Here is a 71,863-nt window from a genome sequence, read left to right on the forward strand (position 1 = left end):
TCCCATTTGCCAACACTTGACCCTGTCCCTCCAAACCCTTCGTAATCATATTCCCATCCAAACGTCTCTTAAATGTTGCAATTATACCAGTCTCCACCCCTTCCTCTGGCAGCTCATTCCGTACACATACCACCCTCTGTGTGAAAAAGTTGCCCCTTGGGTCCCTATTAAATCTTTCCCCTCTCACCCCAAACCTATGCCCTCTAGTTCTGGACCCCTATACCCCAGGGAAAAGACTTTGTCTATTTACCCTATCCATGCCCCTCATGATTTTATAAACCTCTATAAGGTCACCCCTCAGCCTCCGAGACTCCAGGGAAAACATCCACAGCCTGTTCAGCCTCTCCCTGTAGCTCAGATCCTCCAGCCCTGGCAACATCCTTGTAAATTTCGTCTGAACCCTTTCAAGTTTCACAACATCTTTCCGATAGGAAGGAGACCAGAATTGCACGCAATATTCCAACAATGGCCTGACCAATGTCCTGTACAGCTGCAACATGACCTCCCAACTCCTGTACTCAATACTCTGACCAGTAAAGGAAAGCATACCAAACGCCTTCTTCACTATCCTATCTACCTCTGACTCCACTTTCAAGGAGCTATGAACCTACACTCCAAGGTTCCTTTGTTCAGCAACACTCCCTAGGACCTTACCATTAAGTGTATAAGTCATGCTAAGATTTGTTTTCCCAAAATGCAGCACCTCACATTTATCTGAATTAAACTCCATCTGCCACTTCTCAGCCCATTGGCCCATCTGGTCCAGATCCTGTTGTAATCTGAGGTAACCCTCTTCGCTGTCCACTACACCTCCAATTTTGGTGTCATCTGCAAACTTACTAACTGTACCTCCTATGCTCGCATCCAAATCATTTATAACACTGACGAAAAGTAGAGGGCCTAGCACCGAGCCTTGTGGCACTCCACTGGTCACAGGCCTCCAGTCTGAAAAACAACTCTCCACCACCACCTCAGTTGAACCTGTCTTCGCCATCCCCTCAGGGACAGCATCCCACATGCAGACCAGTTGCTGAGTGGAGTATTGTGTTCAGTTCTGGTTGCCCACTTGTGAGAAGAATACGATTCACCTGGAGAGGGATCAGAAGAGACTTACCAGGGCTTTGCTGGGAATGGGGGGGGGGGTTTGAGTTATAAGGAGAGGCTGGGAGTTTTTTCACTGGAGCCGTAGGAGGTCGAGGGGTGACCTTATGGAAGTTTATAAACTCATGAGGGGCATGGATCGCTTTAATGGAAGGTGTCTTATCCCCAGGGTGGGGGATTTCAAGGCTGGGGAGAGGAGAGAGATTTTAAAAAAAGGCACACAAGGCAATTTCTTTACAAAGAGGGTGGTTCGCGTGTGGAATGAACTTCCTGCCGACGTAGTGGACACGGGTACAATTATAATATTTAAAAGACACTTGGATGGATTCCTGAACAGGAAAGGTTTGGAGGGATGTGGGCTAGGAGCAGGCAGGCCGGACTGGTTCAGTTTGGCATTAGGGTCAGCCTGGGCTGGTGAGACCAAGAGGTCCCTTTCTGTGTCATGTGACGTCGTGATTCGATGAAATAACGTGATTGGTTCGGGTGAGGCTGTTGTTTCTGCTGTCAATCCCCTCTCCTGAGTGAGATTGAATCGGGCCATTCAGATTCCCCCGTGTAAGGGGTGGAGGGGTCTCGATCAGGGAGACATTGTCTCCAGAAGCAGGAAGGTCAGTCACCAGAGGGGAGAACGTTTGAAGAGAATTGGGAAAAGAGTGAGAGGGACTCACTGTGGTCATAGAGATGTACAGCACGGAAACAAACCCTTCGGCCCAACCCGCCCATGCTGACCAGATATCCCAATCTAGTCCCACCTGCCAGCACCCGGCCCATATCCCTCCAAACCCTTCCTATTCATATACCCATCCAGATGCCTTTTAAATGTTGCAATTGTACCAGCCTCCACCACATCCTCTGGCAGCTCATTCCATACACACACCACCCTCTGCATGCATAGTTGCCCCTTAGGTCTCTTTTATACCTTTCCCCTCCCACCTTAAACCTATGTCCTCTAGTTCTGGACTCCCCCACCCCAGGGAAAAGATTTTGTCTATTTATCCTATCCATGCCCCTCTTGCTTTTGTAAACCTCAATAAGGTCACCCCTCAGCCTCCGACGCCCCAGGAAAAACAGCCCCAGCCTGTTCAGCCTCTCCCTGTAGCTCAGATCCTCCAACCCTGGCAACATCCTTGTAAATCTTTCCTGAACCCTTTCAAGTTTCACAACATCTTTCCGACAGGAAGTAGACCAGAACTGCATGCAATATTCCAACAGTGGCCTAACCAATGCCCTGTACAGCCGCAACATACCAGCAATGCACTGACCGATAATTGCGAAGGAGAGTGTCTCTTGCAAAATAAGTTGTTGCGATTTGGAATGTGGGGCCTGAAAGCATTGGGAGCAGATTGAACAGGCACTTTCAAAAGGTGGGAGGAGGGTGGGGTTGGTGGTGAAACCAGGGAAATACTGGGAGGGAAACTATTCAGACAGGCAGTAGTGGGAGAGAGAGGGAAAGAAACAGTACCAATTGCAGATATCTTGCAAAGACGTGGTAGCAGTTTTTGGCCAGAATAGCCTCCCCCAGGGTTGCCGGGTGAGGGTGACCTTTCTTCTGGTAGAGTACAGCTGCTGAGTGCAGTCATGTTGCAGGTTCTTGGAAATAATTTGCACAGGGAACAAAGCAAAACCACCAGGTTAACACACACCCTTCAATTATTCTTTCAATTGAGTTCCTGTACTGCTGGTTTCGATGGTAAAGGTCAGAAAGTCGAAGGAAAGACAGCATCGAGAATTTATTGGTGACATACAGCAAGAGTGTGCTCTAACTAAGGGATACAGAGACTGGATCTGTGCACAGTGCTCCGAGTGTGCTCTAACTAAGGGATACAGAGACTGGATCTGTGCACAGTGCTCCGAGTGTGAGTCTAACTGAGAGATACGGAGACTGGAACTGTTCACAGGCTCCGAGTGTGGGGCTAACTGAGGGATACGGAGGCTGGAACTGTTCACAGTGCTCCGAGGGTGGGTCTGACTGAGGTATACAGAGACTGGAACAGTGCACAGCGCTCCGAGGGTGGGTCTAACTGAGGGATACAGAGACTGGAACTGTGCACAGAGCTCCGAGTGTGGGTCTGACTGAGGGATACGGAGACTGGAACTGTGCACAGTGCTCCGAGTGTGGGTCTGACTGAGGGATACGGAGACTGGAACTGTGCACAGTGCTCCGAGTGTGAGTCTGACTGAGGGATACGGAGACTGGAACTGTGCACAGTGCTCCGAGTGTGGGTCTGACTGAGGGATACAGAGACTGGAACAGTGCACAGCGCTCCGAGGGTGGGTCTAACTGAGGGATACAGAGACTGGAACTGTGCACAGAGCTCCGAGTGTGGGTCTGACTGAGGGATACGGAGACTGGAACTGTGCACAGTGCTCCGAGTGTGGGTCTGACTGAGGGATACGGAGACTGGAACTGTGCACAGTGCTCCGAGTGTGGGTCTAACTGAGGGATACGGAGACTGGAACTGTGCACAGTGCTCCGAGTGTGGGTCTGATTGAGGGATACGGAGACTGGAACTGTACACAGTGCTCTGAGTGTGGGTCTAACTGAGGGATACTAACTACATAAACTGCATTGGGGAAGAGTCCGATGTCAAATTTTGAAGAGTTTATGTTTTGAAAATAATTAACACTGTCCCATAGTTAACCACCAGAGAATGAACATGTGAGAGAGAGAGAGAGAGAGAGAGCGTGAGAGAGAAAGAGAGAGAGAGAGAGAGAGGAGAGAATGAGGCGGAAGAAGAATATAGCAAAATCAACAAGATTAATTCCATCATCAAACTGATAGCCACATTATCGAATAAATAAGGTTTCACACACCAGCTGTTCCCAGAGTTTGACGGGACATGTTATGTTCTGCAGCTGTCTCTGGGGACTGCCTCTCACTGATACAGACTAGAGACTAATCTATAAAATTAATTCCAATGTCAACATTTCACTGGGATGATGACTGATCAGATTGGTGTCTCCTTTCTGTGCGTCCACAGAAACTGAGGTTGTGATTCGCTGCTCAAGAGCCCTTAGAGGCGAAACCTGTAGGTCAGGAGTATTAGTCAGGGGAGTAGGGGAGGGGAATGGGGCTGGCTGGGTTACTCTTCGGAGGGTCGGTGCGGACTTGTTGGGCCGAGCGGCCTGCTCCTACACTGTAGGGAGTCTGTAATCCCCACAATAATTCTTCTGTACCTCCCTGTTTATCTCAAACCCTGTCACACCTGAGTTCAGTTAAAAGAAACCTCTTGTTGAACTAATTAGTAAAGGAAGCTTTCCTGGTCAAAAGGAACCCGGCACGGAATCCATTGTCTGTTCCGCTCGAAGAAGGCAAGAGATCGATGGGAGTTGCTCGGAGGCCATTTGGCCCACTCAGCCTGCTCCTGACCTCCCCCACACCAACCTCCCCCATCCCAGCAACGCTAACCTTCTCCCACACCCCAGTTTCCTGGAATGTTCTGTGGTGTTCTGCGCACGGGAGCGCGAGATGTTCACAGCTCTCTCTGATTGAAGACCTTCAGTGGGCCCTTAACCAATTGGTCGGAGTATTGAGTACAGGAGCTGGGAGGTCATGTTGCGGCTGTACAGGACATTGGTCAGGCCACTGTTAGAATATTGCTTGCAATTCTGGTCTCCTTCCTATCGGAAGGATGTTGTGAAACTTGAAAGGGTTCAGAAAAGGATGTTGCCAGGGTTGGAGGATTTGAGCTACAGGGAGAGGCTCACACACACACTCAATGCATTGGTTTCACTTTGTGTTGGGGTTTTGGCTGTTGATGTCGATGGGTACAGCTCCCTCCCTCTCTCTCTCCGCAGTCACAAGAAGACCTTTGTCTGCTGCTGGGTTGTTTCTTTCGATGTTCCTTTCCCCTGAACCGGAGAGGCGGGAACGTGTAAGGAGAACCTGTTTCGCTGAATTTGCCTTTACCAAGGGTGTGTTTATGGGGATGTTGCAATATTGGAACAGTTGATGATTAGTGGTTCAATCATTTATTTAGTATTCAACTCAATAGAGCTAAAGGTATGGCAGTGTTTCATTTTGTTTGGTTTGTGTTGTCAGAATAAAGTGTGTCTTGCTTAAAGCCGAGTTGTGGACCAGTCGAATTACAGCATCTTTTAAATAAGATAAAAGTTCGGGACTGAACCATCTCTTTTCTGTATTTTGAGGGGGGGGGGTTTGGGCTGATCCAACACAACGTCACAATATTTCTCCACTGTTATGAGAGCTTCTGCTTGTACCAACCATTCAGGCGCTGACATCCAGATACTCACCACCCTCTGGATGAAGAAATGTTTCCTCACATCTCCCTTCAACCCCTGGTCATTGATCCCCTCGCCAAGGTGAGAACTCTCCTCCTGTCTCCCCTACCTATACCCCTCAGCATTGTATACATTTTAATCATGCCCCACTTCAGTCTGTTCTGTCTCCCAGGAAAAAACAACCCCAGTTTATCCAATCACTCTTCGTCCCTAAAATTCTCCAACCCAGGCAACATCCTGATAAATCCCTCTGCACCCTCTCCAGTGCAATCCTATCCCTCCTGTCAATCAGGGCAGGACTTTTAATGGTAAGGTCCTGGGGAGTGTAGCTGAACAAAGAGACCTTGGAGTGCAGGTTCATAGCTCCTTGAAAGTGGAGTCGCAGGTAGATAGGTTAGTGAAGAAGGCATTTGGTATGCTTTCCTTTATTGGTCAGAGTATTGAGTACAGGAGTTGGGAGGTCATGTTGCGGCTGTACAGGACATTGGTTAGGCCACTGTTGGAATATTGTGTGCAATTCTGGTCTCATTCCTATCGGAAAGATGTTATGAAACTTGAAAGGGTTCAGAAAAGATTTACAAGGATGTTGCCAGGGTTGGAGGATCTGAGCTACAGGGAGAGGCTGAACAGGCTGGGGCTGTTTTTCCTGGACCGTCAGAGGCTGAGGGGTGGCCTTATAGAGGTTTACAAAATCATGAGGGGCATGGATAGGATAAATAGACAAAGTCTTTTCCCTGGGGTGGGGGAGTCCATGACAGGGGGGATAGGTGTAGAGTGAGAGAGGAAAGATTTAAAAGGGAGCTAAGGGGCAACTTTTTCACGCAGAGGGTGGTACGTGTATGGAATGAGAGGATGTGGTGGAGGCTGGTACAATTGCAACAATTATGAGGCACCTGGATGGGTATATGAATAGGAAGGGTTTGGAGGGATATGGGCCGGGTGCTGGCAGGTGGGACTAGATTGGGTTGGGATATCTGGTCGGCATGGACGGGTTGGACCGAAGGGTCTGTTTCCGTGCTGTACATCTCTATGACTCTATGTTGATTCCAGAACTGCACACAATACTCCATCACCAACCTAAACAATGTTTATACAGATCCAGCACCCCCTCCCTGTGTTTAAGCTCTGTGCCTGAACTGAATATGGATATTTCCCAATGAATTTCTGAATTGCTTTAGCCACCTCTCTGGTTACATGAAGGGACACCTTGGTCCCTCTGAATGTCAGTTGTCCTGAACAATCCGGTCACCCTTGACCTGGGCAAATTCAGCGGTCAGTGCTCTTTTTAATTAATTCGTGGATTGAGAACATCACTGACTAGGCTAGCATTTATTACCCATCCCTAATTGCCCAGGGGGCAGTTAAGAGTCAACCCCCATGGCTGTGGGTCTGGAGTCACATGTAGGTCAGACCAGGCAGCAAGGGCACTTTCCTTCCCTAAAGGACATGAGCTAACCAGGTGGGTTTTACTCACACGAGATTCCTAATTCCAGGTTTTTACTGAATCCAAATTCCACCATCGACCCTGACGGGATTTGAACCATGATCCCCAGAACGTCACCTGAGTTCATGATATAAACAGACCAGCGATAATGAGGTCATCATCTGGTGTAATAACGAATGTGGGACTGACTCCCACAGGGAGTAGGAGGGGAATGTGGGATTGACTCCCACAGGGAGTAGGAGGGGAATGTGGGACTGACTCCCACAGGGAGTAGGAGGGGAATGTGGGATTGACTCCCACAGGGAGTAGGAGGGGAATGTGAGACTGACTCCCACAGGGAGTAGGAGGGGAATGTGGGACTGACTCCCACAGGGAGTGAGGGGAGGAATGTGGGACTCACTCCCACAGAGAGTGGGGGGGGGGGGGGAATGTGGGACTGACTCCTACAGGGAATGGAGGGGGGGGGGAATGTGGGACTGACTCCCACAGGGAATGGAGGGGGGGTGGAAATGTGGGACTCACTCCCACAGGAAGTAGGGGGGAATGTAGGACTCACTCCCACAGGGAGTGGGGGAGGAATGTGGGACTCACTCCTACAGAGAGTGGGGGGGGGAATGTGGGACTGACTCCCACAGGGAGTGGGAGGGGGAATGTGGGACTCACTCCCACAGGGAGTGGGAGGGGGACTGTGGGACTCACTCCCACAGGGAGTGGGGTGGGGGGGGGGCGGCGAATATGGGACTGACTCCCACAGGGGGTGGGGAAAGTGAATCCTGTCAAAATATTGAGGGGAAGGAGAGTAGGACATGGTGATGGGGGGGGGGGTGATGAAGAGAGGTTTCGGGAAGAGAGGGTAGTGTGTAGGAAAAAGGCTAGCACGGAGCAGAGGGAGTGAATGGCCTGTTGTGTTCAGGGACAGTGCACAGATGATGGACGGCCAATGTTTTTACAAGCCTGTTGACATCAGGAAATGTGACTGCTCTATCACTGAGCCATGATATTTAATTACACCTGAATGACCCAATGTGCTACGCTCAAATGGTAAACACCCTGCATATTTAAACAGTCAAATAGCTCCTTTATCATGAAATGATTAGATTGTACTGATCATTGCCAAGTTACAGAAAATCTCCTTTGACTGTTTCTGCTGGTCACACTTGCTCGACAATTATACCCTGTTTGCTTCAATGTCCTTATCTAAACATGTTTTTATTAATCCGTTGTGGTGATGTCTCCAAGTGCCATTTTTGGTGGCTTGTTCTCACGGAGTTCTGTTCTTTCCCCTGTGATAACTTTACCCTCCCCTCACTCAGAGTCACGAGTATTGTATGAATCATCTGCTGGTCCCAGATTCTCCCGAAATCGGGAGGCGTTCACTTTAGCACCATCACCTTGAGTATCCTCGGGGATCTCCATTGACCAGAAACTCAACCCACATGAGAACACTGGCTATAAGAGCAGGTCAGAGGCTGGGCACATGGCAGTGAGTAACTCTCCTCCCCAAAGCCTGTCCCACCATCGACAAGGCACACGTCAGGAGGGTGAGGGAATACTCCCCACTTGCCCCTGGATGGGGGCAGCTCCAACAACACTCGAGAAGCTCGACAACATCCAGGGACAAAGCAGCCCCCGCTGGATTGGCCCCACACCCACAAACATCCCCCCCCTCCCCCCAACCCCCCTCAGTAACAGCAGTGTGTACCATCCCCTCCCTCCCCCCACCGAAGCTCAGTAACAGCAGTGTGTACCATCCCCTCCCTCCCCCCACACCCCCCATTAACAGCAATGTGCACCATCCCCTCCCTCCCCCCACCCCCCCCAGTAACAGCAGTGTGTACCATCCCCTCCCTCCCCCCACCCCCCCTCAGTAACAGCAGCATGTACCATCCCCTCCCTCCCCCCACCCCCCCTCAGTAACAGCAGCGTGTACCATCCCCTCCCTCCCCCCCACCGACGCTCAGTAACAGCAGTGTGTACAATCCCCTCCCTCCCCCCACCGATGCTCAGTAACAGCAGTGTGTACCATCCCCTCCCTCCCCCCACCGACGCTCAGTAACAGCAGTGTGTACCATCCCCTCCCTCCCCCCACCCCCCCTCAGTAACAGCAGTGTGTACCATCCCCTCTCTCCCCCCACCCACACTCAGTAACAGCAGTGTGTACCATCCCCTCCCTCCCCCACACCCCCCTCAGTAGCAGCAGTGTGTACCATCCCCTCCCTCCCCCCACCCACACTCAGTAACAGCAGTGTGTACCATCCCCTCCCTCCCCCTCCCCCCTCAGTAACAGCAGTGTGTACCATCCCCTCCCTCCCCCCACCCCCCCCTCAGTAACAGCAGTGTGTACCATCCCCTCCCTCCCCCACACCCCCCTCAGTAGCAGCAGTGTTGTACCAGCTACAAGATCCACTGCAGAAACTCACCAAAGACCCTCAGGCAGCACCTTCCAAACCCACGGCCACTTCCATCTAGAAGGACAAGGGGAAGCAGATACACGGGAACACCACCCCATTGCAAGTTCCCCTCCTAGCCTCTCACCATCCCGAATTGGAAATGTGTCAACCGTTCCTTCGTGGGTCAGAATCCTGGAATTCCCTCCCTCAGGGACATTGTGGGTCTACCCACAGCACATGGACTGCAGCGGCTCCAAGAGGGCAGCTCACCCCCACCTTCTCAAGGGGGGCAACTAGGGACAAGCAGTAAATGCTGGTCCAGCGACCAACTCACAAATGAAAGTTTAAATAAATGTAACAGGGGTGTTCAGGAGGGACCCCTTATGGGGCAGTAGGTAATGTCCCTGCCTCTAGGGTAGGAGCTTTGGGATTTGATAGACAAAGGAAGACGGAGCCAAAGATCTACTAAAATGTTTTCCGAACGCACACACACCGATGGAAGAGATTCCTGCTCATCCGAGTGACAGCTAGAGTGTGGAGCCTGTCCCCATTCATCCGCCATAGCCACCGCCTGTAACACGTCTGAAACAGTGTAAGCTGTGTGATTTGAATTGAATTGTTACATGCTCGGTTCAATTCCCTACAGTGCGGAAACAGGCCATGTGGCCCAACCAGTCCACACCCACCCTCCGAAGAGTAACCCACCCAGACCCATTCCCCTCTTGACTAATGCACCGAACACTATGGGCAATTTGGCCTGGCCAATCCACCTGTCCTGCACACCTTTGGACTGTGGGAGGAAACCCACGCAGACACGGGGAGGATGTGCAAACTCCACACTGACAGTCGCCCGAACCTGGGACCTTGGTGCTAACCACTGAGCTACTGTGTGAATGGAATGGAATGGAATGTCACGTGTACCGAGGCACAGTGAAATGCTTTGTCTTATGAGCAACACAGGCGGATCACAGAGTTAAGTCACATAGATAAGTAAAATAATAGGTAAACTGTGGCAAAAATACAAAAACCAGGTGAATGTTGAGGGTTTGTGAGTCCATTCAGTATTCTAACATTTCAGTAGAAACTGTTATGAAACCGGCTGGTGCATGTGTCCAGGCTTCTGTACCCTCTCCCCGATGGTAGAGGTTGTAGAAAAGCATTGCCAGGGTGGGATGAAGCTTTGAGAATGCTGGCAGCCTTTCCCTGACAGCGGGCCTGCTGGGTAGACTCTAAGACTGGGTGTTTATTTTTTCTGTCTCAGCATGGACTGAAATGAGAACAAAGTGTTTTAAAACCCATGGATTTACAAGGACGGCTGCATTTTTTGCAATAAGGAATTTGAGACCTTTTGTGAACCTTGTTTCGGTAGCTGTGGGTTCCAGCAACGTGCAGACGAACTGGAACCAAGGGGGATGTTCACAAGGAAAGCTGATGGGTGGGGACGAGGGACCAATGCCCAAGATCCTCTGCCTGCCAACAACCATGTGATTGGTTATCAGGGAGCTGAACAGCTTGGTCTGGGAGCAAGACAGAGAGAAGCTTTGTCAGCCTAAAAGAGAAATTGGAGAAAGTGGGGACTGCAGTTGCTGGAGATCAGAGTGGAAGAGTGTGCACGAGATTCCTGATGCAGGGCTTATGCCCAAAATGTCGATTCTCCTGCTCCTCGGATGCTGCCTGACCTGCTGTGCTTTTCCAGCACCACACTCTAATCGAGACCCTGAGTTACAGAGAGGGGTTGGACAAGCTAGGACTTCTTTTTCCGAATGAAGAGACTGAGGGAGGGTCTTATGCAGGTGTAAAAGATCATGAGAGGCCTGGATAGGGTGAATACACTCAGTCTTTTTCCCAGGGTTGGGGAATCGAGGACTGGAGGGGATCAGTTTAAGGTTAGAGGGGAAAGAATAAAAGGGAACCTTTTTTACATAGAGGGTGGAATGAGCTGCCAGTGGAAGTAGATGAGGTAGGTACATTAAAATTTAAAAGTTGTTTGGACAAATACATGGATAGGAAAGGTTTAGAAGGGTATGGGCCAGGTGCAGGGAAATGGAGTTAGTGTGGATGGACATTTTGGTCAGCATGGGCCAGTTTGGGCCAAAGGGCCTTTCTCCGTGCTATAAGGGTTTTTTGACTTTACATACTGTCTCTCAGGGATCTGTAATAAGCCACTTTAAACCAGAGAAAACCAGGCTTGTTTGTCCTTCTGCAGATGCTGCAAGTTGTGACGCGGAGTTGGATAAGTCAGCCATGCTTCCGAAGTGAGCCAGCCACCCTGTGCCCCTTGCAAAACAGTGGAAATTTTCATAAAAAGGGAGGGGCAAGAATGAACCTTAACACAAAAAGGCACATTGCACTCGGACTACAGGGATAGGGAGGGATGTGTGGGTTGGAGGGGGTTTTAGATATAGGGAGGGTTGTAGGGACTGTAGGGGGTTACACAGATCGAGAGGGGGTGAAAGGGTTGGAGGGGGTTACAGAGATAGGGAGGGATGTAGGATCTGGAGGGGGTAACAGAGATAGGGAGGGGGTACAGGTTGGAGGGGGTACAGAGATAGGGAAGGATGTGGGGCTGGAGGGGGTTACAGAGATAGGGAGGGGGTGTAGAGGCTAGATGGGGTTACAGAGATAGGGAGGGATGTAGGGGCTGGAGGGGTTACAGAGATAGGGAGGAGTGTAGGGACTGGCAGGGGTTACAGTGATAGGGAGGGGGTGTAGGGGCTGGAGGAGGTTACAGAGATAGGAAGGGGGTTACAGAGATAGGGAGTGGGTGTAGGGGTGGAGGAGGTTACAGTGATAGGGAGGGGGTGTAGGGGCTTGAGGGGGTTACAGAGATAGGGAGGGGTGTAGGGGCTGGCAGGGGTTACAGTGATAGGGAGGGGGTGTAGGGGCTGGAGGAGGTTACAGAGATAGGGAGGGGGTTACAGAGATAGGGAGTGGGTGTAGGGGTGGAGGGGGTTACAGAGATAGGGAGGGGTGTAGGGGCTGGCAGGGGTTACAGTGATAGGGATGGGGTGTAGGGGCTTGAGGAAGTTACAGAGATAGGGAGGGGGTTACAGAGATAGGGAGTGGGTGTAGGGGTGGAGGGGGTTACAGAGATAGGGAGGGATGTAGGGGCTGGAGGGGGTTACAGAGATAGGGAGGGGTGTAGGGGCTGGAGGAGGTTACAGAGATAGGGAGGGGTGTAGGGGCTGGAGGGGGTTACAGAGATAGGGAGGGGTGTAGGGGCTGGAGGGGGTTACAGAGATAGGGAGGGGTGTAGGGGCTGGAGGGGGTTACAGAGATAGGGAGGGGTGTAGGGGCTGGAGGGGGTTACAGAGATAGGGAGGGGTGTAGGGGCTGGAGGGGGTTACAGAGATAGGGAGGGGTGTAGGGGCTGGAGAGGGTTACAGAGATAGGGAGGAGTGTAGGGGCTGGAGAGGGTTACAGAGATAGGGAGGGGGTGTAGGGGCTGGAGGAGGTTACACAGATAGGGAGGGGTGTAAGGTCCGAGGGAGATTATTGTAATAGGGAGGGGGCGTAGGGGCTGGAGTAGGTGACAGAAAAAGATTTGATGTAGTGTAAAGCTGCCTCGACACAACCCCGAATGAACACTCCCAGGACAAGGGCAGCGCAGGGATAGGTGTTTGCTGCATCAATGTTTGCCCAGCTGCATCAGAGCGTGACCAAGCCCAGTCTCACCTGTGAGAGGAGTTAAGGAGAGAATTCAGTGACCCGCAGCAGGGTGCCAGATAGTGAGGAAAGATGAATGGTGGTGTCCAGTTCAGACCCACGCCCAACCACGTCCCTGAACTGTGTAATGTCGAGAGCAGTTGCAAAGTGAGGCAGTTTGTGAAGTGTTTCCAGGAATTCATAGCGATGCAAGTGGAGTGTTAAGGGAGTGGGTTGATTAAAGAAAGCAGAGTGTTCACAAACCTGGAATGGGAACGCAATGGAAATCCTCAACTTGGAATATGAAGGCGTGACTAATGAGGTTGACTCATCAGTTTAACCACTCAGCCCACTGTGGATCTACCAACCCTACAACATCCTCATTGTGAAATCCAAGCTCAGGAGCACAGGATTGTCCAAGGGTCAGTGCTGAGGGAGCGCCGCACTGTCGGAGGGTCAGTGCTGAGGGAGCACCGCACTGTCGGAGGGTCAGTGCTGAGGGAGCGCCGCACTGTCGGAGGGTCAGTGCTGAGGGAGCGCCGCACTGTCGGAGGGTCAGTGCTGAGGGAGCGCCGCACTGTCGGAGGGTCAGTGCTGAGGGAGTGCCGCACTGTCGGAGGGTCAGTGCTGAGGGAGTGGGCCCTGTCGGAGAGTCAGTGCTGAGGGAGCTCCGCACTGTCGGAGGGTCAGTGCTGAGGGAGCGCCGCACTGTCGGAGAGTCAGTGCTGAGGGAGTGGGGCCTGTCGGAGATTCAGTGCTGAGGGAGTGCTGCACTATCGGAGGGTCAGTACTGAGGGAGTGGACACTGTCGGAGGGTCAGTGCTGAGGGAGTGGGCCCTGTCGGAGATTCAGTGCTGAGGGAGTGCTGCACTATCGGAGGGTCAGTACTGAGGGAGTGGACACTGTCGGAGGGTCAGTACTGAGGGAGCGCCGCACTGTCAGAGGGTCAGTGCTGAGGGAGTGGGCACTGTCGGAGGGGAATGTGCTGAGGGAGTGGACACTGTCGGAGGGTCAGTGCTGAGGGAGTGCCGCACTGTCGAAGGGTCAATGCTGAGGGAGCGCCACACTGTCGGAGGGTCAGTGCTGAGGGAGCGCCGCACTGTCGGAGGGTCAGTGCTGAGGGAGTGGACACTGTCAGAGGGTCGGTACTGAGGGAGCGCTGCACTGTCGGAGGGTCAGTGCTGAGGGAACGCCGCACTGTCGGAGGGTCAGTGCTGAGGGAACGCCGCACTGTCGGAGGGTCAGTGCTGAGGGAGTACCGCACTGTCAAAGAGTCAGTGCTGAGGGAGCGCCGCACTGTCGGAGGGTCAGTGCTGAGGGAGCTCCGCACTGTTGGAGGGTCAGTGCTGAGGGAGTGTCACACTGTCAGAGGGTCAGTGCTGAGGGAGTGCCACACTGTCGGAGGGTCAGTGCTGAGGGAGCACTGCACTGTCGAAGGGTCAGTACTGAGGGAGTGCCGCACTGTCAAATGGTCAGTGCTGTGGGAGTGCCGACCTGTGGGAGGGTCAGTGCTGAGGGAGAGCCGTATTGTCGGAGGGTCAGTACTGAGGGCTGTGGTCACTGTCGGAGGGTCAGTGCTGAGGGAACGCCGCACTGTCAGAGGGTCAGTGCTGAGGGAACGCCGCACTGTCGGAGGGTCAGTGCTGAGGGAGCGCCGCACTGTCGGAGGGTCAGTGCTGAGGGTGTGCCACACTGTCGGAGGGTCAGTGCTGAGGGAGCGCCGCACTGTTGGAGGGTCAGTGCTGAGGGAGTGGGCACTGTCGGAGGGTCAGTGCTGAGGCAGTGTCACACTGTCAGAGGGTCAGTGCTGAGGGAGTGCCACACTGTCAGAGGGCCAGTGCTGAGGGAGTGCCGCACTGTCGGAGGGTCAGTGCTGTGGGAGAGCTGCAGTGTCGGAGGGTCAGTGCTGAGGGAGCACCGCACTGTCGAAGGGTCAGTACTGAGGGAGTGCCGCACTGTCAGATGGTCAGTGCTGTGGGAGTGCCGACCTGTGGGAGGGTCAGTGCTGAGGGAGAGCCGCACTGTCGGAGGGTCAGTACTGAGGGCTGTGGTCACTGTCGGAGGGTCAGTGCTGAGGGAGCGCCGCACTGTCGGACGGTCAGTGCTGAGGGAGTGGACACTGTCGGAGGGTCAGTGCTGAGGGAGTGCCGCACTGTCAGAGGGTCAGTGCTGAGGGAGTGGACACTGTCGGAGGGTCAGTGCTGAGGGAGTGCCGCACTGTCGGAGGGTCAGTGCTGAGGGAGTGGGCCCTGTCGGAAGGTCAGTGCTGAGGGAGTGCCGCACTGTCGGAGGGTACTACTAAGGGAGTGCCGCACTGTCGGAGGGTCAGAGCTGCGGGAGTGCCGCACTGTCAGAGGGTCACTGCTGGGGGAGTGCCGCACTGTCGGAGGGTCAGTGCTGAGGGAGTGGGCACTGTCGGAGGGTACTACTAAGGGAGTGCCGCACTGTCGGAGGGTCAGAGCTGCGGGAGTGCCGCACTGTCAGAGGGTCACTGCTGGGGGAGTGCCGCACTGTCGGAGGGTCAGTGCTGAGGGAGTGGGCACTGTCGGAGGGTCAGTGCTGAGGGAGTGGACACTGTCGGAGGGTCAGTGCTGAGGGAGTGCCGCACTGTCAGAAGGTCAGAGCTGAGGGAGTGCCACACTGTCAGAGGGTCAGAGCTGAGGGAGTGCCACACTGTTGGAGGGTCAGTGCTGAGGGAGTGGGCCCTGTCGGAGGGTCAGTGCTGAGGGAGTGCCACACTGTCAGAGGGTCAGTGCTGAGGGAGCGCCGCACTGTCGGAGGGTCAGTGCTGAGGGAGTGGACACTGTCGGAGGGTCAGTGCTGAGGGAGCGCCGCACTGTCGGAGGGTCAGTGGTGAGGGAGCGCCACACTGTCGAGGGTCAGTGCTGAGGGAGCGCCGCACTGTCGGGGGGTCAGTGCTGAGGGAGCGCCGCACTGTCGAAGGGTCAGTGCTCAGGGAGCGCCGCACTGTCGGAGGGTCAGTGTTGAGGGAGTGCCGCACTGTCGGAGGGTCAGTGCTGAGGGAGTGGACACTGTCGGAGGGTCAGTGCTGAGGGAGCGCCGCACTGTCGAAGGGTCAGTGCTCAGGGAGCGCCGCACTGTCGGAGGGTCAGTGTTGAGGGAGTGCCGCACTGTCGGAGGGTCAGTGTTGAGGGAGTGCCGCACTGTCGGAGGGTCAGTGCTGAGGGAGTGGACACTGTCGGAGGGTCAGTGCTGAGAGAAGGCCGCCCTGTCGGGGAGTCAGTGCTGAGGGAGTGGGCACTGTCGGAGGGTCAGTGCTGAGGGAGTGGGCAGCGTCGGAGGGTCAGTGCTGTGGGAGTGCCACACTATGGCGAGAGGTTTGCCTGACATATCATCACTGAAACAAATAGGGGAGCTAGGTCTTTGACACTTTGCTCTGTCTTTGGGATCTCGCTGTGTGCACACTAATTGCCTGCTCTACACCAGTGGCTGCACAACAAAGAAATTAAACTTCCCCTGTTTCAGAAGCTTCGGGAAGTTGGGATATTCATATTGTGTCTATGTGCAGCACTTTTGAGAAAAGACCACTTGGCCCATTGTCCTGGTGCCACCTCTTCAAAAGATCTCCCCAGTTCCTCTCAGGGGCTAGTTCGTCAGAGCTGCTCTCTCTCTGATATGTTGTTTTGTGTGTGTGTCTGTGTGTGTGTGTGTGTGTGTTTGTGTGTATATGTGCCTGTCTGTCTGTATCTGTGTGTATGTGTGTGTGTCTGTGTCTATGTGTGTCTGTGTATGTATCTGTGTGTGTGTGTTTATGTGTCTCTGTGTGTCTGTGTATGTATCTGTGTGTGTGTTTATGTGTGCGTGAGGTTGTGTGTCTCTGTGTATGTATCTGTGTGTGTGTTTATGTGTGCTTGTGTTTGTGTGTATCTGTGTATGTATCTGTGTGTATGTGTGTGTGTCTGTGTCTATGTGTGTCTGTGTATGTATCTGTGTGTGTGTGTGTTTATGTGTCTCTGTGTGTCTGTGTATTTATCTGTGTGTGTTTATGTGTGCTTGTGTTTGTGTGTATCTGTGTGTGTTTATGTGTGCGTGAGTTTGTGTGTCTCTGTGTATGTATCTGTGTGTGTTTATGTGTGCGTGAGGTTGTGTGTCTCTGTGTATGTATCTGTGTGTGTTTATGTGTGCTTGTGTTTGTGTGTATCTGTGTGTGTTTATGTGTGCGTGAGGTTGTGTGTCTCTGTGTATGTATCTGTGTGTGTTTATGTGTGCGTGAGGTTGTGTGTCTCTGTGTATGTATCTGTGTGTCTTTATGTGTGCGTGAGTTTGTGTGTATCTGTGTATGTATCTGTGTGTGTGTTTATGTGTGTGTGAGGTTGTGTGTCTCTGTGTATCTGTGCGTGCCTGTGTGTAACTGCAGCCCAGTGTGTACATGTGCAGAGACTTACACAAATGCACACGTCCTCACACACATATGCTGACACTTGTGCACACACAGACACAGAGACACATACACACACACAGGCACAGAGAAACACCCAGACACGCACACAATGCACTGTCAGTTTTATGCATATCCTGACAGAAAAATAACACACACACTCTCACACAGAGACTCACACACAGACACACACTCTCACACAGATACACGGAGACTCACACACAGACACACACTCTCACACAGATACACGGAGACTCACGCACAGACACATGCTCTCACACAGACACACAGTTCACTCCAGCTATAAGGAAGAGGCAAGCACAGAAATTCCGAGATTGCTTCACAGGTAGTCTTTTGGGAATGCCAGCCTGCCTTAGCAGGGCGAGTCTGCGTGGGGGTGTCGGTGCGGTGGTGGGGTGGGATTTGATCTTACAACCCTGCCTTTGCTGATTCCTGCTGACAGACCTTCCAATCAGACCTGGTGACTGGTCCCAGTTTCTCGAACACTGGAGGTAATCTGTCAACAGTCAATGACATTGATGTGTGGTGCGGTGGTTTGAGGAGCGCAGGTCTGAGTTTATCCACTTTACTGCTCCCTGGACTCTTCTCACTGTCTCTGACTTGTGTAGCAGCAGAATTTGTCTTTACTACTGTTTCTGTTGGTGTTAGTTTGTGTGTGTGGGTGTGTCAATACATGTAGCTAGAATCTGTCAGTGTAGGTATATATGTGTGTGTGTCTGCCTGTGTGTTAGTATCTGTGAGCCAATGAGTGTGCAAATTCATGTGTGTGTGTGTATGCGCAAGTATGTGCATCTGCGTGTGTGACTATCAGAGTGTATGTGATTGTGAGGCATGTTAATGGAGGTGCAGCTCCGTCACACAGAGTTGTGTGTGTATGTGAGAGTGTGTGAATGAGTGTATGTGCGTGTGTATGTACATGTGTGAAAGCTTGTTTGAGTGCATGACTTTGTATGCATGTCTGTATGTTTGTGTGAGAGAATGTGTGTCTGTGTGTGAGAGTCTGTGTCTGAGTGTGTATGTGTGTGAGTGTGTGTCAGTATGTGTGTGAGAGAGTCTGTATGTGTGCATGGTGTGTGAATGTGAGTGTGAGCGTGTGTGCGTTTGTGAGTGTGTGTGTGAGTGCATGTGTATGTGTCTGTGTGTACGTGACTGTGTATGTGTGCATGTGTGTGTGTGTGTGTGAGAATGTGTCTGTGTGAGTATATGTTTGTGTGCATTTGTGCATGTGGGTGAGAGTGTGTATGTGCACATTTGAGTGTGTGACTGTGTGTGTGTCTATGTGTTTGTGTGAGAGTGTGTTTGTGTGTGTATGTGTGAGTTTATGTGTGTGTATCTGTATGTGAGTTTGCATGTGTGTGTATCTGAGGGTGTGTGTCTGTGTGTGTGCATGTGCGAGTGTGTGTGTGTGTATGACTGAGTGTGTCTGTCTGTATGTGCTATATTTTGTGTGTCTGTGCTTGTATCAGAGTGTGTCTGTGTGAGAGTGTGTTACTGCATGAGTCTCTGTGTATGTGTGTGAGAGTGTGTGTGAGTCTGTGTGTGCATGTGTGAGTGTGCATGTGTATGATGCTGCACATGTGTGTGTCATTTTTCTGTCAGGATGTGCATAAAATAGTGCATTGTGTGTATATTCAGTGTCAGCATATGTGTGTGAGAATGTGTGCATTCGTGTGAGTCTGTGCGTGTGTGCATGAACATATATGTGCGAGAGAGTGTCTGTGTGTGTGTGTGAGAATGTGTGTATACATGCACCCTCACACTCACACACACTCTCACACACATACACAGAGACTCACGCAGTAACACACTCTCACACAGACACACTCTCATACAAGCACAGACACACAAAATATTGCACACACAGACAGACACACTCAGTGCATAAGCGGGAGAAAGCAAATCAGTGCATGTGAGAGAGTATGTCTATATATGTAAGAGACACAGAGAGAATAAAAAGACTGTGTGAGAATGAGAGAGTATCTATGTGAGGCAGTGTGTTTGAGAAAGAGAGAGACAGTGCGTGTGAGAGACAGTGTGTATGACATGGAGAGTGGGAATTTGTGTGTGTGTGTCAGAGAGAGAGAATTTAGGAAGCATTTGTCTGAGACAGTGTGTAAGAGAGAAAACATTTGTGAGAGAGATCGATTGTGTGTGTGTTTATGTGAAAAAGATAATGGGTGTTTACATGTAAGTGTGTGTTTGTGACAGACTGTGGGTGTACGTGTCTGTGTGAGAAAAAGAGAGAGAGTATATTTGTGTGAGAGAATGTGACTGAGTATGTGTGTGAGAGAGAGAGATATTGTGTATATGAAAGTGTATGTGAGACAGGGAGTGATTTTGTGTGTGTGTGTGAGAGAGAGAGAAACAGAGTCTGTCTGTGTGTGTGTGTGTCAGAGAGAGTGTGTGTGAGAGAGAGAATGTGTGTGTGTAAGAAAGAGTGCATGAGACAGAGAGAGGCTGTGTATATGAGAGCAAGAGCATCAGTGAGAGTGTGTGTGTGTGTGTGTGCAAAACTGAAGAACAGGAATGGTAGGATTCAGGAACCATGGATGACAAGGAAAATGTGAGCTTAGTAAGGAAGCAAATGATAGATCTAGGCAGCTACAGACTGACAAAGCCCTTGAGAAGTGTAGAGAAATTAGCAAGGAATTTTCTTGTGAAATTAGAAAGGTTAAAAAGGGAGGCTAAAGAAATATCTTCAGCAAAACAGCATCATATATTTGAAGGGAGAGGGTAAGGGGATGTTGAGGTATAGGATGAGTGCGTGAATGCTCTCGAGAATGTCAATATATTGAAGGAGGAAGTTTTGGGTATCCTAAGTGGCATTAAGGCAGACAAGTCCCCAGGGTATCCCAGGGTACTGCGAGTGACAAGGGAGGAAATACCTGGGGCATTAACAGATACCTTCACATCCTCTTTGACCACAGGTGAAGGTCCAGCGAACTGGAGATTAGCCAAAGTCGTTCCCTTGTTTAGGAAAGGAAGCAGGGATATTCCAGGAAATTATAGGCTGGTAAGCCTGGCATCTGTGGTGGGGAAACTCTTGGAGAAGATACTGAGGGACAAGATATGCACGCATTTGGGAAAATAAAATTGACTAGTTAGTGACAGGTAGCATGGTTTTGTACAGGATTGTACCTGATTGAACTTTTTTGAAGAGATGCTAAGGGTTATTGATCAGGGAAAGGCTGTGGTTTATATGGACTTTAGTGAGGCATTTGATAAAGTCCCACATGGGTTGGTACAAAAACTAAAATCACATGGGATTCAGGGTGGGCTGGCTAGATGGATGCAAAACCAGCTTGGTCAGAGAAGACAGGGGGTAGTGGTGACGGAGAACGGTCACTACCAGTGTTCCACAGGGATCAGTCTTAGGTCCTCTGCTGTTTGTAATGCATATAAATTATCTGGAAGAAATGTGGGTGGCCTGATTAGTACGTTTGCAGATGACAGGAAGGTTTGCGGAGTTGCTAATAGTGCCGATGATTGTGAAAAGATAGATTGGTGACTTGGGCACGGAAATGGCAGATGGAATTTAACCAGATAAATGCGAGCTGATGCATTTTGGAGGATCAAATTTAAGTGTGAGTTAATACTGTAAATGGCAGAACCCTTAGGAACATTAGCATACAGCCAGATCTGGGTGTGGAGGTCCATAGTTCCCACAAAGTGGCAACCCAGGTGACCAAGGTGATTGAGAAGGTATTGGATATGCTTGCCTTCATTGGCTGGGACATGGAGTACAAGAGTTGGCCAACCATGTTGCAGCAACATAAGACCCTTGTTAGGCCAATGTAACAACATGGTGGTGAACTCTTCTGTTAATTAAACCAAACACACAGAAACGTTCACTTTTCCTCCTAATCTGTGAAAATATGAGTGACAGAAAACTCCCCAATTGCACTATTTAACAAAAATAATATCAATTTATTCCTTAACTCTAAAAGTGAACATTAAACAACAACTATTCACAACTCTAAGCCCCCCTTTCTCTTAGCTACTTATTACCCACCTCCAACTCTACAACAATATGCTGTTCCAATAAAACACTTATTTAAATCACATCAAATTAACATCAAAACCATACAGTGGCTGTCATCTTTGGTGTCTGGCTTCCAGCTGAAGATCTCCCCTGGTTATCTTTTCTTGTTACTGTGAAGATGATTCATATGAAAAGTTACCTTTCATAGAGAGTGTTTCAATGTCTTGGGTCTCTCTCTCTCTCTCTCTCTCTCTCTCTCTCTTTCTCTCTTTCTGTCGATTTTCAAAGTTCCAGCCTTTTTTTAATATCCCTAACATCAGATTGTCTCATTAGTTCGATGTTGGCAAAACAATAAATTCAAACTCGATTGGGTTTTAGAATCCTGGGGCATAATTTAAACTGATTGGTTAAATTCTAATTGTTGTCAAAACAGCAACCAACTCAAGTGTCTATTTCACAGCCAAATGTTACACATTTTCAATTTTCCAGTATGCTCTGAGATTGTTCTTGTCAGCTCTCAGTGTAGAACAGCAGTCACACTCTCTTAAAGGTACAGTACCCACCTTCAACTTCAGAACAACGTATATTACATTGACAATAACCATGCAAACATGCATGACTACATTCTATTTCAATCCATTTGTCCCTGCCAGGGAACACCTCTGCTTCTCATTCAAGTCTCAACTCTCCTCCTGCCACATACACAACTTTCAAATTGAATGGCTGCAATAATAAAATCCACCTAAACAGTCTAGAATTTTTGTCCTTAAATTTCTCCAAAAACTTTGATGATCAGTACAATATGATTGTCGCAGACATGTTACTGACAACATAAATGTTGGGATGTTGTGATACAAGCTCAAAGTCTCCTTCTCAACTGTCGAATATTTCTGCTGATGAATGTTCAATTTTCTGAAGAAATATCCGAGAGGTCTTCCTATCCTCTTATATTCATGTAAGAGCAGAGCACAGACACCCACATCGCTCCCATCCCTAGTCATCTTGAATGGCTTTGCGTAATTAAGTGTGGCTAATCCTGGGGCAGTGCTAACACAGCTTTCAGGCTGTCAAATGCCTTCTGACAGTCTGCCGTCCACTGAAACATTCTTGCCTGCCTTTCACAAACCAGTGAGTGGAGCAGCTACATTGCTAAACTTCAGTCCAAATTTCCGATTAAACCCACCAAATCCCAGGAATCGTGGTACTGCACTTTTTGTTGATGGTGTGGGAAACTCCCCAATTACCTGATCTTTTGCTTTTGCATTCTGTGGGGCCATTTGTCCGTGTTCGACATCATGGCCCAGGAAGGTGAACCTGGGCTTTGGCAAATTCACTTTTAGCCAGATTTACCACCAAACCTGCCTTCTGAGGTCGGTCAAACAATTTTCACAAATTTTGCGAATGTTCCTTCCATGCGTGACTAAAAATCACCAGGCCATCAATAATTACGACACAGTTGGGTAATGCAGAAAAGACCTGATTGGTTAGTCTTTGAAATGTGGCTGGCAGATTTTTCATGCCAAATGGCATGACTTTAAACTGATTCAGTCCATTTGGCGTTATAAAAGCCAAAATTGTCTCTGCTCTTTCAGTCAACGGTACCGGCCAATATCCTCTGAGCAAGTCCAACTTATAAATATAAGTTGCTTGTCCCACTTTTTCAATGCAGTCTTCCAAATGTGGAATCAGATATGACTCAGACTTCGTAACTGCACTAACTTTGTGATAGTCCACATATAACTATTGGATACCTTTTTGTTTGGCACCATTACTATGAGTGGGCTCCAGTCACTGTAACTGACTTTGATTATGTTGCCCTGGAGCATGTGTTCAATCTTCTTTTGAATCTGTGCCAACTTCAGAGGGTTAAGCCTATAAGGGTGTTGCTTAATTGGAACAGCATTTCCTATATCTGCATCATGAACAATTAGGTTAGTAATACCCAACTTATTTCCATACATCTCCCCATGCGATGTCAATAACTCTTTTAGGTCATTTCAATTTTCCTCTGAAAGGTAACTTAATAGTTTATCCCATTTTTTTACAGCTTCCTCATTGTCCAATATAATTTGAGGAATGTCCAATTCGGACTCCTCTGAACTTGATTCTTCACTCTGTGTTGGAACCAATTACACGTCTCTTTGGCTTTCCTTCACTATCAAAATACCTTTTGAGCATATCCACATGACACACTCTGAGATTTCTTTCTGTCAGGAATCCTTATCAAATAGTTCACCTCACTCAACCTCCTTTTGACTTGATAAGGTCTGCTAAACCTTGCTTTTAAAGGTTCACCTATCACTGGAAGTAACACTAACACTTTATCTCCGTTAGCAAAATTGCAAGTGTTTGAATTCCTGTCCGCCTCCTGTTTCTTTGAATTCTGTGATACTTTCAAATGCAATCCTGCTCTATTTAATCATTCCCTAAAAGCTGAAACATAGTCCAAATACATAATCTCTGAATTTTTGACTCACCAATTTCTCCTTAATCAATTTTAACAGTCTTCTCACTTCATGCCCAAATGGATTGATTTTGGTCGATTCATTTGGTGCGTTTCTGATCGCAAAAAGCACAAACAGAATTCCTTTATCCCAACCATCTCGACTATAAGCCCTCAACATGGTCTTTAATATCTGATGCCATCTTCCCTAGTGCTCCCTGTGATTCCGGATGGTACACAGTAGATTTGAATTGTTTTATTTCTAATCTGTTGATAACTTCCTTGAATAATGTTGATGTAAAATTCGATCATTGATCTGATTGTATCTCTGTGGGTAGTCCATATCTCGTGAAAGATTTGAGTAACTCTTCAACAATCCTTTTAGCTGTGATATTGCAAATTGGAACAACCTCTGGAAATCTTGTCGCCACATCCGTTATTGTTAAAAAATACCGATTCATAATTTTATTTTAGGTAGGGGTCCTAAGCAATCAATTAAGACTCTTGTAAAAGGTGCCTCAAATGCAGGAATAGGTACTAAAGGTGCGAGTTTCATTACCGCCTGTGGTTTTCCAATTACCTGACATGTCTGGCAAAATTTAACTACATCCTTATGCATAGCTCTTATTCCTGATGAAGGGCTTATGCTCGAAACGTCGAATTCTCTATTCCTGAGATGCTGCCTGGCCTGCTGTGCTTTGACCAGCAACACATTTGCAGCTACATCCTTATGCACTCCAGGCCAGTAAAAATGTTTTTGTATTTTAGCTTGCGTTTTGCTGACGCCTAAATGACCTGCGACCGGGAGTTCATGTCCTCCCCGAATATCTCCTTTCTGTGACCCACTGGCAATACGACTTGTTGAAATTCTGCCCATTTCTCATCTGCCTGAAGACATGATGGTCTCCATTTCCTCATTAAGACATCATTGTTAAGATTGGAGCACTCAGAGATACATTCAAATTCTTCTCCTGTGTATGCCTTTTGATATAATTGTTTTCGTTTCTCATCTTTCTGTTGTATCTTGGTTAATTTCTCTGAACTAAAGATGTCTGTTTTGTCATCTATCTGCTCCTTGTTTGTCTCAACTATCTGATCAAATAGGGTCTGCTAATTTCACTTCAATTTCCTTATCTGCACTCTTTGATCTCTCCTTTTCAATTGGTGACTTTGTGACCTCATTACCATCCAGTCAGGAAAAATCCCAGGCTATGCTTCCTGCACTTTGAGTTTCCACTGGCTTTTCAACCACAGTAGGCAGCATGTCTACCTGTGAATCAGTTATATTGTTAGCAAGGACAAATGGTATGCCATGAGCAGAGAGTTTGTCCAGTACGCCTACCATGACTTCTCCACTCTCCTCTGTACACTCTAAACTCACTCGACATAATTGAGCACTTCTTGTCTCCCTGTGAATTCATGTTACTAGCACTTTTTCTGGTAATAGTCCTTCAGAGATACATATATCCTCATGCTCCAACATGAAAGATTGAGAGAATCTTGCATCTCTTATTATGGTAACCTCTTTACCTGCTGTTCTGGTCTATGCGAGTAAACACTACCTTCGCAGGTATATGGTTTAAGATGATCAGGCATTTCCTCCTTAACCAACCTCTGACCAGGTTGTACATTCTGGTGCAGCTTTCTAACCCCCGCTGTGCTTTATTACCACTCCAACAAAATTCACTGGCTTATCCTGTTTTCCTACATCTGGCTCCCCAGTGCTTTTCCTAACTCACTGACACTGAAATTTCATGTGGTCGACTTTATTGCAAACATCGGAGCTTTTTACCTTCTCTTTCCCCTTCAATGGCTTCCTTCCCACCCTGTGGGAAGTTATCCCTATGGTCATCACTGAGATCTACCTTTACCTTTCCACGTGAGGATTGCTGTTTTCACTAATTTCCGTCCCTCACAGATGGAAACGGATGCTGGAAGCCAAATTAGGAGCTAGGGACCACCTCATACCCCTCAGCCCTTCAGCTGCTGATCTTGCCGTTTTAACTCGCTGCTCTTCCACACAAGTTCGCATTTGTGCAAGAAGGGCATTTTTGAACGTCTCCGAAATAATCCTCTCGCTAAGAGTGTCATGGGTTTGCTCGATTTTTAATTCCCTTATCCACCTATCAAAATTACACTGATTGTTCCTTTCAAAGTCAACATAGGTTTGACCAGACACCCTCCATAGATTCTGGAATAGCTGGCTGGGGGCGTCTGGTACAAGTTCGTATGCATTTCAGATGGGTTCCTTCCACACCACGTCTGCCCCAGTACTGGGGTGGGGACAGGTGTGTCTCTGTGTAACACTGGGGTACAGTACTGGTGGGGACAGGTCTGTCACTGTATAACACTGCGGTACAGTACTGGTGGGGACAGGTCTGTCACTGTGTAACACTGGGGTACAGTACTGGTGGGGACAGGTCTGTCACTGTGTAACACTGGGGTACAGTACTGGTGGGGACAGGTCTGTCACTGTATAACACTGGGGTACAGTACTGGTGGGGACAGGTCTATAACAGTGTTACACTGGGGTACAGTACTGGTGAGGACAGGTCTCTCACTGTACAACACTTGAGTCCTGTACTGGTGGGGACAGGTCTGTCACTGTATAACACTGGGGAACAGTACTGTGGTCACAGGTCCGTCCCTGTATAACACTGGGGACCAATACTGGTGGGGACCAGTCCCTCACTGTGTAACAGAAGGGAACAGTACTGTGGGGACAGGTCTGTCACTGTATAACACTGGGGTGCAGTACTGGTGGGGACACTTCTGTCACTGTGTAACACTGGGGTACAGTACTGGTGAGGACCGGTCTGTCACTGTATAACACTGGGGTGCAGTACCGGTGGGGACAGGTCTGTTACTGTATAACACTGGGGTACAGTACTGGTGGAAACAGATCAATCACTATGTAACACTTGGGTACAGTATTGGTAGGGACAGATCTGTCACTGTATAACACTGAGGTGCAGTACTGGTGGGGACAGGTCTGTCACTGTATAACACTGAGGTGCAGTACTGGTGGGGACAGGTCTGTCACTGTATAACACTGGTGTACAGTACTAGTCAGGGAAGGTCTGTTACTGTCTAACACTGGGGTACAGTACTGGTGTGGACAGGTCTGTGACTGTATAACACTGAGGTACAGTACTGGTGGGGACAGGTCTATCACTGTATAAGCCTGGCTTACAGTACTGGTGTGGACAGGTCTGTCACTGCATAATACTGGGGTACAGTACTGGTGGGGACATGTCGATTACTGTATAACACTGGGGTCCAGTGCTGGTGAGGACAGGATGGCTACAGTATCACAAGGGCGTACAATACCGGTGGGGAAGAGGTCTGTCACTGTATAACACTGGAATACAGTACTGGTGGGGACAAGTCTATTACTGTATAACACTGGGGTACAGTACTGGGGGGGACTGGTCTGTCACTGTATAACCGTGCGGTACATTACTGGTGGGGACAGGTCTGCCTCTGGATAACACTGGCGTACAGTACTGGTGGGGACAGGTCTGTCACTGTAAAACACTGGGTGACAGTACTGGTGGGGACAGGTCTGTAACGGCGTAACACTGGGGTACAGTACTGGTGGGGACCGTTCTGTCACTGTATAAGACAGGGGTACAGTACTGGTGGGGATTGGACTGTCACTGTATAACACGGGGGTACAGTACTGGTGGAAACATTTCTGTCACTGTATAACACTGGGGTACAGTACTGTTGGGAACAGGTCTGTCACTGTATAACACTGGGGTGCAGTACAGGTGGGGACCGTTCTGTCACTGTATAAGACAGGGGTACTAAACTGGTGGGGATTGGACTGTCACTGTATAACACGGGGGTACAGTACTGGTGAGGACAGGTCTGTTACTGTATAACACTGGGGTACAGTACTGGTGGGGAGAGGTCTGTCACTGTGTAACACTGGAGTACAGTACTGGTGGGAACATTTCTGTCACTGTATAACACTGGGGTACAGTACTGTTGGGAACAGGTCTGTCACTGTATAACACTGGGGTGCAGTACTGTTGGGAACAGGTCTGTCACTGTATAACACTGGGGTACAGTACTGGTGGGGACAGGTCTGTCACTATGTAACACTGGGGTACAGTACTGGTGGGGACAGGTCTGTCCCTGTAGAACACTTGGGTACAGTACTGGTGGGGACAGGTCTGTTACTGTATAACACTGGGATACAGTACTGGTGGGGAGAGGTCTGTCACTGTGTAACACTGGAGTACAGTACTGGTGGGAACATTTCTGTCACTGTATAACACTGGGGTACAGTACTGTTGGGAACAGGTCTGTCACTGTATAACACTGGGGTACAGTACTGGTGGGGACAGGTCTGTTACTGTATAACACTGGGGTACAGTACTGGTGGGGACAGGTCTGTTACTGTATAACACTGGGGTACAGTACTGGTGGGGACAGGTCTGTTACTGTGCAGAACTTAGGAACAGTACTGGTGGGGACTGGACTGTCACTGTATAACACTGGGGTACAGTACTGGTGGGGACAGGTCTGTTACTGTGCAGAACTTAGGAACAGTACTGGTGGGGACTGGACTGTCACTGTATAACACTGGGGTACAGTACTGGTGGGGACAGGTCTGTTACTGTATAAGACTGATGTACAGTACTGGTGGGGAGAGGTCTGTCACTGCGTAACACTAGGGTGCAGTACTGGTGGGGACAGGTCTGTCACTGTATAACACTGGTGTTCAGTACTAGTCAGGGAAGGTCTGTTACTGTCTAACACTAGGGTGCAGTACTGGTGAGGGGACGGGTCTGTCACTGTATAACACTGAGGTACAGTACTGGTAGGGACAGAGCTGTTAGTGTGTAACACTGGGGTACAGCACTGTTGGGGACAGATCTGTCACTGTGTAACTTTGGGGTACAGTACTGGTGGGGACAGGTCTGTCACTGCATAACATTAGGGTACAGGACTGGTGGGGACAGATCTGTCAGTGTGTAACACTGGCGTACATTACTGGTGGGAACATGTCTATTATTGTATAACACTAGGGTGCAGTACTGGTGAGGACAGGACAGTTAGAGTATCACAAGGGCGTACAATACAGGTGGGGACAGGTCTGTCACTGTATAACACTGGGGTGCAGTACTGGTGTGGATGGGTCTGTCACTGTATAACACTGCGGTACAGTGCTGGTGGGGACAGGTCTGTCACTGTATGACACTGGGGTGCAGTACTGGTGGGGACAGGTCTGTCACTGTATAACACTGCGGTACAGTGCTGGTAGGGACAAGTCTATTACTGTATAACACTGGGGTACAGTACTGGGGGGGACTGGTCTGTCACTGTATAACCGTGCGGTACATTACTGGTGGGGACAGGTCTGCCTCTGGATAACACTGGCGTACAGTACTGGTGGGGACAGGTCTGTCACTGTAAAACACTGGGTGACAGTACTGGTGGGGACAGGTCTGTAACGGCGTAACACTGGGGTACAGTACTGGTGGGGACCGTTCTGTCACTGTATAAGACAGGGGTACAGTACTGGTGGGGATTGGACTGTCACTGTATAACACGGGGGTACAGTACTGGTGGAAACATTTCTGTCACTGTATAACACTGGGGTACAGTACTGTTGGGAACAGGTCTGTCACTGTATAACACTGGGGTGCAGTACAGGTGGGGACCGTTCTGTCACTGTATAAGACAGGGGTACTAAACTGGTGGGGATTGGACTGTCACTGTATAACACGGGGGTACAGTACTGGTGAGGACAGGTCTGTTACTGTATAACACTGGGGTACAGTACTGGTGGGGAGAGGTCTGTCACTGTGTAACACTGGAGTACAGTACTGGTGGGAACATTTCTGTCACTGTATAACACTGGGGTACAGTACTGTTGGGAACAGGTCTGTCACTGTATAACACTGGGGTGCAGTACTGTTGGGAACAGGTCTGTCACTGTATAACACTGGGGTACAGTACTAGTGGGGACATGTCTGTTACTGTATAACGCGGGGAAAGCACTGGTGGAAACAGATCAATCACTATGTAACACTGGGGTACAGTACTGGTGGGGACAGGTCTGTCACTATGTAACACTGGGGTACAGTACTGGTGGGGACAGGTCTGTCCCTGTAGAACACTTGGGTACAGTACTGGTGGGGAGAGGTCTGTTACTGTATAACACTGGGGTACAGTACTGTTGGGAACAGGTCTGTCACTGTATAACACTGGGGTGCAGTACTGTTGGGAACAGGTCTGTCACTGTATAACACTGGGGTACAGTACTAGTGGGGACATGTCTGTTACTGTATAACGCGGGGAAAGCACTGGTGGAAACAGATCAATCACTATGTAACACTGGGGTACAGTACTGGTGGGGACAGGTCTGTCACTATGTAACACTGGGGTACAGTACTGGTGGGGACAGGTCTGTCCCTGTAGAACACTTGGGTACAGTACTGGTGGGGACAGGTCTGTTACTGTATAACACTGGGGTACAGTACTGGTGGGGAGAGGTCTGTCACTGTGTAACACTGGAGTACAGTACTGGTGGGAACATTTCTGTCACTGTATAACACTGGGGTACAGTACTGTTGGGAACAGGTCTGTCACTGTATAACACTGGGGTACAGTACTGGTGGGGACAGGTCTGTTACTGTATAACACTGGGGTACAGTACTGGTGGGGACAGGTCTGTTACTGTATAACACTGGGGTACAGTACTGGTGGGGACAGGTCTGTTACTGTGCAGAACTTAGGAACAGTACTGGTGGGGACTGGACTGTCACTGTATAACACTGGGGTACAGTACTGGTGGGGACAGGTCTGTTACTGTGCAGAACTTAGGAACAGTACTGGTGGGGACTGGACTGTCACTGTATAACACTGGGGTACAGTACTGGTGGGGACAGGTCTGTTACTGTATAAGACTGATGTACAGTACTGGTGGGGAGAGGTCTGTCACTGCGTAACACTAGGGTGCAGTACTGGTGGGGACAGGTCTGTCACTGTATAACACTGGTGTTCAGTACTAGTCAGGGAAGGTCTGTTACTGTCTAACACTAGGGTGCAGTACTGGTGAGGGGACGGGTCTGTCACTGTATAACACTGAGGTACAGTACTGGTAGGGACAGAGCTGTTAGTGTGTAACACTGGGGTACAGCACTGTTGGGGACAGATCTGTCACTGTGTAACTTTGGGGTACAGTACTGGTGGGGACAGGTCTGTCACTGCATAACATTAGGGTACAGGACTGGTGGGGACAGATCTGTCAGTGTGTAACACTGGCGTACATTACTGGTGGGAACATGTCTATTATTGTATAACACTAGGGTGCAGTACTGGTGAGGACAGGACAGTTAGAGTATCACAAGGGCGTACAATACAGGTGGGGACAGGTCTGTCACTGTATAACACTGGGGTGCAGTACTGGTGTGGATGGGTCTGTCACTGTATAACACTGCGGTACAGTGCTGGTGGGGACAGGTCTGTCACTGTATGACACTGGGGTGCAGTACTGGTGGGGACAGGTCTGTCACTGTATAACACTGGTGTACAGTACTAGTCAGGGAAGGTCTGTTACTGTCTAACTCTGGGGTGCAGTACTGGTGTGGATGGGTCTGTCACTGTATAACACTGCGGTACTGCGCTGGTGGGGACAGGTCTGTCAGTGTTTGACACTGGGGTGCAGTACTGGTGGAGACAGAGCTGTCACTGTGTAACTTTGGGGTACAGTACTGGTGGGGACAGGTCTGTCACTGCATAACATTAGGGTACAGGACTGGTGGGGACAGATCTGTCAGTGTGTAACACTGGGGTGCAGTACTGGTGGAGACAGAGCTGTTACTGTGTAACACTGGGGTACCGTACTGTTGGGGACAGATCTGTCACTGTGTAACATTGGGGTACAGTACTGGTGGGGACAGGTCTGTCACTGTATAACATTAGGGTACAGGACTGGTGGGGACAGATCTGTCAGTGTGTAACACTGGGGTGCAGTACTGGTGGAGACAGAGCTGTTACTGTGTAACACTGGGGTACCGTACTGTTGGGGACAGATCTGTCACTGTGTAACATTGGGGTACAGTACTGGTGGGGACAGGTCTGTCACTGCATAACATTAGGGTACAGGACTGGTGGGGACAGATCTGTCAGTGTGTAACACTGGGGTGCAGTACTGGTGGAGACAGAGCTGTTACTGTGTAACACTGGGGTACCGTACTGTTGGGGACAGATCTGTCACTGTGTAACATTGGGGTACAGTACTGGTGGGGACAGGTCTGTCGTTGTATAAGCCTGGCGTACAGTACTGGTGTGGACAGGTCTGTCACTGCATAACACTGGGGTACAGGACTGGTGGGGACAGATCTGTCACTGTGTAACACTGGTGTACAGTACTGGTGGTGACATGTCTATTACTGTATAACACTGGGGTCCAGTACTGGTGAGGACAGGACGGCTACAGTATCACAAGGACGTACAATACTGGTGGGGAAGAGGTCTGTCCCTGTTTAACACTGGGGTACAGTACTGGTGGGTAGAGGTCTGTCCCTGTATAACACTGGGTGACAGTACTGGTGGGGACAGGTTTATTACGGCGTAACACTGGGTACAGTACTGGTGGGGAGAGGTCTGTCATTGTATAACGCTGCGGTACAGTACTGGTGTGGACAGGTCCATCACTGTAAAACACTGGGGTACAGTACTGGTGTGGACAGGTCTGCCATTGTATAACGCTGGGGTGCAGTACAGGTGGGGACAGATCTGTCACTGTATAAGACTGGGGTACTATACTGGTGGGGACTGGACTGTCACTGTATTACACTGGGGTACAGTACTGGTGGGGACAGGTCTGTCACTGTAAAACACTGGGGTACAGTACTGGTGGGGAGAGGTCTGTTACGGCGTAACTCTGGGGAGAGGTCTGTCACGATGTAACACTGGGGTACAGTACTGGTGTGGACAGGTCTGTTACTGTGTAACACTAGGGTGCCGTAATGGTGGGGACAGGTCTGTCACCGGATTACACAGGGATGCAGTAATGGTGGGGAAGAGGTCTGTCACTGTATAACACTGGGGTTCAGTACTGGTGGGGACAGGTCTGTCACTGTATAACAGTGCGGTACATTACTGGTGAGGACAGGTCTGTCACCATGTAACACTGGGGCACAGTACTGGTGGGTAGAGGTCTGTCCCTGTATAACACTGGGGTACAGTACTGGTGGGGAGAGGTCTGTTACGGCGTAACTCTGGGGAGAGGTCTGTCACGATGTAACACTGGGGTACAGTACTGGTGGGGACAGGTCTGTCACTGTATAACACTGGGGCACAGTACTGGTGTGGACAGGTCTGTTACTGTGTAACACTAGGGTGCCGTAATGGTGGGGACAGGTCTGTCACCGGATTACACAGGGATGCAGTAATGGTGGGGAAGAGGTCTGTCACTGTATAACACTGGGGTTCAGTACTGGTGGGGACAGGTCTGTCACTGTATAACACTGGGGTACAGTACTAGTGGGGACACGTCTGTTACTGTATAACACTGGGGTACAGTACTGGTGGGGACAGGTCTGTCATTGTATAACACTGGGGTACAGTACTAGTGGGGACACGTCTGTTACTGTATAACACGGGTAAAGCACTGGTGGAAATAGATCAATTACTGTTACTGTGCAAAACTGGGGAACAGTACAGGTGTGGACAGGTCTGTCACTGTATAACACTGGGGTACAGTACTGGTGTGGACAGGTCTGTCACTGTATAATGCTGCAGTACAGTACTGGTGGGGACAGGTCTGTCACTGTGTAACACTGGGGTACAGTACTGGTGTGGACAGGTCTGTCACTGTATAACACTAGGGTGCAGTAATTGTGGGGACAGGTCTGTCACCGGACTACACAGAGGTGCAGTACCGGTGGGGACACTTCTGTCACTGTATAACACCGATGAGCAGTACTAGTCAGGGAAGGTCTCTTACTGTCAAACACTAGGGTGCAGTACTGGTGTGGACGGGTCTGTCACCGTATAACACTGGTGTACAGTACTGGTGGGGACAGATCTGTCACTGTGTAACTTTGGGGTACAGTACTAATGGGGACAGGTCTGTCACTGCATAACATTGGGGTACAGGACTGGTTGGGACAGATCTGTCAGTGTGTAACACTGGCGTACATTACTGTTGGGAACATGTCTATTATTGTATAACACTAGGGTGCAGTACTGGTGGGGAAGAGGTCTGTCACTGTATAACACTGGAGTACAGTACTGGTGGGGACAGGTCTATTACTGTGTAACACTGGGGTACAGTACTGGTGGGGACGGGTCTGTCACTGTATAACAGTGTGGTACAGTACTGGTGGGGATAGGTCTGTCACTTTGGGTGGCATGTTGGCACAGTGGTTAGCACTGCTGCCTCACAGCGCCAGAGACCCGGGTTCAATTCCCGACTCAGGCGACTGACTGTGTGGAGTTTGCACGTTCTCCCTGTGTCTGCGTGGGTTTCCTCCGGGTGCTCCGGTTTCCTCCCACAGTCCAAAGATGTGCGGGTCAGGTGAATTGGCCATGCTAAATTGCCCGTAGTGTTAGGTAAGGGGTAAATGTAGGGGTAAGGGTGGGTTGCTCTTTGGCGGGTCGGTGTGGACTTGTTGGGCCGAAGGGCCTGTTTCTACACTGTAAGTAATCTAATCTAATTACTGTATAACACTGGGGTGCAGTACTGGTGGGGACAGATCTGTTACGGCGTAACACTGGGGTACAGTACTGGTGGGGACAGGTCTGTCACTGTAACGCTAGAGTGCAGTACCGGTGGGAAGAGGTATAACATTTGGATACAGTACAGGTGGGGAGAGGTTTGTCACTGTATATAACAGTGCGTTACATTACTGGTTAGTGACAGGTCTGTCGCTGTGAAACACTGGGGTACAGTACTGGTGGGGAAGAGGTCTATCACTGTATAATACTGCAGTGCAGTTCTGGTGGGGACAGGTCTGTTACTGTGTAACACTGGGGTGCAGTAATGGTGGGGACAGGTCTGTCACCGGATTACACAGGGATGCAGCACGGGTGGGGACAGTTCTGTCACTGTATAACACTGGTGTTCTGTACTAGTCAGGGAAGGTCTGTTACTGTCTGACACTTGGGTGCAACACTGGTGGGGACAGGTCTGTCACTGTATAACACTGGGGTACAGTACTGGTGGGGACAGATCTGTCCCTGTAGAACACTTGGTACAGTACTGGTGGGGACAGGTCTGTTGCTGTATAACACTGGGATACAGTACTGGTGTGGACAGGACTATCACTGTGTAACACTGCGGTACAGAACTGGTGGGGACAGGTCTGTCACTGTATAACACTGGAGTACAGTACTGGTGGGGACAAGTCTGTCACTGTGCAAAACTGGGGTACAGCACTGGTGGGGACAGGTCTGTCACTATGTAACACTGCGGTACATTACTGGTTAGGTAAAGGTCTGTTGCTGTGAAACACTAGGGTACAGTAGTGATGGGGCAGGACTATCACTGTGTAACACTACGGTACAGTACTGGTGGGGAAGAGGTCTGTCACTGTATAATACTGCGGTGCAGTTCTGGGGGGGGACAGGTCTGTCACTGTATAACACTGGGTTACAGTACTGGTGGGAACTGATCTGTCCCTGTAGAACACTTGGTACAGTACTGGTGTGGACAGGTCTGCCACTGTGTAACACTGCGGTACATTACTGGTTAGGGACAGGTCTGTCGCTGTGGAACACTGGGTTACAGTAGTGATGGGGACAGGTCTGTCACTGTGTAACCCTGCGGTACAGTACTGGTGGGGACAGGTCTGTCACTGTGTAACACTGGGGTACAGTACTGGTGGGGACAGGTCTGTCACTGTGTAACACTGGGGTACAGTACTGGTGGGGACAGGTCTGTCACTGTGTAACACTGGGGTACAGTACTGGTGTGGACAGGACTATCACTGTGTAAAACTGTGGTACAATACTGGTGGGGTCAGGCCTGTGCCTGCATAACACGGTGATACTGTACTGGTGGGAACAGATCTGTCACTGTGTAACACTGGGGGACAGAACTGGTTGGGACAGGTCTGTCACTGTATAACAATGGAGTGCAGTACTGGTGGGGACAGGTCTGTCACTGTATAACACTGGGGTACTATACTGGTGGGGACTGGACTGTCACTGTATAACACTGTGGTACAGTACTGGTGGGGACAGGTCTGTCCCTGTATAACACTGGGGTACTATACTGGTGGGGACTGGACTGTCACTGTATAACACTGGGGTACAGTACTGGTGGGGACAGGTCTGTCACCGGATTACACAGGGATGCAGCACGGGTGGGGACAGTTCTGTCACTGTATAACACTGGTGTTCTGTACTAGTCAGGGAAGGTCTGTTACTGTCTGACACTTGGGTGCAACACTGGTGGGGACAGGTCTGTCACTGTATAACACTGGGGTACAGTACTGGTGGGGACAGATTTGTCCCTGTAGAACACTTGGTACAGTACTGGTGGGGACAGGTCTGTTGCTGTATAACACTGGAGTACAGTACTGGTGGGGACAAGTCTGTCACTGTGCAAAACTGGGGTACAGCACTGGTGTGGACAGGTCTGTCACTGTGTAACACTGGGGTACAGTACTGGTGGGGACAGGTCTGTCACTGTGTAACACTGGGGTACAGTACTGGTGTGGACAGGACTATCACTGTGTAAAACTGTGGTACAGTACTGGTGGGGTCAGGCCTGTGCCTGCATAACACGGTGATACTGTACTGGTGGGAACAGATCTGTCACTGTGTAACACTGGGGGACAGAACTGGTTGGGACAGGTCTGTCACTGTATAACAATGGAGTGCAGTACTGGTGGGGACAGGTCTGTCACTGTATAACACTGGGGTACTATACTGGTGGGGACTGGACTGTCACTGTATAACACTGGGGTACAGTACTGGTGGGGACAGGTCTGTCCCTGTATAACACTGGGGTACTATACTGGTGGGGACTGGACTGTCACTGTATAACACTGGGGTACAGTACTGGTGGGGACAGGTCTGTCACCGGATTACACAGGGATGCAGCACGGGTGGGGACAGTTCTGTCACTGTATAACACTGGTGTTCTGTACTAGTCAGGGAAGGTCTGTTACTGTCTGACACTTGGGTGCAACACTGGTGGGGACAGGTCTGTCACTGTATAACACTGGGGTACAGTACTGGTGGGGACAGATCTGTCCCTGTAGAACACTTGGTACAGTACTGGTGGGGACAGGTCTGTTGCTGTATAACACTGGAGTACAGTACTGGTGGGGACAAGTCTGTCACTGTGCAAAACTGGGGTACAGCACTGGTGTGGACAGGTCTGTCACTATGTAACACTGCGGTACATTACTGGTTAGGTAAAAGTCTGTTGCTGTGAAACACTACGGTACAGTAGTGATGGGGCAGGTCTATCACTGTGTAACACTGCGGTACAGTACTGGTGGGGAAGAGGTCTGTCACTGTATAATACTGCAGTGCAGTTCTGGGGGGGGACAGGTCTGTCACTGTATAACACTGGGTTACAGTACTGGTGGGAACTGATCTGTCCCTGTAGAACACTTGGTACAGTACTGGTGGGGACAGGTCTGTCACTGTATAACATTGCGGTACAGTACTGGTGTGGACAGGTCTGCCACTGTGTAACACTGCGGTACATTACTGGTTAGGGACAGGTCTGTCGCTGTGGAACACGGTTACAGTAGTGATGGGGACAGGTCTGTCACTGTGTAACCCTGCGGTACAGTACTGGTGGGGACAGGTCTGTCACTGTGTAACACTGGGGTACAGTACTGGTGGGGGTCTGGTCTGTTACAGTATAACAGTGCAGTACATTACTGGTGAGGACATGTCTGTCTTTGTGAAACACTGGGGTACAGTACTGGTGGGGACAGGTCTGTCACTGTGTAACACTGGGGTACAGTACTGGTGTGGACAGGTCTGTCACTGTGTAACACTGGGGTACAGTACTGGTGGGGACAGGTCTGTCACTGTGTAACACTGGGGTACAGTACTGGTGTGGACAGGACTATCACTGTTGCAAATGTGTTCCTGGTCAAAGCACAGCAGGTTAGGCAGCATCTCAGGAATAGAGAATTCGACGTTTCGAGCATAAGCCATTCCTGATGAAGGGCTTATGCTCGAAACGTCGAATTCTCTATTCCTGAGATGCTGCCTAACCTGCTGTGCTTTGACCAGCAACACATTTGCAGCTGTGATCTCCAGCATCTGCAGACCTCATTTTTTACTCGAGGACTATCACTGTGTAAAACTGTGGTACAGTACTGGTGGGGTCAGGCCTGTGCCTGCATAACACGGTGATACTGTACTGGTGGGAACAGATCTGTCACTGTGTAACACTGGGGGACAGAACTGGTTGGGACAGGTCTGTCACTGTATAACAATGGAGTGCAGTACTGGTGGGGACAGGTCTGTCACTGTATAACACTGGGGTACAGTACTGGTGGGGACAGGTCTGTCCCTGTATAACACTGGGGTACAGTACTGGTGGGGACAGGTCTGTCCCTGTATAACACTGGGGTACAGTACTGGTGGGGACAGGTCTGTCACTGTATAATACTGGGGTACAGTACTGGTGGGGAGAGGTCTGTCACGATGTAACACTGAGGTACAGTACTGGTGGGGACATATCTGTCACTGTGTAACATTGGGGTACAGTACTGGTGGGGACAGGTCTGTCACTGTATAAGCCTGGCGTACAGTACTGGTGTGGACAGGTCTGTCACTGTATAACACTAGTGTACAGTACTGGTGGGGACATGTCGATTACTGTATAATACTGGGGTCCAGTACTGGTGAGGACAGGATGGTTACAGTATCACATGGGCGTACAATACTGGTGGGGAAGAGGTCTGTCACTGTTTAACACTGGGGTACAGTACTGGTAGGGACAGGTCTATTACTGTATTACACTGGGGTACAGTACTGGGAGGGTCTCGTCTGTTACTGTATAACAGTGCGGTACATTACTGGTGAGGACATGTCTGTCACTGTGTAACACTGGGGTACAGTACTGGTGGGGACAGGTCTGTCACTGTAAAACACTGGGGTACATTACTGGTGGGGACTGGACTGTCACTGTATAAAACTGGGGTACAGTACTGGTGGGGACAGGTCTGTCACTGTGTAACATTGGGGTGCAGTACTGGTGTGGACAGGTCTGTCACTGTGTAACACTGGAGTACAGTGCTGGTGGGGACATGTCTGTTACTGTATAACACTGGGGTACAGTACAGGTGGGGACAGATCAGTCACACTATAATACTGGGGTACAGTACTGATGGGGACAGGTCTGTCACTGTATAACACTGGGGTACAGTACTGGTGGGGACAGGTCTGTCACTGTATAACACTGGAGTACAGTACTGTTGGGAACAGGTCTGTCACTGTATAACACTGGGGTGCAGTACCGGTGGGGACAGGTCTGTTACTGTATAACAGTGGGGTACTGTACTAGTGGGGACATGTCTGTTACTGTATAACACTGGGGTACAGTACTGGTGGGGACAGGTCTGTTACGACGTAACACAGGAGTACAATACTGGTGAGGACAGGTCTGTCATTGTATAATGCTGGGGTGCAGTACTGGTGTGGACTGGACTGTCACCGTATAACACTGGGGTACAGTACTGGTGGGGACAGGTCTGTCACTGTATAATACTGGGGTACAGTACTGGTGGGGAGAGGTCTGTCACGATGTAACACTGAGGTACAGTACTGGTGGGGACATATCTGTCACTGTGTAACATTGGGGTACAGTACTGGTGGGGACAGGTCTGTCACTGTATAAGCCTGGCGTACAGTACTGGTGTGGACAGGTCTGTCACTGTATAACACTAGTGTACAGTACTGGTGGGGACATGTCGATTACTGTATAATACTGGGGTCCAGTACTGGTGAGGACAGGATGGTTACAGTATCACATGGGCGTACAATACTGGTGGGGAAGAGGTCTGTCACTGTTTAACACTGGGGTACAGTACTGGTAGGGACAGGTCTATTACTGTATTACACTGGGGTACAGTACTGGGGGGGGTCTCGTCTGTTACTGTATAACAGTGCGGTACATTACTGGTGAGGACATGTCTGTCACTGTGTAACACTGGGGTACAGTACTGGTGGGGACAGGTCTGTCACTGTAAAACACTGGGGTACATTACTGGTGGGGACTGGACTGTCACTGTATAAAACTGGGGTACAGTACTGGTGGGGACAGGTCTGTCACTGTGTAACACTGGTGTACAGTACTGGTGGGGACAGGTCTGTCACTGTAAAACACTGGGGTACATTACTGGTGGGGACTGGACTGTCACTGTATAAAACTGGGGTACAGTACTGGTGGGGACAGGTCTGTCACTGTATAATACTGGGGTACAGTACTCGTGGGGACAGGTCTGTCACTGTGTAACATTGGGGTACAGTACTGGTGGGGACATTTCTGTCACTGTATAACACTGGGGTACAGTACTGGTGGAGAGATGTCTGTTACGATATAACACTGGGGTACAGTACTAGTGGGGGTACGTCTGTTACTGTATAACACTGGGGTAAAACACTGGTGGGGACAGGTCTGTTACTGTATAACACTGCAGTACAGTACTGGTGTGGACAGGTCTGTCACTGTGTCACACCAGGGTGCAATAATTGTGGGGACAGGTCTGTCACCGGATTACACAGGTGTGCAGTACTGGTGGGGACAGTTCTGTCACTGTATAACACTGGTGTACAGTACTAGTCAGGGAAGGTCTGTTACTGTCTAACACTGGAGTGCAGTACTAGTGTGGACGGGTCTGTCACTCTATAACACTGCTGTACAGTACTGGTGGGGACAGGACTATCCCTGGATAACACTGGGGTGCAGTACTGGTGGGGACAGGTCTGTCACCGGATTACACAGAGGTGCAGTACTGGTGTGGACAGTTCTGTCACTGTGTAACACTGGGGTACAGTACTGGTGGAGATATGTCTGTCACTGTATGACACTGGGGTACATTACTGGTGAGGACTGGTCTGTCACTGTATAACACTGGCGTACAGTACTGGTGGGGATAGGTCTATCCCTGGATAACACTGGGATAAAGTACTGGTGTGGACAGGTCTGTTACTGTTTAACACTGGGGTACAGTACTGGTGGGGACAGATCTGTCAGTGTGTAACACTGGCATACATTACTGGTGGGGACATGTCTATTACTGTATAACATTGGGGTACAGTACTGGTGGGGACATGTCGATTACTGTATAACACTGGGGTACAGTACTGGGGGGGACCGGTCTGTCACTGTATAACAGTTCGGTACATTACTGGTGTGGACAGTTCTGTCACTGTGTAACACTGGGGTGTAGTAATGATGGGGACAGGTCTGTCACTGGATTACACAGGGGTGCAGTACTGGTGTGGACAGTTCTGTCACTGTATAACACTGGGGTACAGTACTAGTGGGGACATGTCTGTTACTGTCTAATACTGGAGTGCATTACTGATGAGGAAGGGTCTGTCACTGTATAACACTGGGAAATAGTACTGGTGGGGAAGAGGTCTGTCACTGTATCATACTGCAGTGCAGTTCCAGTGGGGACCGGTCTGTCACTGTATAACACTGGGTCACAGTACTGGTGGGGACAGGTCTGTCACTGTGTAACAGTATTGGTGGGGACAGGTCTGTCACTGTATAACACTGGGGTACATTACAGGTGGGGACAGGTCTGTCACTGTGTAACACTGGGGTACAGTACTGTGGGGTACAGTACTGTTGGTAACAGGTCTGTCACTGTATAAGTAAAAAATGAGGTCTGCAGATGCTGGAGATCACAGCTGCAAATGTGTTGCTGGTCAAAGCACAGCAGGTTAGGCAGCATGCTGCCTAACCTGCTGTGCTTTGACCAGCAACACATTTGCAGCTGTCACTGTATAACACTGGGGTGCAGTACCGGTGGGGAGAGGTCTGTTACTGTATAACACTGGGGTACAGAACTGGTGGAATCAGATCAATCACTATGTAACACTAGGGTACAGTACTGGTGGTGACAGATCTGTCCCTGTTGAACACTTGGATACAATACCGGTGTGGACAGGTCTGTCACTGTATAACACTGCGGTACAGTACTGGTATGGACAGGTCTGTTACTGTGTAACACTGGGGTGCAGTAATGGTGGGGACAGTTCTGTCACTGTTTAACACTGGAGTACAGTACTAGTCAGGGAAGGTCTGTTACTGTCTAACACTGGGGTGCAGTACTGGTGTGGACGGGTCTGTCACTGTGTAACACTGGGGCACAGTACTGGTGTGGACGGGTCTGTCACTGTAAAACACTGGGGAACTGTACTGGTGGGGACAGGTCTGTCACTGTGCAAAACTGGGGTACAGTACTAGTGTGGACAGGTCTGTTACTGTGTAACACTGGGGTACAGTACTAGTCAGGGAAGGTCTATTACTGTCTAACACTGGAGTGCATTACTGGTGAGGAAGGATCTGTCACTGTATGACACTGGGATATAGTACTGGTGGGGAAGAGGTGTGTCACTGTATAATACTGCAGTGCAGTTCTGGTGGGGACCGGTCTGTCAATATATAACACTGGGTTACAGTACTGGTGGGGACTGGAGTGTTACTTTATAACACTGGGGTACAGAACTGGTGGGGACAGGTCTGTCACTGTGTAACACTGGGGTACAGTACTGGTGGGGACAGGTCTGTCACTGTATAACACTGGGGTACAGAACTGGTGGGGACAGGTCTGTCACAGTTTAATACTTGGGTACAGTACTGGTGGGGACAGGTCTGTCACTGTGTAACACTGGGGTACAGTACTGGTGGGGACAGGTCTATCACTGTGTAACACTGAGATACATTACAGGTGGGGACAGGTCTGTCACTGTATAACATTGGGGTACAGTACTGGTGGGGACAGGTCTGTCACTGTATAACAGTTCGGTACATTACTGGTGAGGACAGGTCTGTCACTGTGTAACACTGGGGTACAGTACTGGTGGGGACAGGTCTGTCACAGTATAACACTGGGGTACAGTACTGGTGGGGATAGGTCTATCACTGTGTAACACTGAGATACATTACGGGTGGGGACAGGTCTGTCACTGTGTAACACTGGGCTACAGTACCGGTGGGGAGAGTTCTGTTACTGTATAATGGTGGGGTACTGTACTAGTGGGGACATGTCTGTTACTGTATAACACTGGGGTACAGTGCTCATGGGGACAGGTCTGTTATTGTATAATACTGGGGTACAGTACTGGTGGGGAGAGGTCTGTCACTATGTACCACTGGGGTACAGTACTCGTGGGGACAGGTCTGTCACTGTATAACACTGGGGCACACTACCGGTGGGGATAGGCCTGTCACCGTGTAACACTGGGATTCAGAACGCTGTATACCAGTCTGTCACTGTGTAACACTGCGGTACATTTCTGGTGTGTACAGATCAGTCACACTATAATACTGGGGTACAGTACTGGTGGGGAGAGGTCTGTCACTGTATAACACTGGGGTACAGTACTGGTGTGTACAGATCAGTCACACTATAATACTGGGGTACAGTACTGGTGGGGAGAGGTCTGTCACTGTATAACACTGGGGTACAGTACAGGTGGGGACAGATCAGTCACACTATAATACTGGGGTACAGTACTGGTGGGGAGAGGTCTGTCACTGTATAACACTGGGGTACAGTACTGGTGGGGACAGGTCTGTCACTGTATAACACTGGAGTACAGTACTGTTGGGAACAGGTCTGTCACTGTATAACACTGGGGTGCAGTACCGGTGGGGACATGTCTGTTACTGTATAACACTGGGGTACAGTACTGGTGGGGACAGGTCTGTTACGACGTAACACAGGAGTACAATACTGGTGAGGACAGGTCTGTCATTGTATAATGCTGGGGTGCAGTACTGGTGTGGACTGGACTGTCACCGTATAACACTGGGGTGCTTACTCATGGGGACAGGTCTGTTATTGTATAATACTGGGGTACAGTACTGGTGGGGAGAGGTCTGTCACTGTATAACACTGGGGTGCAGTACTGGTGGGGACAGGTCTGTCACTGTATAACACTGAGGTACAGTACTGGTGGGGTCATGTCTGTCACTGTATAACACTGCAGTGCAGTGCCGATGGGGAGAGGTCTGTCTCTGTATAACACTGGGCACAGTACTGGTGGGGACAGGTCTGTCACTGTGTATCAGTGGGTTACAGTACTGGTGGGGACAGGACTGTCACAGTGTTACACTGGGGTACAGTACTGGTGGGGACAGGTCTGTCAATGTGTAACACTGGGCACAGTACTGGTGGGGACAGGTCTGTCACTGTATAACACTGGGGTACAGTACTGGTGGGGACAGGTCTGTCACTGTGTAACACTGGAGTACAGTGCTGGTGGGAACAGGTCTGTCCCTGTGTAACACTGGGGTACATAACTGGTGGGGACAGGTCTGTCACTGTGTAACACTGGAGTACAGAACTGGTGGGGACAGGTCTGTCACTGTATAACACTGGGGTACAGTGCTGGTGGGAACAGGTCTGTCACTGTGTAACACTGGAGTACAGAACTGGTGGGGACAGGTCTGTCACTGTGTAACACTGGGGTACAGCACTGGTAGGGACAGATCTGTCAGTGTGTAACACTGGCGTACAGTACATGTGGGGACAGGTCTGTCACTGTATAACACTGGGGTGCAGTACCGGTGGGGACATGTCTGTTACTGTATAACACTGGGGTACAGTACTGGTGGGGACAGGTCTGTTACGACGTAACACAGGAGTACAATACTGGTGGGGACAGGTCTGTCATTGTATAACGCTGGGGTGCAGTGCTGGTGTGGACAGATCTGTCACTGTATAACACTGGGGTACAGTACTGGTGGGGACAGGACTGTCACTGTATAACACTGGGGTACAGTACTGGTGGGGACAGGTCTGTCACTGTGTATCACTGGGGTACAGTACTATTGGGAACAGGTCTGTTACTGTATAACACTGGGGTACAATATGGTGGGGACAGGTCTGTCACTGTATAACACTCGGGTACAGTACTGGTGGGGCCAGGTCTGTCACTGAATAACACTGAGATTCAGAACACTGGGGTGCAGTACCGGTGGGGACAGGTCTGTTACTGTATAACACTGGGGTACAGTACTGGTGGGGACAGGTCTGTTACGACGTAACACTGGGGTACAATACTGGTGAGGACAGGTCTGTCATTGTATAACACTGGGGTACTATACTGGTGGGGACTGGACTGTCACTGTATAACACTGGGGTACAGTACTCATGGGGACAGGTCTGTTATTGTATAACACTGGGGTACAGTACTGGTGGGGACAGGTCTGTCACTGTATAACACTGAGGTACAGTACTGGTGGAGCAGGTCTGTCACTGTATAGCACTGGGGTACAGTACTGGTGGGGACAGGTCTGTTACTGTATAACACTGGGGTACAGTACTGGTGTGTACAGATCAGTCACACTATAATACTGGGGTACAGTACTAGTGGGGACAGGTCTGTCATTGTTTAATATTAGGGTACAGTACTGATGGGGACAGGTCTGTCACTGTATAACACTGAGGTACAGTACTGGTGGGGACATGTCTGTCACTGTATAACACTGCAGTGCAGTACCGGTGGGGAAAGGTCTGTCACTGTATAACACTGGGGTACAGTACTGGTGGGGACAGGTCTGTCACTGTGTGACAGTGGGTTACAGTACTGGTGGGGACAGGACTGTCACAGTGTTACACTGGGGTACTGTACTGGTGGGATAGGTCTGTCACTGTATAACACTGGTGCTCTGTACTGGTGGAGACCGGTCTGACATTGTGCAACACTGGGGTACAGTACTGGTGGGGACAGGTCTGTCACTGTATAACACTGAGGTACAGTACTGGTGGAGCAGGTCTGTCACTGTATAGCACTGGGGTACAGTACTGGTGGGGACAGGTCTGTTACTGTATAACACTGGGGTACAGTACTGGTGTGTACAGATCAGTCACACTATAATACTGGGGTACAGTACTAGTGGGGACAGGTCTGTCATTGTTTAATATTAGGGTACAGTACTGATGGGGACAGGTCTGTCACTGTATAACACTGAGGTACAGTACTGGTGGGGACATGTCTGTCACTGTATAACACTGCAGTGCAGTACCGGTGGGGAAAGGTCTGTCACTGTATAACACTGGGGTACAGTACTGGTGGGGACAGGTCTGTCACTGTGTGACAGTGGGTTACAGTACTGGTGGGGACAGGACTGTCACAGTGTTACACTGGGGTACTGTACTGGTGGGATAGGTCTGTCACTGTATAACACTGGTGCTCTGTACTGGTGGAGACCGGTCTGACATTGTGCAACACTGGGGTACAGTATTGATGGGGACAGGTCTGTCACTGTGTAACAATGAGGTACACTACTGGTGGGGACAGGCCTGTCACTGCTTATGACTAGGGTACTGCACTGGTGGGGACATGTTTGTCACTGTATGACACGAGGGAACAGTACCATGGTCGCAGGTCTGTCACTGTGTAACACTGGGGTACAGTACTGGTGGGGACAGGTCTGTCACTGTGTAACACTGGGGTACAGTACTGGTGGGGACACGTCTGTCACTGTGTAACACTGGGGCACAGTACTGGTGGGGACAGGTCTGTCACTGTATAACACTGGGGTTCAGTACTGATGGGGACAGGTCTGTCACTGTATAACACTGGGGTACAGTACTGGTGGGAGACAGGTCTGTCACTGTATAACACTCGGGTACAGTACTGGTGGGGCCAGGTCTGTCACTGAATAACACTGAGATTCAGAACGCTGTATACCAGTCTGTCACTGTGTAACACTGCAGTACATTGCTGGTGTGTACAGATCAGTCACACTATAATACTGGGGTACAGTACTGATGGGGAGAGGTCTGTCACTGTATAACACTGGGGTACAATACTGGTGGAGCAGGTCTGTCACTGTATAGCACTGGGGTACAGTACTGGTGGGGACAGGTCTGTCACTGTATAACACTGGGGTACAGTACTGGTGTGTACAGATCAGTCACACTATAATACTGGGGTACAGTACTAGTGGGGACAGGTCTGTCATTGTTTAATATTAGGGTACAGTACTGATGGGGACAGGTCTGTCACTGTATAACACTGGGGTACAGTACTGGTGGGGACAGGTCTGTCACTGTATAACACTGGGGTGCAGTACCGGTGGGGACAGGTCTGTTACTGTATAACACTGGGGTACAGTACTGGTGGGGACAGGTCTGTTACGACGTAACACTGGGGTACAATACCGGTGAGGACAGGTCTGTCATTGTATAACACTGGGGTACTATACTGGTGGGGACTGGACTGTCACTGTATAACACTAGGGTAAGGTACTCATGGGGACAGGTCTGTTATTGTATAACACTGGGGTACAGTACTGGTGGGGACAGGTCTGTCACTGTATAACACTGAGGTACAGTACTGGTGGGGACATGTCTGTCACTGTATAACACTGGGGTACAGTACCGGTGGGGAAAGGTCTGTCACTGTATAACACTGGGGTACAGTACTGGTGGGGACAGGTCTGTCACTGTGTGACAGTGGGTTACAGTACTGGTGGGGACAGGACTGTCACAGTGTTACACTGGGGTACTGTACTGGTGGGATAGGTCTGTCACTGTATAACACTGGTGCTCTGTACTGGTGGAGACCGGTCTGACATTGTGCAACACTGGGGTACAGTATTGATGGGGACAGGTCTGTCACTGTGTAACAATGAGGTACACTACTGGTGGGGACAGGCCTGTCACTGCTTATGACTAGGGTACTGCACTGGTGGGGACATGTTTGTCACTGTATGACACGAGGGAACAGTACCATGGTCGCAGGTCTGTCACTGTGTAACACTGGGGTACAGTACTGGTGGGGACAGGTCTGTCACTGTGTAACACTGGGGTACAGTACTGGTGGGGACACGTCTGTCACTGTGTAACACTGGGGCACAGTACTGGTGGGGACAGGTCTGTCACTGTATAACACTGGGGTTCAGTACTGATGGGGACAGGTCTGTCACTGTATAACACTGGGGTACAGTACTGGTGGGAGACAGGTCTGTCACTGTGTAACACTGGGGTGCAGTACTGGTGGGGACATGTCTGTCACTGTGTAACACTGGGGTACAGTACTGGTGGGGACAGGTCTGTCTCTGTATAACACTGGGGTACAGTACTGGTGTAGATAGGTTAGTGTCCAACATTGGGTTACAGTGGGTGTGGAAATATTTGTCTGTGGATTCTGTGTCGCCACTCTGCCCCTCACCTTGTCACCTTACTGCTCTCTCTCTCTTTGCCCCTGCAGTTGTCATGAGGAATTATGGCGGAGTTGTTGTTGTCTGACAAGTTGCACATCACGGTCTATGTGGTGGCCATTGTGACTGGGCTGCCCTTTAACCTGCTGGCCCTGTATGCCTTCCTGGGCAGGGCCAAGCGCAAAGCTGCTCCCGATGTCATCTTCCTCATCAACCTGACCATCTCCGACCTGGCCTTCCTCCTCTTCCTGCCTTTCAAGATCCTGGAGTCAGCGAGGGGCAGCATGTGGACTCTGCCCACCTTCCTGTGCCCGCTCAGCAGCCTGTTCTACTTCAGCGCTGTCTACGGCAGTATCCTGTTCCTGACAGCCGTCAGCGTGGAGCGCTACCTGGGGGTTGCCTTCCCCATCCAGTACAACCTGTACCGCAAGCCCACCTACGCCCTGTTGGTCAGCGTCCTGCTCTGGGTCTGTGCCTTCTCCCATTGCAGCATCGTGTACATCGTGGAATACCAGAAGGTCACCAACTCCAGCAGGAACCAGACTGTGTGTTACAGTAACTTCACCCACAGCCAGCTGGTCGTCCTACTGCCACTCCGGCTGGAGCTGGGCATCGTGCTGTTCTGCCTACCCTTCCTGATCACCACCTTCTGTTACAGCAGCTTCATCCGGATCCTGCTCTCCTCCCCCCACATCAGCTACGGGAAGAAGCAGCGTGCCGTCGGCCTGGTGCTGGCCACCTTGCTGGTCTTCCTGATCTGCTTCGCCCCCTACAACATCTCCCACTTTGTGGGCTTCATCCAGCAGAGCAGCCCACCCTGGAGGACTGACGCCCTGCTGCTCAGCACCTTCAACACCAGCCTGGACCCCATCATCTTCTACTTCTCCTCCACCGCCGTCAAGCAGACCTGTAGGTCCTGCCTGAGCAGTCTGTCTCGGGAGCTCAGCTCCTTCAAACCCTTCCAGATCCTGCTCAGCTTCCTTCGCAAACGCAATGAAGCTCTCAGGGCAGACTCCTTCCACCAGACCTAGTGCTCCAAACTGTAGGGAAGCAACAACCCACTGCTCACTCCGCATCACCCCTCCAGTGGGCCTGACCTCAAGATCCACCTCTTCAAACCTCTCCATCCTCTCTCTCTCTCTCTCTATCTCCCCATCCACCTCTCGGTCTCTCTCTTTCTCTCTCCCCCTCCCTACACCTCTCTCTTTCTCCCACTTTCTGCCCCCTCATTTTGTCTCGCTCTCTCCCTCAATCCCACTCTCTCTCCCTCAACCCCCCATCTCTATCTCTCTCCCCCCCATTTCCTACCCCCTTATTTTGACTCTCTCTCTCCCTCAACCCCCCAACTCTCTCTCTCTCTCCCATTTCCTACCCCCTCATTTTGACTCACTCTCTCCCTCAATTCCACTCTCTCTCCCTCAACCCCCCAACTCTCTCTCTCTCTCTCCCCTATTTTCTACCCCCTCATTTTGACTCACTCTCTCCCTCAATCCCACTCTCTCTCTCCCTTAACCCCCCTATCTCTCTCTCTCTCTCTCCCATTTCCTACCCCCTCATTTTGACTCACTCTCCCTCAAACCTGCTCTCTCCCTCAACCCCCATCCCTCTCTCTCTCTCTCGTTCTCTTGCCCCCTCTCTTTTCTCTCTCTCTTTCTCATTCTCTCGCCCTCCCGTCTTTCCTCCTGTCTTTTCCTTCATGATGGCCCTCTTTGACAAGCGCTCTCGGGGTTTAAGAGAACGAGAGGTGGCCTTATAGAAAAGACGGAACTCCGAGGGGACTAACCAGGGGAGATGTGGGGAGGATGTTTCTCCTTGCGGGAAAGTCCAGAACCACACAGGCACTACCTCAGAAAAAAGATTGGGAAAGAATCCCTTCACTCAGAGGGGAGCAAGCGTGTGGAACTCTTTACCAGAGAGCTGTCAAGGCTGGGTCATTGAGGATATTTGAGGGAGATTTTTAATCAGTATGGGGGAATCTGGGGGGATGGGGGAAAGGTAGCAAGTGGAATGGAGGACCAGATCAGCCATGATCTCATTGGCCTGCCGAAGAAACTCAGTAGGCCCATGTGGTTGATCTCTGCTTTTCTGCCTGATTTGTTTCCTGCCTTCTACGGGGAGACACAGAGAGAGAGAGAGAGAGAGAGAAACAGAGTCGAGATTTCAGGTCTGAGTTTTAAACAGAACTGGGAAAAGTTACAGAAGAAATGGATTTTCGCCAGAAGGGTGCAAGTGAGGGGCTGTGGACAGACACTTCCTGTCCCTGTGTAACAGGCTGGAGGAATGCTGCTCCTTCATTCCTTCCTATGGTGTTGGTTAGAAGCCAAAGCAGAGAGGCTTGGTATGTTTCGGCACAGCCGTTTGGGTGCCAAACCCATTTTGGCGTTAGCCCATTTGGCGACGGACGTTTTGGCACGAAGGACATTTCTTTATTTGTAAATCTATGTTACAGCTTTTAGTGATTAACAGATTTAATGTTTTTATTCTTCAATAAAGTTACAGCTTTAAAACTTTTTAACGTTCTGCCTTTGAATGATAATGAATCAATCAACATTTTTTTCCTAGCACCAAAACATCCGTCGCCAAATGGGCGTCACCAAGACACTGGCACCCAAACGGCTGTGCCCTATCGTCCCATTCCGAAAGCAGAGAGGTTGGGAAATGTCAATGACCAGAGGGGGAGAGAGAGAGAGAGAGAGAGAGAGAGAGACACAGAGAGAGAGAAAGAGAAAGAAAGGGAATGATACAGAGAGATACAGTCAGAAAGAGAGAGAAATGTAAGGATAGAGAGACACAGACAGAGAGAGAGAGAGAGAGAAAGAAAGGGAATGATAAAGAGAGATAGAGTCAGAGAGAGAGAGAAAGAGAGCTGTGGGTATGGTGGTGGGGATTGGGAGTTGGGAAAGTGCATTAGTAATCAGTGTTGAAGATGACAGGGCCAGCAGGTGGGTGAGTTAAACCTCCCTGAGCCTGAACCCTGGGAACTGAAGGTGGAAGCAAACAGATATCACACAAACTTTGTAACACACCAAATAGGGACTCCCAGGATACCAGACTCAGGAAAGGCCCGGGAAGGAGGCAGTGAGTGTGGGAATACGGGAGAGGCCCAGGAAGGGGGCAGTGAGTGTGGGAATACAGGAAAGGCCCAGGAAGGGGGCAGTGAGTGTGGGAATACGGGAGAGGCCCGGGAAGGGGGCAGTGAGTGTGGGAATACAGGAAAGGCCCAGGAAGGGAGCAGTGAGTGTGGGAATACGGGAAAGGCCTGGGAATGGGGCAGTGAGTGTGGGAATACAGGAAAGGCCCAGGAAGGGAGCAGTGAGTGTGGGAATACGGGAGAGGCCCAGGAAGGGGGCAGTGAGTGTGGGAATACGGGAGAGGCCCAGGAAGGGGGCAGTGAGTGTGGGAATACGGGAGAGGCCCAGGAAGGGGGCAGTGAGTGTGGGAATACGGGAACGGCCCGGGAAGGGGGCAGTGAGTGTGGGAATACGGGAGAGGCCCAGGAAGGGGGCAGTGAGTGTGGGAATACGGGAACGGCCCGGGAAGGGGGCAGAGAGTGTGGGAATACAGGAGAGGGCCGGGAAGGTGTGGGGGGGTGGGGTGCAGGGCGAACACAGAGGAGGTTGCCCAGGGCCTAGTCAGGAATGAGGAGGCAGGACTGGGAACACGCTCGGCCAGTTCCACCGGGAGTGGAGAAGGAATGGTGCCGGCTTCCGAAATGGGCGGGAGGCCTCAGGAGACTAAACCCCACCGTCCCTGGGCTCACCAAGGTGGGACTGATCCATCGCAGGGTCATTTCTGAGCAAGAGGGAGCCTGTCTGACCCAGACACTCCATGATGGCAATTCAGGCAGCCCCAATCCCTTCCCATCATTCCACGCTCAGTTGGAAGTCACTGAGGCATCTGTCCTTCCATCCACATCATTATCACTCACTGTGTCGAGCAGAGTTCACAATCACACAGCACCAGCTTATAACCCAATAGGTTTATTTGGAAGCACTAGCTTTCGGAGCGCTGCTCCTTCATCTGGTTGTTGTTCTGATGTTCTGATTAAACCTGTTGGACTATAACCTGGTGTGATGTGATTGTTAACTCTGTTCACCCCAGTCCAACCCCGGCTCCTCCACATCAGGGTGTGTAACAGTCCTGCCTCACAATCCCCAGCCCAGAGTCTTCAATTTGTCTCCCCGTCCTCTCACAGGGACACTTTGCCTTTCCCTCTCCCTGATCTAACCCGGTCCCCATCTGTTCCTGCTCAAGTCGAGACCGTTCCCCCGGTCTCTCTCTCTCTCTCTCACTGTGACAGGGGGCAACAGTCCCCAGCCTCTCCAAATGCCAGCTCCCGGGAAACACTCGGGACAATCCCCTCTGAGGACTTTCTGGAAAATGCCTGGCCATTCCGCTGACCCTCTGCACAGCGGCAGCCCTTCGTTGATTGGGAGGGAGCTGTGGGAAGGGGTCAGCACAGACATTTCCCACTCGGAATCCTCGCTGCCTCTGGAGGTGAGTGGAAAAGGAGCCAGCTCCTGAACACAAGGCCTCCTCAGCTCCAGAGCAGGGTGGGGAGGGGTTTTTTGGGGGGGGGGGAATGGGGGGAGTGGTGGGGAGGGCGATGGGGTGTGTGGGGGAGTGGGGAGGGGGATGGGGGTGGGGATGGGGATGAGGGTGTGTGGGGAGGTGGGGAGGGGGATGGTGGGGTGTGTGTGGGGGTGGAGAGGGGAATGGTGGGGTGTGTAGGGGGTGGGGAGGGGGTTGGGGGTGTGTGGGGGGTGGGAGGGGGATGGGGGGTGTAGGGGTGAGGAGGGGGATGGGGGGAGTGTGGGGAGGTGGGGAGGGGGCTGGGGGTGTGGGTGGGGTGGGGAGGGGGATGGGGGTGTAGGGGTGAGGAGGGGGGATGGGGGCTGGTGGGGGGGGAGTGGTGGGGAGGGGGTTGGGGGTGTGTGGGGGGTGGGGAGGGGGATGGGGGGTGTAGGGGTGAGGAGGGGGATGGGGACTGGTGGGGGGGGGATGGGGACTGGTGGGGGGGGAGTGGTGGGGAGGGGGTTGGGGGTGTGGGTGGGGTGGGGAGGGGGATGGGGGGTGTAGGGGTGAGGAGGGGGATGGGGACTGGTGGGGGGGGGGAGTGGTGGGGAGGGGGATGGTGGGGGAGTGTGGGGAGGTGGGGTGGGGGCCTGGTGGTGCTGTTTGAACCTTGAAGGGGCGGGCGGCAGTGGCTGGAGTTACAGCCAGACCAGCTCCAGGACCAACATGACCCACCCCCGGCAGACACAGCCCAGTGTTCAAATCACCGGAGGGTCGAGGTTACCCCCTCCCCCTCCCCCCCCCCCTCCCCCTCCTCTTCCCCCTCCCCCTCCTCTTCCCCCCTCCCCCTCCTCTTCCCCCCCCCCCCCCCCCCCCCCCCTCCCCGCCTTTGGAAGCTAACCCAGAATCATTCCGGGAATATTCCACATCTGCCCAAAACTCCGTCAGCAGCCGAACACCCCGGGAGAGGGAGGCAGAGGGGGCACCATGGAATCCAGCTCCTGCTCAGTCTCACTTTTCCGAAGGATGTGTTTGAACTCCCCCGGGACCGTGCGCAGAGGGAGTGACGGTTTCAATGGGACAGTCGGAGTGTGTCCATTCAGGCTGCGAGGATGCTGCTGTCCCTTTGGATTGGACATGGGCGGGGGCGAATGTGCCATGTTGGTGGACGTGCCTGGCGCAGAGCGGTGGGCATGGTGGGGTGGGGTGGGGTGGGGGGGGGAGGGTGGTGAGGGGAATCGTGCGGCCGGTGTAGGCAGACAACGCCTCCTGCATTACACCGTGCCGTATGTGTGAGACTGTGTGTGCAAGAACATGTGTGTGTGTGTGTGTGTGTGTGAGAGAGACTGTGTGTGTATGAGTGAGAGTGTGTGACTGTGTATGTGTGTGAGAGAGAGGTGTGTGTGTGTGAGAGTGTGTGTGTGTGTAAGAGACTGTGTGTGAGTGTGTGTGAGAGGAGAGTGTGTGCGGGTGTGTGTGTGTGTGTGTGTGTGAGAGGGTGTGTGTGCGGGTGTGTGTGTGCGGGTGTGTGTGTGTGTGTGAGAGAGAGAAGGTGTGTGTGAGAAGGTGTGTGTGTGTGTGTGTTTGTGTGTGAGAGGGTGTGTGTGTGAGTGTGAGAGAGGGTGTGTGTGTGTGTGTTTGTGTGTGAGAGGGTGTGTGTGTGTGTGTGTGTGTTTGTGTGTGAGGGGGTGTGTGTGTGAGTGTGTGAGTGTGTGTGTGTGTGTGTGTGTGTGTGTGTGTGTGTGTGTGTGTGTGTGTGTGTGTGTGAGAGGGTACAGCTACTGGTGACACGGGTGTTTCACAAATGCAGCTCCTGTGAATGCGGCAACCAATCAGGTCATTGGTCTTTACTGGATAGTTACTGAGGGAGATGGAGATGGAAGTGAACAATCCTTTGTCCCAGTGGCTGACAACGCACTCAGAGCCAGCACCGACAATCTATTACAGCCAACAGCACAGGGACGGACTGCTCATCTCACCACAGCTCACACCATCACCGTCACCATCGCCAGGGACACTCCCCACCACCGTCACCATCCCCAGGGACACTCCCCATCACTGTCACCAACCCCAGGGACACCCCCCACCACCGTCACCAACCCCAGGGACACCCCCCACCACCGTCACCATCCCCAGAGACACTCCCCACCACCGTCACCATCCCCAGGGACACACCCCCACCACGATCACCATCCCCAGGGATATCTACAGGGGGAATCCCCAAGGGGAGGTGAATATCTACAGGGGGAATCCCCAATGACAGGTTAATATCTACAGGGGGAATCCCCAAGGAAATGTCAATATCTACAAGGGGAATCCCCAAGGAGAGATCAATATCTACAGGAGGAATCCTTAAGGAGAGATCAATATCTACAGGGCAACCCCCAAGGAGAGATCAATATATACAGGGGGAATCCCCAGGGCGATGTAAATATCTTCAGGGGGGAATCCCCAAGGGGAGGTCAATATCTACAGGGGGAATCCCCAATGACAGGTGAATATCTACAGAGGGAATCCCCAAGGAAAGGTTTATATCAGGAGGGGGGAATCCCCAAGGAAAGGTTTATATCAGGAGGGGGGAATCCCAAGGAAAGGTTTATATCAAAAGGGGGGAATCCCCGGGGAGTGTGTCAGTATTTACAGGGGGGAATCCCCGGGGAGTGTGTCAGTATTTACAGGGGGGAGTCCCCGGGGAGTGTGTCAGTATTTACAGGGGGGAATCCCCGGGGAGTGTGTCAGTATTTACAGGGGGGAATCCCCGCGGAGTGTGTCAGTATTTACAGGGGGTAGTCCCCGCGGAGTGTGTCAGTATTTACAGGGGGGAGTCCCCGGGGAGTGTGTCAGTATTTACAGGGGGTAATCCCCGCGGAGTGTGTCAGTATTTACAGGGGGGAATCCCCGGGTAGTGTGTCAGTATTTACAGGGGGTAATCCCCGCGGAGTGTGTCAGTATTTACAGTGGGGAGTCCCCGGGGAGTGTGTCAGTATTTACAGGGGGGAATCCCCGGGTAGTGTGTCAGTATTTACAGGGGGGAGTCCCCGGGGAGAGTGTCAGTATTTACAGGGGGGAATCCCCGGGGAGTGTGTCAGTATTTACAGGGGGGAATCCGACGGGGAGTGTGTCAGTATTTACAGGGAGGAATCCCCGGGGAGTGTGTCAGTATTTATAGGGGGGAATCCCCGGGGAGTGTGTCAGTATTTACAGGGGGGAATCCCCAGGGAGTGTGTCAGTATTTACAGGGGGTAGTCCCCGGGGAGTGTGTCAGTATTTATAGGGGGGAATCCCCGGGGAGTGTGTCAGTATTTACAGGGGGTAGTCCCCGGGGAGTGTGTCAGTATTTATAGGGGGGAATCCCCGGGGAGTGTGTCAGTATTTACAGGGGGGATTCCCCGGGGGGTGTGTCAGTATTTACAGGGTGGAGTCCCCGGGGAGTGTGTCAGTATTTACAGGGGGGAGTCCCCGGGGAGTGTGTGAGTATTTACAGGGGGGAATCCCCGGGGAGTGTGTCAGTATTTACAGGGGTGAATCCCCGGGGAGTGTGTCAGTATTTACAGGGGGGAGTCCCCGGGGAGTGTGTCAGTATTTACAGGGGGGAGTCCACGGGGACTGTGTCAGTATTTACAGGGGGGAGTCCCCGGGGAGTGTGTCAGTATTTACAGGGGGGAAGCCCCGGGGAGTGTGTCAGTATTTACAGGTGGGAATCCCCGGGGAGTGTGTCAGTATTTACAGGGGGGAGTCCCCAGGGAGTGTGTCAGTATTTACAGGGGGGAATCCCCAGGGAGTGTGTCAGTATTTACAGGAGTGAATCCCCGGGGAGTGTGTCAGTATTTACAGGGGGGAAGCCCCGGGGAGTGTGTCAGTATTTACAGGGGGGAATCCCCGGGGAGTGTGTCAGTATTTACAGGGGGGAATCCCCGGGGAGTGTGTCAGTATTTACAGGGGGGAATCCCCGCGGAGTGTGTCAGTATTTACAGGGGGTAGTCCCCGCGGAGTGTGTCAGTATTTACAGGGGGGAGTCCCCGGGGAGTGTGTCAGTATTTACAGGGGGTAATCCCCGCGGAGTGTGTCAGTATTTACAGGGGGGAATCCCCGGGTAGTGTGTCAGTATTTACAGGGGGTAATCCCCGCGGAGTGTGTCAGTATTTACAGTGGGGAGTCCCCGGGGAGTGTGTCAGTATTTACAGGGGGGAATCCCCGGGTAGTGTGTCAGTATTTACAGGGGGGAGTCCCCGGGGAGAGTGTCAGTATTTACAGGGGGGAATCCCCGGGGAGTGTGTCAGTATTTACAGGGGGGAATCCGACGGGGAGTGTGTCAGTATTTACAGGGGGGAATCCCCGGGGAGTGTGTCAGTATTTATAGGGGGGAATCCCCGGGGAGTGTGTCAGTATTTACAGGGGGGAATCCCGGGGGAGTGTGTCAGTATTTATAGGGGGGAATCCCCGGGGAGTGTGTCAGTATTTACAGGGGGGATTCCCCGGGGAGTGTGTCAGTATTTACAGGGTGGAGTCCCCGGGGAGTGTGTCAGTATTTACAGGGGGGAGTCCCCGGGGAGTGTGTGAGTATTTACAGGGGGGAATCCCCGGGGAGTGTGTCAGTATTTACAGGGGTGAATCCCCGGGGAGTGTGTCAGTATTTACAGGGGGGAGTCCCCGGGGAGTGTGTCAGTATTTACAGGGGGGAGTCCACGGGGACTGTGTCAGTATTTACAGGGGGGAGTCCCCGGGGAGTGTGTCAGTATTTACAGGGGGGAAGCCCCGGGGAGTGTGTCAGTATTTACAGGTGGGAATCCCCGGGGAGTGTGTCAGTATTTACAGGGGGGAGTCCCCAGGGAGTGTGTCAGTATTTACAGGGGGGAATCCCCAGGGAGTGTGTCAGTATTTACAGGAGTGAATCCCCGGGGAATGTGTCAGTATTTACGGGGGGGAATCCCCGGGGAGTGTGTCAGTATTTACAGGGGGGTTTCACCGGGAAGTGTGTCAGTATTTACAGGGGGGAGTCTCCGGGGAGTGTGTCAGTATTTACAGGGGGGAATCCCTGGGGAGTGTGTCAGTATTTATAGGGGGGAATCCCCGCGGAGTGTGTCAGTATTTACAGGGGGGAGTCCCCGGGGAGTGTGTCAGTATTTACAGGGGGGAATCCCCGGGGAGTGTGTCAGTATTTACAGGGGGGAGTCCCCGGGTAGTGTGTCAGTATTTACAGGGGGGAGTCCCCGGGGAGTGTGTCAGTATTTACAGGGGGGAATCCCCGGGTAGTGTGTCAGTATTTACAGGGGGGAGTCACCGGGGAGTGTGTCAGTATTTACAGGGGGGAATCCCCGGGTAGTGTGTCAGTATTTACAGGGGGGATTCCCCGGGGAGTGAGTCAGTAATTACAGGGGGGAGTCGCCGGGGAGTGTGTCAGTATTTATAGGGGGGAATCCCCGGGGAGTGTGTCAGTATTTACGGGGGGGATTCCCCGGGGAGTGTGTCAGTATTTACAGGGGGGAGTCCCCGGGGTGTGTGTCAGTATTTACAGGGGGGAGTCCCCGGGGAGTGTGTCAGTATTTACAGGGATGAATCCCCGGGGAGTGTGTCAGTATTTACAGGGGTGAATCCCCGGGGAGTGTGTCAGTATTTACAGGGGGGAGTCCCCGGGGAGTGTGTCAGTATTTACAGGGGGGAATCCCCGGGGAGTGTGTCAGTATTTACAGGGGTGAGTCCCCGGGGATTGTGTCAGTATTTACGGGGGGGGAGTCCCTGGGGATTGTGTCAGTATTTACAGGGGGGAGTCCCCAGGGAGTGTGTCAGTATTTACAGGGGGGAATCCCCGCGGAGTGTGTCAGTATTTACAGGGGGGAGTCCCCGGGGAGTGTGTCAGTATTTACAGGGGGTAATCCCCGCGGAGTGTGTCAGTATTTACAGGGGGGAGTCCCTGGGGAGTGTGTCAGTATTTACAGGGGGGAATCCCGGGGAGTGTGTCAGTATTTACAGGGGGGATTCCTCGGGGAGTGTGTCAGTATTTACAGGGGGGCGTCCCCGGGGAGTGTGTCAGTATTTACAGGGGGGAATCCCCGGGGAGTGTGTCAGTATTTACAGGGGGGAATCCCCGCGGAGTGTGTCAGTATTTACAGGGGGGAAATCCCCGGGGCGTGTGTCAGTATTTACAGGGGGGAATCCCGGGGAGTGTGTCAGTATTTACAGGGTGGAGTCCTCGGGGAGTGTGTCAGTATTTATAGGGGGGAATCCCCGGGGAGTGTGTCAGTATTTATAGGGGGGAATCCCCGGGTAGTGTGTCAGTGTTTACAGGGGGGAATCCCCGGGGAGTGTGTCAGTATTTACAGGGGGGAGTCTCCGGGGAGTGTGTCAGTATTTACAGGGGGGAATCCCTGGGGAGTGTGTCAGTAATTATAGGGGGGAATCCCCGCGGAGTGTGTCAGTATTTACAGGGGGGAGTCCCCGGGGAGTGTGTCAGTATTTACAGGGGGGATTCCCCGGGGAGTGTGTCAGTATTTACAGGGGGGAGTCCCCGGGTAGTGTGTCAGTATTTACGGGGGGAGTCCCCGGGGAGTGTGTCAGTATTTACAGGGGGGAATCCCCGGGTAGTGTGTCAGTATTTACAGGGGGGAGTCACCGGGGAGTGTGTCAGTATTTACAGGGGGGAATCCCCGGGTAGTGTGTCAGTATTTACAGGGGGGATTCCCCGGGGAGTGAGTCAGTAATTACAGGGGGGAGTCCCCGGGGAGTGTGTCAGTATTTATAGGGGGGAATCCCCGGGGAGTGTGTCAGTATTTACGGGGGGGATTCCCCGGGGAGTGTGTCAGTATTTACAGGGGGGAGTCCCCGGGGTGTGTGTCGGTATTTACAGGGGGGAGTCCCCGGGGAGTGTGTCAGTATTTACAGGGAGGAATCCCCGGGGAGTGTGTCAGTATTTACAGGGGTGAATCCCCGGGGAGTGTGTCAGTATTTACAGGGGGGAGTCCCCGGGGAGTGTGTCAGTATTTACAGGGGGGAATCCCCGGGGAGTGTGTCAGTATTTACAGGGGTGAGTCCCCGGGGATTGTGTCAGTATTTACGGGGGGGGAGTCCCTGGGGATTGTGTCAGTATTTACAGGGGGGAGTCCCCGGGGAGTGTGTCAGTATTTACAGGGTGGATTCACCGGGGAGTGTGGCAGTATTTACAGGGGGGAGTCCCCGGGGAGTGTGTCAGTATTTACAGGGGGGAATCCCCGGGGAGTGTGTCAGTATTTACAGGGGGTAATCCCCGCGGAGTGTGTCAGTATTTACAGGGGGGAGTCCCCGGGGAGTGTGTCAGTATTTACAGGGGGTAATCCCCGCGGAGTGTGTCAGTATTTACAGGGGGGAGTCCCTGAGGAGTGTGTCAGTATTTACAGGGGGGAATCCCGGGGAGTGTGTCAGTATTTACAGGGGGGATTCCCCGGGGAGTGTGTCAGTATTTACAGGGGGGAGTCCCCGCGGAGTGTGTCAGTATTTACAGGGGGGAATCCCCGGGGCGTGTGTCAGTATTTACAGGGGGGAATCCCCGGGGAGTGTGTCAGTATTTACAGGGTGGAGTCCTCGGGGAGTGTGTCAGTATTTATAGGGGGAATCCCCGGGGAGTGTGTCAGTATTTATAGGGGGGAATCCCCGGGTAGTGTGTCAGTGTTTACAGGGGGGATTCCCCGGGGAGTGTGTCAGTATTTACAGGGGGGAATCCCCGGGGAGTGTGTCAGTATTTACAGGGGTGAATCCCCGGGGAGTGTGTCAGTATTTACAGGGGGGAGTCCCTGGGGAGTGTGTCAGTATTAAAAGGGGGAATCCCTGGGGAGTGTGTCAGGAGTTACAGGGGAATCCCAGGGGAGTGTGTCAGTGTTTACCCCGGGGAGTATGTCAGTATTTACAGGGGGGATTCCCCGGGGAGTGTGTCAGTATTTACAGGGAGGAGCCCCCGGGGAGTGTGTCAGTATTTACAGGGGGGAGTCCCTGGGGAGTGTGTCAGTATTTACAGGGGGGAATCCCCGGGGAGTGTGTCAGTATTTACAGGGGGGAGTCCCCGGGGAGTGTGTCTGTATTTACAGGAGGGTATCGCCGGGGAGTGTGTCAGTATTTACAGGGGTGATCCCCGGGGAGTGTGTCAGTATTTACAGAGGGGAGTCCCCGGGGAGTATGTCAGTATTTACAGGGGGGAATCCCCGGGTAGTGTGTCAGTATTTACAGGGGGGAGTCCCCGGGGAGTGTGTCAGTATTTACAGGGGGATTCCCCGGGGAGTGTGTCAGTATTTACAGGGGGGAGTCCCCGGGGAGTGTGTCAGTATTTATAGGGGGGAATCCCCGGGTAGTGTGTCAGTATTTACAGGGGGGAGTCCCCGGGGGTGTGTCAGTATTTACAGGGGGGAACCCCCGGGTAGTGTGTCAGTATTTACAGGGGGGAGTCCCCGGGGAGTGTGTCAGTATTTACAGGGGGGAATCCCCGGGTAATGTGTCAGTATTTACAGGGGGGAATCCCCGCGGAGTGTGTCAGTATTTACAGGGGTGAATCCCCGGGGAGTGTGTCAGTATTTACAGGGGGGAGTCCCCGGGTAGTGTGTCAGTATTTACAGGGGGGATTCCCTGGGGAGTGTGTCAGTATTTACAGGGGGTAGTCCCCGGGGAGTGTGTCAGTATTTACAGGGGGGAGTCCCCGGGGAGTGTGTCAGTATTTACAGGGGGGAAGCCCCGGGGAGTGTGTCAGTATTTACAGGTGGGAATCCCCGGGGAGTGTGTCAGTATTTACAGGGGGGAGTCCCCGGGGAGTGTGTCAGTATTTACAGGGGTGAATCCCCGGGGAGTGTGTCAGTATTTACAGGGGGGAGTCCCCGGGGAGTGTGTCAGTATTTACAGGGGGGAGTCCCCGGGGACTGTGTCAGTATTTACAGGGGGGAGTCCCCGGGGAGTGTGTCAGTATTTACAGGGGGGAAGCCCCGGGGAGTGTGTCAGTATTTATAGGGGGTATCCCCGGGGAGTGTGTCAGTATTTACGGGGGGATTCCCCGGGGAGTGTGTCAGTATTTACAGGGGGGAGTCCCCGGGGTGTGTGTCAGTATTTACAGGGGGGAGTCCCCGGGGAGTGTGTCAGTATTTACAGGGATGAATCCCCGGGGAGTGTGTCAGTATTTACAGGGGTGAATCCCCGGGGAGTGTGTCAGTATTTACAGGGGGGAGTCCCCGGGGAGTGTGTCAGTATTTACAGGGGGGAATCCCCGGGGAGTGTGTCAGTATTTACAGGGGTGAGTCCCCGGGGATTGTGTCAGTATTTACGGGGGGGGAGTCCCTGGGGATTGTGTCAGTATTTACAGAGGGGAGTCCCCGGGGAGTGTGTCAGTATTTACAGGGTGGATTCACCGGGGAGTGTGTCAGTATTTACAGGGGGGAGTCCCCGGGGAGTGTGTCAGTATTTACAGGGGGGAATCCCCGGGGATTGTGTCAGTATTTACAGGGGGTAATCCCCGCGGAGTGTGTCAGTATTTACAGGGGGGAGTCCCCGGCGAGTGTGTCAGTATTTACAGGGGGTAATCCCCGCGGAGTGTGTCAGTATTTACAGGGGGGAGTCCCCGGGGAGTGAGTCAGTATTTACAGGGGGGAATCCCCGGGGAGTGTGTCAGTATTTACAGGGAGGAGTGCCCGGGGAGTGTGTCAGTATTTACAGGGGGGAGTCCCTGGGGAGTGTGTCAGTATTTACAGGGGGAATCCCTGGGGAGTGTGTCAGTATTTACAGGGGGGAGTCCCCGGGAGTGTGTCAGTGTTTACCGGGGGGAGTCCCCGGGGGGTGTGTCAGTATTTACAGGGGGGATTCACCGCGGAGTGTGTCAGTATTTACAGGGGGGAGTCCCCGGGGAGTGTGTCAGTATTTACAGGGGGGAATCCCCGTGGAGTGTGTCACTATTTACAGGGGGTAGTCCCCGGGGAGTGTGTCAGTATTTACAGGGGGGAATCCCCGGGGAGTGTGTCAGTATTTACAGGGGGGATTCCCCGGGGAGTGTGTCAGTGTTTACAGGGGGGAATCCCCGGGGAGTGTGTCAGTATTTACAGGGGGGAATCCCCGGGGAGTGTGTCAGTGTTTACAGGGGGGAATCCCCGGGGAGTGTGTCAGTATTTACAGGGGGGGATACCCGGTGAGTGTGTCAGTATTTACAGGGGGGAATCCCTGGGGAGTGTGTCAGTAGTTACAGGGGAATCCCCGGGGAGTGTGTCAGTGTTTACCGGGGGGGAGTCCCCGGGGAGTGTGTCAGTATTTACAGGGGGGCCTCCCCGGGGAGTGTGTCAGTATTTACAGGGAGGAGTCCCCGGGGAGTGTGTCAGTATTTACAGGGGGGAGTCCCTGGGGAGTGTGTCAGTATTTACAGGGGGAATCCCTGGGGAGCGTGTCAGTATTTACAGGGGGGAGTCCTTGGGGAGTGTGTCAGTGTTTACCGGGGGGGAGTCCCCGGGGAGTGTGTCAGTATTTACAGGGGGGAGTCCCTGGGGAGTGTGTCAGTATTTACAGGGGGGAGTCCCCGGGAGTGTGTCAGTGTTTACCGGGGGGAGTCCCCGGGGAGTGTGTCAGTATTTACAGGGGGGAGTCCCCGGGGAGTGTGTCAGTATTTACAGGGATGAATCCCCGGGGAGTGTGTCAGTATTTACAGGGGTGAATCCCCGGGGAGTGTGTCAGTATTTACAGGGGGGAGTCCCCGGGGAGTGTGTCAGTATTTACAGGGGGGAATCCCCGGGGAGTGTGTCAGTATTTACAGGGGTGAGTCCCCGGGGATTGTGTCAGTATTTACAGGGGGGAGTCCCCAGGGAGTGTGTCAGTATTTACAGGGGGGAATCCTCGCGGAGTGTGTCAGTATTTACAGGGGGGAGTCCCCGGGGAGTGTGTCAGTATTTACAGGGGTAATCCCCGCGGAGTGTGTCAGTATTTACAGGGGGGAGTCCCTGGGGAGTGTGTCAGTATTTACAGGGGGGAATCCCCGGGGAGTGTGTCAGTATTTACAGGGGGGATTCCCCGGGGAGTGTGTCAGTATTTACAGGGGGGCGTCCCCGGGGAGTGTGTCAGTATTTACAGGGGGGAATCCCCGGGGAGTGTGTCAGTATTTACAGGGGGGAATCCCCGGGTAGTGTGTCAGTATTTACAGGGGGGAAATCCCCGGGGCGTGTGTCAGTATTTACAGGGGGGAATCCCCGGGGAGTGTGTCAGTATTTACAGGGTGGAGTCCTCGGGGAGTGTGTCAGTATTTATAGGGGGGAATCCCCGGGGAGTGTGTCAGTATTTATAGGGGGGAATCCCCGGGTAGTGTGTCAGTGTTTACAGGGGGGAATCCCCGGGGAGTGTGTCAGTATTTACAGGGGAGAGTCTCCGGGGAGTGTGTCAGTATTTACAGGGGGGAATCCCTGGGGAGTGTGTCAGTATTTATAGGGGGGAATCCCCGCGGAGTGTGTCAGTATTTACAGGGGGGAGTCCCCGGGGAGTGTGTCAGTATTTACAGGGGGGATTCCCCGGGGAGTGTGTCAGTATTTACAGGGGGGAGTCCCCGGGTAGTGTGTCAGTATTTACGGGGGGAGTCCCCGGGGAGTGTGTCAGTATTTACAGGGGGGAATCCTCGTGTAGTGTGTCAGTATTTACAGGGGGGAGTCACCGGGGAGTGTGTCAGTATTTACAGGGGGGAATCCCCGGGTAGTGTGTCAGTATTTACAGGGGGGATTCCCCGGGGAGTGAGTCAGTAATTACAGGGGGGAGTCCCCGGGGAGTGTGTCAGTATTTATAGGGGGGAATCCCCGGGGAGTGTGTCAGTATTTACGGGGGGGATTCCCCGGGGAGTGTGTCAGTATTTACAGGGGGGAGTCCCCGGGGTGTGTGTCGGTATTTACAGGGGGGAGTCCCCGGGGAGTGTGTCAGTATTTACAGGGAGGAATCCCCGGGGAGTGTGTCAGTATTTACAGGGGGGAATCCCCGGGGAGTGTGTCAGTATTTACAGGGGTGAGTCCCCGGGGAATGTGTCAGTATTTACGGGGGGGGAGTCCCTGGGGATTGTGTCAGTATTTACAGGGGGGAGTCCCCGGGGAGTGTGTCAGTATTTACAGGGTGGATTCACCGGGGAGTGTGGCAGTATTTACAGGGGGGAGTCCCCGGGGAGTGTGTCAGTATTTACAGGGGGGAATCCCCGGGGAGTGTGTCAGTATTTACAGGGGGTAATCCCCGGGGAGTGTGTCAGTATTTACAGGGGGGAGTCCCCGGGGAGTGTGTCAGTATTTACAGGGGGTAATCCCCGCGGAGTGTGTCAGTATTTACAGGGGGGAGTCCCTGAGGAGTGTGTCAGTATTTACAGGGGGGAATCCCCGGGGAGTGTGTCAGTATTTACAGGGGGGATTCCCCGGGGAGTGTGTCAGTATTTACAGGGGGGAGTCCCCGCGGAGTGTGTCAGTATTTACTGGGGGGAATCCCCGGGGCGTGTGTCAGTATTTACAGGGGGGAATCCCCGGGGAGTGTGTCAGTATTTACAGGGTGGAGTCCTCGGGGAGTGTGTCAGTATTTATAGGGGGAATCCCCGGGGAGTGTGTCAGTATTTATAGGGGGGAATCCCCGGGTAGTGTGTCAGTGTTTACAGGGGGGATTCCCCGGGGAGTGTGTCAGTATTTACAGGGGGGAATCCCCGGGGAGTGTTTCAGTATTTACAGGGGTGAATCCCCGGGGAGTGTGTCAGTATTTACAGGGGGGAGTCCCTGGGGAGTGTGTCAGTATTTACAGGGGGGAATCCCTGGGGAGTGTGTCAGGAGTTACAGGGGAATCCCAGGGGAGTGTGTCAGTGTTTACCCCGGGGAGTATGTCAGTATTTACAGGGGGGAATCCCCGGGGAGTGTGTCAGTATTTACAGGGAGGAGTCCCCGGGGAGTGTGTCAGTATTTACAGCGGGGAGACCCTGGGGAGTGTGTCAGTATTTACAGGGGGGAATCCCCGGGGAGTGTGTCAGTATTTACAGGGGGGAGTCCCCGGGGAGTGTGTCTGTATTTACAGGAGGGTATCGCCGGGGAGTGTGTCAGTATTTACAGGGGTGATCCCCGGGGAGTGTGTCAGTATTTACAGAGGGGAGTCCCCGGGGAGTATGTCAGTATTTACAGGGGGGAATCCCCGGGTAGTGTGTCAGTATTTACAGGGGGGAGTCCCCGGGGAGTGTGTCAGTATTTACAGGGGGATTCCCCGGGGAGTGTGTCAGTATTTACAGGGGGGAGTCCCCGGGGAGTGTGTCAGTATTTATAGGGGGGAATCCCCGGGTAGTGTGTCAGTATTTACAGGGGGGAGTCCCCGGGGGTGTGTCAGTATTTACAGGGGGGAACCCCCGGGTAGTGTGTCAGTATTTACAGGGGGGAGTCCCCGGGGAGTGTGTCAGTATTTACAGGGGGGAATCCCCGGGTAGTGTGTCAGTATTTACAGGGGGGAATCCCCGCGGAGTGTGTCAGTATTTACAGGGGTGAATCCCCGGGGAGTGTGTCAGTATTTACAGGGGGGAGTCCCCGGGTAGTGTGTCAGTATTTACAGGGGGGATTCCCTGGGGAGTGTGTCAGTATTTACAGGGGGTAGTCCCCGGGGAGTGTGTCAGTATTTACAGGGGGGAGTCCCCGGGGAGTGTGTCAGTATTTACAGGGGTGAATCCCCGGGGAGTGTGTCAGTATTTACAGGGGGGAGTCCCCGGGGAGTGTGTCAGTATTTACAGGGGGGAGTCCCCGGGGACTGTGTCAGTATTTACAGGGGGGAGTCCCCGGGGAGTGTGTCAGTATTTACAGGGGGGAAGCCCCGGGGAGTGTGTCAGTATTTACAGGTGGGAATCCCCGGGGAGTGTGTCAGTATTTGCAGGGGGGGGTCCCCAGGGAGTGTGTCAGTATTTACAGGGGGGAATCCCCGGGGAGTGTGTCAGTAATTACAGGGGGGAATCCCCGGGGAGTGTGTCAGTATTTACAGGGGGGAGTCCCCGGGGAGTGTGTCAGTATTTACAGGAGTGAATCCCTGGGGAGTGTGTCAGTATTTACAGGGGGGAATCCCCGGGGAGTGTGTCAGTATTTACAGGGGGGAATCCCTGGGGAGTGTGTCAGTATTTATAGGATGGAATCCCCGCGGAGTGTGTCAGTATTTACAGGGGGGAGTCCCCGGGGAGTGTGTCAGTATTTACATGGGGGAGTCCCCGGGTAGTGTGTCAGTATTTACAGGGGGGAGTCCCCGGGGAGTGTGTCAGTATTTACAGGGGGGAATCCCCGGGTAGTGTGTCAGTATTTACAGGGGGGAGTCCCCGGGGAGTGTGTCAGTATTTACAGGGGGGAATCCCCGGGTAGTGTGTCAGTATTTACAGGGGGGATTCCCCGGGGAGTGAGTCAGTAATTACAGGGGGGAGTCCCCGGGGAGTGTGTCAGTATTTATAGGGGGGAATCCCGGGGAGTGTGTCAGTATTTACGGGGGGATTCCCCGGGGAGTGTGTCAGTATTTACAGGGGGGAGTCCCCGGGGTGTGTGTCAGTATTTACAGGGGGGAGTACCCGGGGAGTGTGTCAGTATTTACAGGGATGAATCCCCGGGGAGTGTGTCAGTATTTACAGGGGTGAATCCCCGGGGAGTGTGTCAGTATTTACAGGGGGGAGTCCCCGGGGAGTGTGTCAGTATTTACAGGGGGGAATCCCCGGGGAGTGTGTCAGTATTTACAGGGGGGAGTCCCCGGGGATTGTGTCAGTATTTACGGGGGGGGAGTCCCTGTGGATTGTGTCAGTATTTACAGAGGGGAGTCCCCGGGGAGTGTGTCAGTATTTACAGGGTGGATTCACCGGGGAGTGTGTCCTTATTTACAGGGGGGAGTCCCCGGGGAGTGTGTCAGTATTTACAGGGGGGAATCCCCGGGGATTGTGTCAGTATTTACAGGGGGTAATCCCCGCGGAGTGTGTCAGTATTTACAGTGGGGAGTCCCCGGGGAGTTTGTCAGTATTTACAGGGGGTAATCCCCGCGGAGTGTGTCAGTATTTACAGGGGGGAGTCCCCGGGGAGTGAGTCAGTATTTACAGGGGGGAATCCCCGGGGAGTGTGTCAGTATTTACAGGGAGGAGTGCCCGGGGAGTGTGTCAGTATTTACAGGGGGGAGTCCCTGGGGAGTGTGTCAGTATTTACAGGGGGAATCCCTGGGGAGTGTGTCAGTATTTACAGGGGGGAGTCCCCGGGAGTGTGTCAGTGTTTACCGGGGGGAGTCCCCGGGGGGTGTGTCAGTATTTACAGGGGGGATTCACCGCGGAGTGTGTCAGTATTTACAGGGGGGAGTCCCCGGGGAGTGTGTCAGTATTTACAGGGGGGAATCCCCGGGGAGTGTGTCACTATTTACAGGGGGTAGTCCCCGGGGAGTGTGTCAGTATTTACAGGGGGGAATCCCCGGGGAGTGTGTCAGTATTTACAGGGGGGATTCCCCGGGGAGTGTGTCAGTGTTTACAGGGGGGAATCCCCGGGGAGTGTGTCAGTATTTACAGGGGGGAATCCCGGGGAGTGTGTCAGTGTTTACAGGGGGGAATCCCCGGGGAGTGTGTCAGTATTTACAGGGGGGGATACCCGGGGAGTGTGTCAGTATTTACAGGGGGGAATCCCTGGGGAGTGTGTCAGTAGTTACAGGGGAATCCCCGGGGAGTGTGTCAGTGTTTACCGGGGGGGAGTCCCCGGGGAGTGTGTCAGTATTTACAGGGGGGCCTCCCCGGGGAGTGTGTCAGTATTTACAGGGAGGAGTCCCCGGGCAGTGTGTCAGTATTTACAGGGGGGAGTCCCTGGGGAGTGTGTCAGTATTTACAGGGGGAATCCCTGGGGAGCGTGTCAGTATTTACAGGGGGGAGTCCTTGGGGAGTGTGTCAGTGTTTACCGGGGGGGAGTCCCCGGGGAGTGTGTCAGTATTTACAGGGGGGAGTCCCTGGGGAGTGTGTCAGTATTTACAGGGGGGAGTCCCCGGGAGTGTGTCAGTGTTTACCGGGGGAGTCCCCGGGGAGTGTGTCAGTATTTACAGGGGGGATTCACCGGGGAGTGTGTCAGTATTTACAGGGGGGAGTCCCGGGGAGTGTGTCAGTATTTACAGGGAGGAATCCCCGGGGAGTGTGTCAGTATTTACAGGGGGTAGTCCCCGGGGAGTGTGTCAGTATTTACAGGGGGGAATCCCCGGGGTGTGTGTCAGTATTTACAGGGGGGATTCCCCGGGGAGTGTGTCAGTGTTTACAGGGGGGAATCCCCGGGGAGTGTGTCAGTATTTACAGGGGGGATTCCCCAGGGAGTGTGTCAGTATTTACAGGGGGGAATCCCCGGGGAGTGTGTCAGTATTTACAGGGGGAGTCCCCGAGGAGTGTGTCAGTATTTACAGCGTGGAATCCCCGGGGAGTGTGTCAGTATTTACAGGGGGGATTCCCCAGGGAGTGTGTCAGTATTTACAGGGGGGATCCCCGGGGAGTGTGTCAGTATTTACAGGGGGAATCCCTGGGGAGTGTGTCAGGAGTTACAGGGGAATCCCCGGGGAGTGTGTCACTGCTTACCCCGGTGAGTCCCCGAGGAGTGTGTCAGTATTTACAGGGGGGAATCCCCGGGAAGTGTGTCAGTATGTACAGGGAGGAGTCCCCGGGGAGTGTGTCAGTATTTACAGGGGGGAGTCCCTGGGGAGTGTGTCAGTATTTACAGGGGGGATTCCCCGGGGAGTGTGTCAGTGTTTACCGGGGGGAGTCCCCGGGGAGTGTGTCAGTATTTACAGGGGGTAGTCCCCGGGGAGTGTGTCAGTATTTACAGGGGGGAGTCCCCGGGGAGTGTGTCAGTATTTACAGGGGGGAATCCCCGGGGAGTGTGTCAGTATTTACAGGGAGGATTCCCCAGGGAATGTGTCAGTATTTACAGGGGGGATTCCCCAAGGAGTGTGTCAGTATTTACAGGGGGGGATCCCCAGGGAGTGTGTCAGTATTTACAGGGGGAATCCCTGGGGAGTGTGTCAGGAGTTACAGGGGAATCCCCGGGGAGTGTGTCAGTGTTTACCCCGGGGAGTCCCCGAGGAGTGTATCAGTATTTACAGGGGGGAATCCCGGGGAGTGTGTCAGTATTTACAGGGAGGAGTCCCCGGGGAGTGTGTTAGTATTTACAGGGGGGACCCTGGGGAGTGTGTCAGTATTTACAGGGGCGATTCCCCGGGGAGTGTGTCAGTGTTTACCGGGGGGAGTCCCCGGGGAGTGTGTCAGTATTTACAGGGGGGAGTCCCTGGGGAGTGTGTCAGTATTTACAGGGGGGAGTCCTTGGGGAGTGTGTCAGTATTTACAGGGGGGATTCCCCGGGGACTGTGTCAGTGTTTACCGGGGGGAGTCCCCGGGGAGTGTGTCAGTATTTACAGGGGGGAATCCCCGGGGAGTGTGTCAGTATTTACAGGGAGGAGTCCCCGGGGAGTGCGTCAGTAGTTACAGGGAGGAGTCCCTGGGGAGTGTGTCAGTATTTACAGTGGGGATCCCCGGGGAGTGTGTCAGTATTTACAGGGAGGAGTCCCTGGGGAGTGTGTCAGTATTTACAGGGGGGATCCCCGGGGAGTGTGTCAGTATTTACAGGGAGGAATCCCCGGGGAGTGTGTCAGTATTTACGGGGAGGAGTCCCTGGGGAGTGTGTCAGTATTTACAGGGGTGAGTCCCCGGGGATTGTGTCAGTATTTACAGGGGGGGGGTGTCCCTGGGGATTGTGTCAGTATTTACAGGGGGGAGTCCCCGGGGAGAGAGTCAGTATTTACAGGGGGGAATCCCCGGGGACTGTGTCAGTATTTACAGGGAGGAATCCCCGGGGAGTGTGTCAGTATTTACAGGGGGGAGTCCCTGGGGAGTGTGTCAGTATTTACAGGGGGGATCCCCGGGGAGTGTGTCAGTATTTACAGGGAGGAGTCCCTGGGGAGTGTGTCAGTATTTACAGGGGGGAGTCCCCGGGGACTGTGTCAGTATTTACAGGGGGGAATCCCCGGGAGTGTGTCAATATTTACAGGAGTGAGTCCCCGGGGATTGTGTCAGTATTTACAGGGGGGGGGTGTCCCTGGGGATTGTGTCAGTATTTACAGGGGGGAGTCCCCGGGGAGTGAGTCAGTATTTATAGGGGGGAATCCCCGGGAAGTGTGTCAGTATTTACAGGGAGGAGTCCCTGGGGAGTGTGTCAGTATTTACAGGGGGAATCCCTGGGGAGTGTGTCAGTATTTACAGGGGGGAGTCCCTGGGGAGTGTGTCAGTATTTACAGGGGGGGGTCCCCGGGAGTGTGTCAGTGTTTACCGGGGGGAGTCCCCGGGGGGTGTGTCAGTATTTACAGGGGGCATTCACCGCGGAGTGTGTCAGTGTTTACAGGGGGGAATCCCCGGGGAGTGTGTCAGTATTTACAGGGGGGAATCCCCGGGGAGTGTGTCAGTGTTTACAGGGGGGAATCCCCGGGGAGTGTGTCAGTATTTACAGGGGGGGATACCCGGGGAGTGTGTCAGTATTTACAGGGGGGAATCCCTGGGGAGTGTGTCAGTAGTTACAGGGGAATCCCCGGGGAGTGTGTCACTGTTTACTGGGGGGGAGTCCCCGGGGAGTGTGTCAGTATTTACAGGGGGGAATCCCCGGGGAGTGTGTCAGTATTTACAGGGAGGAGTCCCCGGGCAGTGTGTCAGTATTTACAGGGGGGAGTCCCTGGGGAGTGTGTCAGTATTTACAGGGGGAATCCCTGGTGAGTGTGTCAGTATTTACAGGGGGGAGTCCTTGGGGAGTGTGTCAGTGTTTACCGGGGGGAGTCCCCGGGGAGTGTGTCAGTATTTACAGGGGGGAGTCCCTGGGGAGTGTGTCAGTATTTACAGGGGGGATTCCCCGGGAGTGTGTCAGTGTTTACCGGGGGGAGTCCCCGGGAAGTGTGTCAGTATTTACAGGGGGGATTCACCGGGGAGTGTGTCAGTATTTACAGGAGGGAGTCCCCGGGGAGTGTGTCAGTATTTATAGGGGGGAATCCCCGGGGAGTGTGTCAGTATTTACAGGGGGTAGTCCCCGGGGAGTGTGTCAGTATTTACAGGGGGGAATCCCCGGGGAGTGTGTCAGTATTTACAGGGGGGATTCCCCGGGGAGTGTGTCAGTGTTTACAGGGGGGAATCCCCGGGGAGTGTGTCAGTATTTACAGGGGGGATTCCCCAGGGAGTGTGTCCGTATTTACAGGGGGGAATCCCCGGGGAGTGTGTCAGTATTTACAGCGTGGAATCCCCGGGGAGTGTGTCAGTATTTACAGGGGGTAGTCCCCGGGGAGTGTGTCAGTATTTACAGGGGGGATCCCCGGGGAGTGTGTCAGTATTTACAGGGGGGATTCCCCAGG

At 52.2% G+C, this 71,863-nt stretch overlaps 1 protein-coding gene across 1 annotated transcript; it reads left to right on the top strand.

Annotated features, from left to right (window-relative positions):
- The first annotated feature begins 17,689 nt into the window (after positions 1–17,689).
- On the top strand, positions 17,690–49,053 carry LOC132833916 (free fatty acid receptor 2-like). Its single transcript, XM_060852577.1, has 2 exons — positions 17,690–17,733; positions 48,073–49,053. The coding sequence occupies exon 2, from the start codon at positions 48,088–48,090 to the stop codon at positions 49,051–49,053; it is 966 nt and encodes a 321-aa protein (XP_060708560.1). The 5' UTR covers positions 17,690–17,733; positions 48,073–48,087.
- The last annotated feature ends 22,810 nt before the right edge of the window (positions 49,054–71,863 follow it).

The sequence above is a fragment of the Hemiscyllium ocellatum genome, chromosome 38, assembly GCF_020745735.1.
Source record: "Hemiscyllium ocellatum isolate sHemOce1 chromosome 38, sHemOce1.pat.X.cur, whole genome shotgun sequence".
Lineage (NCBI taxonomy): Eukaryota > Metazoa > Chordata > Chondrichthyes > Orectolobiformes > Hemiscylliidae > Hemiscyllium > Hemiscyllium ocellatum.

Bases quoted from the DNA above. Each gene is read 5' to 3' on its own strand.
- LOC132833916 (XM_060852577.1), top strand. From the start codon at position 48,088: ATGGCGGAGTTGTTGTTGTCTGACAAGTTGCACATCACGGTCTATGTG.